The sequence below is a fragment of the Schistocerca nitens genome, chromosome 3 (genome assembly GCF_023898315.1).
Source record: "Schistocerca nitens isolate TAMUIC-IGC-003100 chromosome 3, iqSchNite1.1, whole genome shotgun sequence".
Taxonomy (NCBI): Eukaryota; Metazoa; Arthropoda; class Insecta; order Orthoptera; family Acrididae; genus Schistocerca; species Schistocerca nitens.
The window spans coordinates 160,422,018-160,494,106 of NC_064616.1; the positions used below are offsets into that span (position 1 = coordinate 160,422,018).

At 42.3% G+C, this 72,089-nt stretch overlaps 1 protein-coding gene across 1 annotated transcript; it reads left to right on the forward strand.

Annotated features, from left to right (window-relative positions):
* Positions 1 to 1,546: 1,546 nt before the first annotated feature.
* LOC126249538 (pro-neuropeptide Y-like) lies at positions 1,547 to 54,263 on the forward strand. The gene is made up of 3 exons (XM_049951201.1): positions 1,547 to 1,577; positions 47,847 to 48,048; positions 53,972 to 54,263. The coding sequence occupies exons 2-3, from the start codon at positions 47,855 to 47,857 to the stop codon at positions 54,075 to 54,077; spliced, it is 300 nt and encodes a 99-aa protein (XP_049807158.1). The 5' UTR covers positions 1,547 to 1,577; positions 47,847 to 47,854; the 3' UTR covers positions 54,078 to 54,263.
* The last annotated feature ends 17,826 nt before the right edge of the window (positions 54,264 to 72,089 follow it).

The following is a 72,089-nucleotide window of genomic DNA, read 5'->3' on the forward strand; positions in this document are numbered from 1 at the left end:
TTGCAGATAAAACTATGAGAAACACTTGTATAAATGTGTCTCGGTTTTCTCGCCGCGTCAGGTTTGGTTGATGTGTTTGTATACGCGAACTTGCTCGACAGGTGCTAACTTTGATTCTAATGGACGGAGTGCTACTTTGTTATGTAGTTGGTCGAATAATGTCGTAGAGATATCACGAAGTCAGGAAACTTCCATCCGCTACCAGGGATCACGTCTATGTCTCTGATGGAGGAATATTAGTAGCGATTCTCATCTCAATAACTTCTTTCTTTACAGAATCCCAATGAGCAGATACATAGTATAAGGTACTCGTCTCAAAGAACAAACTAATTTACTTGCTGTACGGCTGTGTTCGGTAAGAGCAGATCTGTCGAAATCGCGGTATTTAATGTGGCGTCGGCACGAAGATATTCAGTCATCACGAGAAAATAGGTTTATTAAGCTCCTTCGTTTCTTCGGAGTTACACGAAGTAAATTAGACAGAGTGAAGGTATTCAATTCATTACCAACCTCACAAGAAAATTACAGAGATCATAAGACCAGTAAAAGACAGCAATGTTCCTAAAAGTTACAAAATTCCTCGTGGATGTGTGGTAGCAGTTACACTGGTCAGTCGGTAGATATGATTTGAGAATGTTACACAAAGCTGCAATGCAACATCAAATATCGCGATTTCGACCGATCTGCTATTGTCGAACAGAGCCCCGAAAACTTACGATTGCGTCTGATGTAAGGAATATCTTAAGTACCTAACTACTGAGATTCTGTAATCAAGGAAGCCGTTGAAATTAATATGTACAGCTTCAATCTTGACGGTGGCTATACCCTTAGTGGTGCCTAATGTCGAAAGGCTATAGAAAAATAAACCGAGCTATATACCATTTCACGGAATCACCATCGCTACTAATTTTCCTCCATCACAGGCATGGACATACTCTCCGGTAGCATATGGAAGTTCCGATACTTAGTGCCAACTACATACCAAACAACGGCACGAGATTTAACTCCTAACAGAATAAGTCGTTGACAGCTGGACACGTCAGACGCGGCTAGAAAACTGAGAAACATTTATCCAAGAATATCGCCAGGAGGATCAATGTTCTCATATGTGAAATACGTTGTTTTCTAATTCATACAGATGGTAAACTGCAGTGGTCCATCTGTACTTTCTGAGGAACACGTGATCTATAAATACCACTACTAATTCCGAAGTACCACATTCTCCCTCAATAAAATATGCTACTTCTTCTAGAACACCGAATGATAGCAGATCAAAAATTCTTAACCTTAACCATTGGTACTCGGTTTAACACTACACCACCCACAGGAAATGACAAAGTTCGCTGGCGGAATATCTCGGTGAAATTTATAAATTGTTTGCCAGTAGAATGAGTGATAAGGAGCTTAGGACGTGTCGGTGTGGAGGGGGCCGCGGGGCGGCGAGCGCACCAATGGCGAGAGGCGCGCCACCCACGCCGCCCCCTCCGCGCCGGAGGGCAGTATATAAGGGCGGCGGCAGGCGGCCCCAGCGTTCAGCTTCCCGCCTTCCCGCCCTCTCGCCGCTGCTGCTACCAGAGGTGAGTCTGCGGCGCCGCGCGCACTGCCCGACTTGCCCACTAGCTTCAGCCGAGTATTACTTAGGCACTACGTACTCCACTCTGTATCCGTTCATGGAAGGCGTTCCCGGAAAAAAAAAAAGATTTTTCAGCTTGGCCTGAAATATAGTTCGCTTTGAAGTACTCTCCATTTGACAGGTAGTGGGCTCGACTTCTCACTGTCGATACAACCGTGGAGCTGTATTAGCACTGTCGGCTCTCACTGTATCGTCAGTTTCTCTGCGCAAAGCAGTGTGCCTGCCTTTTCTGACGTACGGAAAATCCCGCCTGTTTCCATGTAAAAACACGTCTACGCCCTAATTAAAATTAATATCTCATAGTTTTGACATTTGTAGAGATGTTGTAGAGATCTATGCGGATTTCGGAATTTTTGCGCGATTTTTCTGTGATTTTTGTACAGATTTCAAATTTAATACTCGTTGTGAGTTAAATATTTACAAAATTTCGAACGAACGTTATTTTCCGAAGCTTACACATAGCAAACGCAATGCGATAAGAAAGTCTGGAACCACCGGTTGCTGACCGAGTCATTTTGGTAAGTAACATACAAAAAAAAGTGTTTCATTGCGTTCAATAGTTTAGATATCACGTAATAAGTGTGATAATGTTTCCTACATGTGAAAAATTTGCCAGTTTCTTAAAAGTAACTTAGCTCTTACCCTAATTAAAATTTAAGAAAAAAAGGTTTGGGCCTTCTTGGAGATCTGTATCACAGGTAACTTTCAGATTTTCTTCACATCCTTTATAGCACAAGGTCGTTCAGTAAATAAGAAATCTATGCCTGATAGAAAATATATGTCGTCCTCACATTACAGTATGAGTTAAAATAGTTTGGTATTTAATGTTAAAAGTTGTTTACTTGTGGCGCGAAGGCAGCAATCACAGCATTCCACTCTCCTCGGCGGCAGTAAATCTCTTTAAATCCTCCATCTCCTAAAAAATCAAATAATTTTTCAACGAGACTTTTTTCAATCTGAAATTTCTCGCAAACAGCTATACTCAGTCCCCGTCTACTTAAATGTAAAAGTTAACTGTAAGTATATAGACGACTACACATCTCTTGTACATAATTGTGTCCTGCAAGTTTATTGCAGCCTCAGCTTTGATTAATTCAACGACAGGGGAGGACCGCGAAGTCAAGAAAAAGCTTCCTTTACGTGACTGAATTCCTAAAGTGACGATGTTAAAACCGATATTGCTTGTTACTAAAACGAAGAATTTAAATGAAATAAAATTCATATTATTAATCAAGCGATTGTAATTTCAGTGTCAGAGAGGTGAAGTACCCAGGTTCGAGACGTGAGTAATTTGTGAAGACCGTAATCTATTTGTTTAATAATTTTTGTCGTTGGTTAATTCAAAATTAAAGGTAATCAATGGGTGCACTCGAAAGCGTACTTTAAAAAAAGAGTGCGGATTGGGGAGCGGGGAGAGGGGGGGATGCTGCGAAGGGTCCAGAGTGACGGGGTTAAAGTAACAGATTTACACAAAACAGACGCTGAAGGTGTGGAATCCAGACTGCTAAGGGAAGACTGTGTTCCTGCAGCCCTCTTACAAAAGCTCGCCACGATCTGACTTACGGCGTGCGGTCTCACGTTCCAACCAAACCGGACTGGCACACTTCACCGCTGTCGGGTTCAAATCACAACCTCTGGAATGGTAATATTAATTTTAGTTCATTCGGCTTCTTATTTTTGTAACAAATTATATCGAAGTTAGTACCACTAATCCAGAAATTCCGATTAATTTTTGGTTTGTATAAGTTTTTCCTTGGCTTTGCGGTCCTTCACTCTCGTTAGAATTAAAGAGCCCTCAGTCTGTAGAGACGACATTTTTGTAGGAGAGATTTACTGTGGTTCTGGAGAGCAGAATTCTGCGACAGCTGCCTGCTGGAAGTTCTTGACGTGACAGCGACACAACTTGTAACCTGAAAATTCAGATGCCAAGTAATTTAAATCACACTATAATCTAAGGCGACAGATTTCTTCAATATCGGACGATGACTAAGTAATAGTCGAAAATTCAGGCTTTACTAGAAAGGGGTGCCGTATCATGTATCATGTATTATCATTTCATACACAGCTGCAAGTAACGAATTAAACATCATTCTAACTAAACTAGAAATTATACATAATATGTCCCAGTTTATCTTCCACAACGTTGCGAAACCTACTGAAGGGGAATATGGCGCCCTTTGTAACGTGGTATGAAGTAGTTGTGAATGACGTAGATGTTATGGAAATGGGTACCAAGTCCGACATTTGTTTATATGGGCGTTAGAAACCAGTTAATATCATACCCTTGCTGGCCGGCACTTTGGTACCCTTGTTCCAATGAATCCTAAATTCTTCTTAAGTAAAAAATTACTGTCTCCAATCGAGCGAAATTGCTCAGTACTGAGACAGTAAAAGGCATGGATGTCGTTTCATTATCCAAATTATAACTTCCAACAAGATAAAGTAGTAACCAAAAGAATACAATATTTTTCTTTCAGTGGCAGTCTTAAAATAATGTCCATGTTGTTGATGTGCACCATCTTTTTAAAACATCTGCGATCCTAGTTACCATACTTTACCGTTTCTTTATTTAGAACTAAGGCATTTTATGCACTGATATTGAACAGTTAACTACCAGTTTCATCATTAAACTACTAGAATCCATATATTTTCAACGAGGTGGTAGCTCTACCTGACCGATAATATCTCAGCGTGATAGGAACATTAAATCAGGGCGAACTACGGCAAGTAGGAAAATGTAATGTGTTTATTGCGATTTTACGTTACAGTAACAGTATGTCTAGAGACAAAGCATAAGCTCAGTGAGATCTCTATCGGTAGGTGAAAAATGTTACTGTACATTTAAAAATAATTTTAAATTACAAATTTCAGCAGTAAAGTTTCCATACTGTATCATCGGTCTTGTGTTATACCCCTAATTCCTCTAGCTGCGATTGGTTTCTTCATTACAATCACAGTCAGTAACAATTTCTACAAACCTGTCTTTTAAACTGGTGCAAAAAACGTGGATGAAATGAAACAATTACCACTGCAGTCCACCAATGCAGTCTACATTTTCCCATTACTGGAATTGCTAAATGAAATGAAAAATTGCTTCAGTTTTGTAGGTTTTCGTACAGGTTTTAAACATATCGGTACCTACTTCGTAGGAATATGAGTAGCTTAACATGAAGACAATGGATATAGCCACTTTTTCTGAATGCAAGCTGCCAAACACACGGTATGACGCTATGAGCAATTAAGTGAAAGATGAGGTCGAGGTGTATCACGACATGTTCAGCCCTGGCACAGAAGAATGAACAAAACTCTCTGACAGACATCTGACAAGACAAACTAACACGTCACGCTACATTTCGTTCATCGGAAGGTTAACACATAATTTAACCCAAAGAGCCATAATCATCGTTGCTCGTAATTCTCAGCGCGGACATCCACGTGAGAACATCTATGACTACAAAGAGACTATAAAACAATATAGATCGGAAACTAAGCAATAAATTGACTATTTCATTATTAAGGAACAGGGAAAAACTCTGCAATTCTTGAACTACTCTTACCGGTGTGGCTTAGTCAATCACACACATTTAAATTTAGCAGCAGGGAAAACGTGTTACGTGCTTCTAACCTTCTCATACCCAGTTTTTTCTATAGAACCCGTTTAATTTCGAGTCACTCGACGAATTTTCTACACGTCTTTTTTAGATTTTTTACCGTTTCTAAAGATTTCATCGTCAACGGAGCTTAAAACCATTATCTTCCTTTATAGAGTATTTTTTAGTTTTGATCTTCGTGGAAGCAACAACCATATCATTAGAATATTCCAAATGGTCTGGGATTCATTGGGAAACATACGACGTGATTTCGTTATTCGTACCACACAAAACATGGACGGCAAGAACAGAGCAACAAATATCAATGATTTTGCGCAATTTCTTGCTACTTCGAGTGCACTGAAGTGTTGGAGATAAAATTCCGTCCCCTTTACAACTTTCCTGGTTTTCCAACTTCTATGACTGCAATTTTGTCGAACTTTTGATAGTGGAACCACTCTAGGCATCTTCACTAGAAGATTTCTCAAGAGACAGGGCTATTTCTTCAAACTGTTACCCGTTACAATAGGCATACTGAGTAATTTGTGAAGACCATACACTGTCTGTTTAATAATTGTCATCGTCGATTAACGCCGCGTGAGACGAAGATCAAAAGAGACGCTTGAGAGCATTCTTTTGAAGGTGTGGATGGGCGTGCGCTGGGTGGTGGGGAGAGTGTAAATACCATTTCTTTAACAAAAATAACTCATTAGACAATGCTGGATTGCACCGTTAGCTTTATAATATTCTGTCGGCCGATTTAATGACAGGGTTAAAGTAACAGATTTACATAAAGTAAACTCTGCAGTTTCTTTACTGCCATAGCATTGGTATGTGATGCAGTTTGTTAAGTTCCATTGCAGTTGTCCACTGGGCTTACCAGAAAGTAAGTATGGATTCCAGACAGCTAAGAAGAAACTGTGCGCCTGTAGCCCCGCCACGATGCCACGTAATGCGCGTGGCGTGGCCACATCTCAAACGGGAACGGCAAACTTCTTGAATGCTGATAAGAATTTTATTTCATTCATATTCCTATTTCTGTAAAAAGTAATACCTAAATTAATATCAGCGCTCTAGAAATTCGGATTAACTTCACCTTCAGTTTATGTCAGTCATTTTTACCTGTATAGGGAGTTTTTCTTCTTCCTTTCGCGGTCCTCCACTCCTTTAATAATTAAATAAACCTCAGGCAGAAATACGTCTGTAGAGACAACACGATTACCTTCGAGATAGCTATAGCCGGTACCTCGTTACAATTAGCTTCTACGCTTAAGTCGTCAGTGAGTGAACAGAACTGTTTTCGAGGAATTTTAGTTGAAAAAAGAATGTTAAAAATCCTATTACTGATTAAATCATATACTTTCCCCTTCCCCCAACCCCATTCATAACCGATAAATAGTCTCTTGTCTTCCGAATTTGGTCAAAAAGTAATTTCATAACAGTTATATGTAAATGAGAAACAATTTTCAATTTTTGCTGTAAATGAGAACAGTTATGAGACACAATGTAGCTGAACTTTCACTAGTTTGTTGCAGATTATGAAAAAATGACAGTATAAGGAAGAATGTTGCAAGCAAATTATTATTCTCGTTAAGGCACTAAAAGAAAAATGTAGCATAAAGACAGCAGTTCTTCACAAATTTGCACAGAATTACAGATGTGCTGATATATCTATGATATTTTTTGAGATATATTTGAAGTCATTTCTGATCATATACATTACTAATGTGTGTGGAGAGTTCTGCATCACTCAAATGTAACATCACATTGAAATTTTATTCTACGATGTTGTTGTATGAGTATAAACATCATGCTAAATTGAAGATCAGTTTATATATCAATTTTTGTCATAAGACAGTTTTCTTCAGTATTAGTTGCAAATTCGGGAAATTTTAATTACAGTATCGAAAGCACGAAATCGTGGGTTATTCAGAAAGTAAGCAACGATCGGTCGCGAAACGAAACATACAATGAAAATCTGATGAAGCTTTGCACAGATGCGTTGGGCACTGTGTCTAGTACGCCCGTCAGTCGCATCATGTCACTCTTTTCAGTTCTCAGCTCACAGTGAAAACGTAAAGATGGCTATAAATTAGCTTCTCCCACCCAGTATGAGGGCCTGGCGAAAGATTTCGCCTGAAGCTATGCAATCCACATAACATAACTGTCATGCGGTTCGTTCTACACGACAATTCTCGGCCGCACTGCAGCGTTTCGATGGGAAGTGTTTGATCAACCACAATACAGCCCATAACTGGCTACTTCTGAGGTTCATCTCTACTCAAATGAACCGCTGGCTGTGAAGACAACATTTTCACACAGACAACGAGCTGCAGTCCAGGGTAGAAAATTGTCGAAAAGCACTGGCGGCTGTCTTCTGTAACGAGGGAATTTAAAAGTTGGTACAACGCTACGACAGATGTCTAAGTCTGAGCGGCGACGGTGTAGAGGAGTAGCTGGAAGGTGTAGCTAACCGTCGCAAATAAAACAGTTTTGATTTTCACTGTAGTTTCCATTTCGCAACCTATCGTTCCTTACTTTCCAAATAGCCCTCGTAATTTCTGTAGTTGATGTAGTTCAACATATTTTTATTGTAGTTGTTGCTGTTAACCTCCAGATGAAATCCCTGGTTCTATTTCAGTTAAATTTCTGTAATCTACACTGATGTGTCATAACGTCACGACCACAGCCTACAGCGACATTGAAAGCCGCCAGGTCGCGCTGCGGGTTACGTGTCGCGGTAAGTAAAGTATATAAGCGGAGCACAGACGAATGTGCAATCATTTTAACGACGATAGAAGCCCCGAATGGGAAAATCCACTGAAGTGAGCAATTACAAAAAAGGACAACTTGTTATGACTCGGCGTTTAGGAACGAGCGTCTTGGAACCGCGGACCCTGGGAGGCTGTTAGCGTGCTAGTGTCTATCATGTATGACAAGTGGTTGAAGGACGGCGAAAATACGAATAAGCGACATGCCTCACCACAGAACTTGAAGGTAGAAGACGTGTTCGCTTAGCAAAGCAGGATAGGTGGTGATCTGAGACAGATCTGACGAAGGAGTACAATGCCTGTCCAGGCACAAATATTCTGAAGCACGCCGTTCACTGCATGCTGTTGAACAAGGGGCGCCACAACTGACGACCTCTACGTTCTCCCATCGTGATCCAACAACATCATCAATTACGATTGCAGTGCGCAAGCGATCATCGAGATTGGCCCGTCATCAGTAGAAACTTGTCGCCTAGTTGGATGAGTCACGTTTCTTGTTACACTACGTCGATGACCATGTACAGATACGCCGTCATCCAGGTGAACGGCTGCGCAGAGCCACTGACGCAGACAGGTGGGGGCAGTATTATGTTAAGGGGGCATACATGTGGGCTTTCTTGAGCCTGTGGTAGCAGTCGATGGCACCATGATAGTTGTGGATTACGTGACTTTTACCCTTCATGTTTGACGCCTTCCCCGAAGGCGACGACGTCTTCCACCAAGATAATTCTCCTGCTCAAGTTCACAATCGTGGTACAGTGGTTTGAGAAGCATGATGGTGAACTCACGCTGATGTGTTGGACACCAAAATCATTTGATCTGAACGCACGGTCGGATATTAGATAGATCCGCACCCTCAAACCACTGGGAATTGTGTGACATGCATGTAGGCATCTGGCGCCCTACCAGGGAACTGTCCAGTCCAACCACTGCAGTATTGAGTTCCAAAGGTGGACCAACATGCTACAATGCTAGTGATCGTACTGTTTAACTCATGAGTGAATAAACAATTTTTTCACATATTTTATTTAGATGTGTGACTTCCATTTAATAAATAATCGGCAATGACCTATCCTCGGCTTCGAATCTAAACTAAAGAGGTACACGACCAGTCACATACTTATTGGGTATTGTGCTGATAAAACGATTAGCTGAAAAATAGCACTATTGAAACACTGAATGTATTACGCATTAACTACTCCGTCATCAAGCGCTGCGTATAATTTTTCTTGGAGTTTTTACATCGATGTATTTTTATTTTCTCGGCCGCTGGAGAGATTGACGTACTGGAACATAGAAACAGGATGATACTTAACACCCAGTACAGGCATTCATATAAAACCTAACTTAAACTAAGATGCAAATATCTGGAATACAAACTTTTGAGGCCAATGCTGCTAAAGTAATGTTAATATTACTGCTAAGTAAACAATGTAAATGTGTGACTAGGGCGTCCCGTCAGGTAGACCGTTCGCCGGGTGCAAGTTTTTCGATTTTATGCCACTTCGGAGACTTGCACGTCGATAGGGATGAAATGATGATGATTAGGACAACACAACACCCAGTCCCTGAGCGGAGAAAATCTCCGATCCAACCGGGAATCGAAAACGGGCCCTTAGGATTGACATTCTGTCGCGCTGGCCACTTTCTTTTTGTATTGTTCGTTGCGTTTGGTCTGCGCGGACGTCACAAGACAACCATTCACGTTGATCGTTGATTCCTGTACTCAGTTTTTTATTACAGAGGCGGAGCAGCCCTCTGACCGAAGACGCTGAGCTACTGTGCCGGCGTACTCAGCTACCGGGGGCAGACGTTACTGCTAAGTATGACTGAGCGATAATGTAGGTAACACTAATACCACATGAAAATGTTTTATTGCTCCCTTATTTGTGAGAATGAAAAGTCATTGACATAAATTAATCTAGAAGCCCAAGTAATTTATGAATGTTTAACGTTTCATAGTTTCGTTTTATTTCGACTGAAAGAAGAGAAAAACGAAAAAATTGTTATGAAGACACTAGATTTAATGGAAATTTTCATAAAATGCAGTAAGGCACTAATTTATAGAGTAGCCGAAAGTCTGAACGTCGGTCACAACCGCAGTATAATGTGTAATTGTTTACCGATATGTACTGCAAAAGCAGGACTCGAACTGACGTAACTTGGCCATTTGGTCCGCACCATGTCAGCTCCGCTGCCCGACAACCCCTCAAAGCTTCAACTAAATCCCGGATCCAACTTAACAGGATGTTTAATGCGTTTCGATCGGATCCCATCCACATAAATTTTTCGCAGTATATCCTGTTTTCTGAAGGCTTTCAACATGAATTTTAGATCGGTACAGGTCTACAGAACGCTTATCCGCCGCCCTGCACCATATGGTGGCTTGCGGCTTACGTCCGTAGATGCAGATGTAGATGTTGTAATTTTTAGCACATTTTGATTTAAAAAATCCACAGCCAAGTTAAGCAAGAAGAATGAGCTGAGATCAGATGTCAGCCGGATGTCATCCGCCAACATCAGACGATAAGTATTGAGTTGGTGGCAGCTTGAATGACGGCGCCGGAGCCGCGGCTTCCTGCCTGCTACTTCACGAAATATTTGAAGGAGGGATCCGCACGGCACTTGGTTTGATGCTCGGTGTAAATGTCGATACTCCTCTGCCGTCCTGACGGCGCCGTAGAACTAACGTTGTATCCCTATAACTTGGGTTACAAACTTCGTTGCTGGGGAGTGTGTTGCGCTACTGTATCTGATTAACCCGTTCAAGGCGGAACGTACAGGTTGCAAGTCATAAAACGTGTTCAGATGTCGTCAGAAACTTACACTTTTCTCTCTCTTTAGCTCATAATTTACATCCGTCACTCCATTTCAGACTACAACAAATACAATGCAAGACTTCTACGGGAGCATAATGATTTTGTAGTACTTTGTTAGTACTACTGCCACTTACTGAGAAACGGCTGCATTTTGAAAGGCCTGTTCAGTGTTTCAGTTCAAATATAACAGTGTGCCTCAGCATACATTTTGAGTTATCCTTTTGATTGCCTATGAGATCCTCTGCAAACGGAAAAATTTCTTCATGTTATTTGTAGTCTCACCTATCCAACACACAAAGGTTATTTGCAAAGTACAGAGGACCCAAAAGTCACTTGGAAAGTACAAAATAAAGAAAATATATGTGTTAGGCAACAATATATCTTTCTTAAACTAGTATCCACACATCCAATTCTTTTTACGTTCTCAGTAATATACTGCTTGAGGTTACCTGGAACACACTTGTACAAGCGTAATGACACCTTCGCATCGAAACATGAGGGGGCTTCCTTAGTGAACTCACATCGAAACTTTTGGAGTCATCCTTAGCGAATTCTCATATTTGCTCCACGTTTTCCGATACACTTCTACACCTACATTTATACTCCGCAATCCACCTTATGATCTGTTTAACTGCGGTCTGTAGGGTAATGTCAGATGAAAATGGTGGGGTTTCGAGAACAGTACGCTGCCGTGTCACTATCCGCTTAATATCATGATCGAGATGCAATGGTACTTTTGTTACAAAGTGAGCGGAAGCTGTATCGTTTTAGAACAGGATTGTTCGAAGGTCACGGTATTCATCATCAGCTTTGGTATCACCTTCTTACGTCACTTCCACTACACATTTTCAGCGGGTTGCCGTCAATAAACGCAGAATTTGTTGAAAATTCTCCCTGACATGCACACCCAGCTGACTGCACCAGCATGCTCTGAAACATCCATCGTACAGCAGAAATTTCACATCAGATTACCGTCCTTTTTGCCAATGTTGGAGTTTGCCTGCGTGGAAACTGTTTTTTTTTCTTTTTTTTTGTAGAAATTCATGACGTGGCGTTAAGGTGGTGATAAAGTAACTTAAAAAATATTCGGGTCTCACCCCGAAGGCTGCTTTCACCATGGCAGTGATTTACTCAGCGTGATCCTATTGAATATGCTAAGGTCTAAGCATTGCGAGGATGGTGGCTATTACGTCCCAACCGATATTCTAAACAGTTGGTTGGATGGTTGGTTGGTTTTGGGGAAGGAAAACAGACAGCGTGGTCATCGGTCTCATCGGATTAGGGAAGGATAGGGAAGGAAGTCGGCCGTGCCCTTTCAGAGGAACCATCCCGGCATTTGCCTGGAGTGATTTAGGGAAATCACGGAAAACCTAAATCAGGATAGCCGGACGCGGGATTGAACCATCGTCCTCCCGAATGCGAGTCCAGTGTCTAGCCACTGCGCCACCTCGCTCTTCTAAACAGTGATTTAGCTGGCCATTCGAAGTGCGATATCGACTTGTATATATATATATATATATATATATATATATATATATATATATATATATATTCCACAAGTCACCATATGGTGTATAGGTGGAGGGTAGCTTGTGTTCCACCCACAAATGGAGCCATGTTAAAACGACTATCTACACTATGTGATCTAAAGTATCCAGACACCCCAAAAAACATACGTTTTTCATATTAGGTATATTGTGCTGCCACCTACTGCCAAGTACTCCATATCACCGACCTCAGTAGTCACTAGGCATCGTGAGAGAGCAAAATGGGGCTCTCCGCAGAACTCACGGACTTCGAACGTGGTCAGGTGATTGGTTGTCAATTGTATCATACGTCTGTACGCGAGATTTACACACTCCTAAACAGCCCTAGGTCCACTGTGACGATGAAGTGGAAACGTGATGGGACACGTTCAGCACAGAAGCGTACAGGCCAACCTCGTCTGTTGACTGACAGAGACCGCCGATAGTTGAAGAGGGTCGTAAGGTGTAATAGGCAGGCATCTATCCAGACCATCACATAGGAATTCCACAGTGCATCAGGATCCATTGCAAGTACTTTGACAGTGAGGCGGGAGGTCAGAAAACTTGGATTTCATGGTCGAGCGGCTGCTCATAAGCCACACATCAGGCCGGTAAATGCCAACTGACGCCTCGCTTGGTGTAAGGAGCGTAAACACTGGACGATTGAACAGTGGTGAAACGTGTGGAGTGACGAATCACGGTACACAATATGGCGATCCGATGGCAGAGTGTGGGTATGGAAAATGCCAGAGTATGTAGTACCAACACTAAAATTCGGAGGCGGTGGTGTTATGGTGTGGTCGTGTTTTTCATGGAGGAGGCTTGCACCCCATGCTGTTTTGCGTGACACTATCACTGCACAGGCCTACACTGATGTTTTAAGCACCTTCTTGCTTCCCACTGTTTAAGAGAAATTGAGGGATGGCGATTCCATCTTTCAACACGATCGAGCACCTGTTCATAATGCACGGCCTGTGGCGGAGTGATGACACGACAATAATATCCCTGTAATGCATTGGCCTGCACAGAGTCTTGACCTGAATCATATAGAACACCTTTGGGATTGTTTGAGGCGCCGACTTCGTACCAGGCCTCATCGACCGACATCGATACCTCTCCTCAGTGCAGCACTCCGTGAAGAATGTTCTGATATTCCCCAAGAAATCATTCAGCACCTGATTGAACGTATGCCTGCGAGAGTGGAAGCTCTCATCAAGGGCAAGGGTGGGCCAACACCATATTGAATTCCAGCATTACCGATGGAGGGCGCCACGAACTTGTAAGTCATTTTCAGCCAGGTGTCCGGATACTTTTGATCGCACAGTGTATATGCCTTCAAGCGAGCCCTAAATTCTCTTCTCTTGTCTGCGCTGTCCCTACTCTAAATATACGTTGGCGGCAGTAGAATCGTTCTGCAGTTAGCTGCAAATGTTGGTCCTCTACGTTTTCTCAGTAGTGTTTCGAGTTCACGAAACACTAGAGTATTAATGGAACCTACTAGTAACAAATCTAGCAGTACACCTCTGAATTCCATCAATGTTTTCCTTTAATCCGAAGTAGTAGGGATTCCAAACACTTGATTACTGCTGAACAATGAGTTGCACAAGTGTCCTTTACAAATGAGCTGCGCTTTCCTCAAGTTCGCCACATAAACAGAAGTCGACCATTCGCCTTTCTTGCTACCGTCCTTATGTGCGTCTTATATCTAACATCGCTTTGCAATGTCCCACCTTGATGTTTATTCGACGTGACTCTTTCAAACAGCACATCAGTAATGTTGTATTCGAACATCACGGGATTGTCTTTTCTACTCAACTGAATTAACATACTGTTTTCTATATTTAGGGCATGCTGCCATTCATCACACTAAACAGAAAATCTAAGTCATCCTGTATCCTTCGACAGTCACTCTACCTCGATATTTTCGCGTGTACTACAGCGTCATTGGCAAATAGTCTCAGACTGCTGTTCACTCTATCCGTCAGATTGTTTATATGTATAAAAAACGAGAGAGGCCTTATCAAACTTGTCTCAGATGTATACTCACCACCGAGGACAATATTTTGGGTTCTACTTTTTAAGAAGTCTTCGAGCCATCACACATCTGGGTATCTATTCCGTATGCTCGGACCTTCTTTAACAGTCTCCTGTGGGGCACGGTGTCAAAAGACTGATTGTACATCAGACAAGCATTTATACGTTCATCTCAGAACACAGTTGTTGTCAGTTTAGGAGACTGAAGTCTCCACAGCATACTCATCTTGTACATATGGGAAAAGGTCAACAGTTGGCCACCAAGAATGTTGAGATAAACAGCCTGATTCATGCGTACGGTAACTTGGAAGAATGCGCCCAATTCATGACGAAAAAACGTTAAGTAGAGGTTAGCTGGTGACATTATCAATGATATCGCTACTTAAATATACGATCACTCTGTAATGATCTCTTCGTCTACAGTGCGTTGAATCCTTCTCTGTCTATTTTCTGAGTACACAAGCTACACAAAATCGCACTACTTATGACACTTGTAAAGCAAATGAGAACAAGTATTAAAGGTGTAAAGATACAGTGCAAACTCCGAAGGTAAAAAACATGGAATAATCATTTCACAGAATGGAATGCAACATATTCTTAAAATTTTGAGTATCGTAGGACTCAAATATGGGGAAAGGAATTTATTTTGCACACGTTAAGAGAGGAAATGTCATTTGTGAGATCTGTTCAGCATGAATTATAGATCAAAACCGAAACAACATAACGTGTGGACGCTCTCTATCATAGATGCCATTGAGAAAGAGACGATCGATTCCTCTCACCATCCTCCAACAACGGATGATTCGTCCATGATGACGTCGATCTCAACGAGATCTTCGTCCTTCTCTACCTCTGGGTCTCAATGAAACCAAGAAGTGCTTGCAGAAAACAGATGAAATAAAAATAGATGACAAGAAAATAAATGTGACTCACTTTGCGTATGCCATAGCAGCACTAGCTAATGGTGATGAACAACCAAAGTAAATACACTGATAAAATATGTGGAAAATTAGTACTGTGTATCAGGCCAGGACTCTAACCCATATCGTAGCCTTTGGCAGGTAGTGTGCAACAAGCTGCGCCATCCGAGAACGCCTCAGGAACGGTCTCCGGCCTTGACACCATTTCCTATCCATACCTCCCAAGCTTCCAAGATATTGAGAAGAGTTAGTGGCACATTGAGCCTGGAGGATATGGGAGGGCAACTCAATCTTTAAGGTGGTCTATGAGGCATGTTCGGATAGCGCACTTCTAGCGAAAAGCAGTTTCTAGGTTTGAGTCCCCGTCTGCCATAAAGTTTTATTTTCCCCAAAAAGTTTCATCTCCTCGTAGAGAGATAGAAACATGTTATCTCAATATTCTAAAGGTTGGAGCCAGTATAATAGATAAAATACAACCTGCAACTAAGAAGGGGCCCGCGCCTACTCCCCATCACCGATTTCGTCCAAATTTATGGTATATGCAGGGCTCGGCCAGAAATGAAAGTGCTAGAAGCGAGAGCCCCAGATGGCCAAGTGTTTAGAAAAAATAATATTTTTGGGTTGGGTAGGGAAAGACATGAGCTGTTTATGTTCACTTATTTTCCAGGCAGCGGCTACCGCAGTGGAGGGAGTGCAAAAAGGTAATCCGAGGGTCGTGGGGTAGAGTCCCTAAGCGGAGACCTCTTTCTTTTTTATTTTAATTTTTTGCTTTACTTACACAGCAGATAAACCAAAATAACACTCAGTATATTGTAGTTATTAACACTTTCACAAAAGGCATGAAAAAGAGGGGCAAAGGGAAATTTGGGACTGTGAATAAATTTCGCGGAAGGGATTGTAAGGCGTACACGAGAACTTTGTATGATAAAATTACCTACTCTTATTATCTTACAGTTCGTGATTTGCATGTGCTGCGGGTGATATTCGTCGTAAAAACAGAGGAAGCAGTAATTTTCTTAGCATGTTACACATGTTATAAACGCCGAATTTTTTTCAGTTACACGATTTTTTTTAAAGATACCCATTGTGTTCACACAATATTTTCGAAAAATTCTTGTCACTCGGTCGAGTAAGCTAGCTAATGAGATAGCGTGCGGGGAAAATTTGCTGGCTTGCAGATGCCAAGGGCTGTTTCAGGGCCAAAACGAAAACCAAGGGCAGTACACTTTAATTACGATCCCTTCTTGGAAAGTTATTTGCCCATTCCTCAATGAGGCTACAAGTACGACCTTTTTTGGAACTTTATCTGTAAACCCAATTTCTCCTTTGCCTTTCCTTACATGTTTTTTTATGAAAATGTTAATAAATACAGTATATTAGTATTTTATTTGGAGTGTAGGTAAAGTAAAAATTGAATATTAAAAAGCAAAAACAATTCCCGGCATTCGCACTTGACGCCATTACCATCGCATTACCGTTCTGTACTCTTCGCGCTTCGCCAGTTGCTACCTTGAATCTACGATCATGATTTGTCTGGTCCACAACGAAAATGCTACTTTTTTTCTAAACTCTTTGCCATCCGGAGCTCCAGCTTCTGTAGCTTTGATTCCTCGCCAAGTCCTGCATCATGTCGAAATCAGTGATGACACGTAGGGACGTTCCCCTCGTAAGATATAAGTGGGTTAAAGATTAGAATAACTTCATATATTGTTTTGCAAATGTACAAAATTGATGATATGCAATAATTTACTTACTAAGAGAGCAGTACACCACTTTACGGCTGAAGTCAACGAGAAACTGTATACATATTACGTAATTAAACAAAAGTGAGACGTATTTAACCCAAGCAACATCGTATTTAACATCTTGATGGTGTTAATGGGATGTAGAAAACTCAAGCATATGATTTGAAAAGTATTACGGCTTTCGAAATTTGTTGTTTCTTGTTGTTGTTGTTGTGGTCTTCAGTCCTGAGACTGGTTTGATGCAGCTCTCCATGCTACTCTATCCTGTACAAGCCTCTTCATCTCCCAGTACCTACCGCAACCTACATCCTTCTGAATCTGCTTAGTGTATTCATCTCTTGGTCTCCCTCTACGATTTTTACCCTCCACGCTGCCCTCCAATACTAAATTGGTGATCCCTTGATGCCTCGGAACATGTCCTACCAACCGATCCCTTCTTCTAGTCAAGTTGTGCCACAAACTTCTCTTCTCCCCAATCCTATTCAATACTTCCTCATTAGCTATGTACTCTACCCATCTAATCTTCAGCATTCTTCTGTAGCACCACGTTTCAAAAGCTTCTATTCTCTTCTTGTCCAAACTATTTATCGTCCATGTTTCAGTTCCATACATGGCTACACTCCATACAAATACTTTCAGAAATGACTTCCTGACACTTAAATCTATACTCGATGTTAACAAATTTCTCTTCTTCAGAAACGCTTTCCTTGCCATTGCCAGTCTACATTTTATATCCTCTCTACTTCGACCATCATCAGTTATTTTGCTCCCCAAATAGCAAAACTCTTTTACTACTTTAAGTGTCTCATTTCCTAATCTAATACCCTCAGCATCACCGGACTTAATTCGACTACATTCCATTATCCTCGTTTTGCTTTTGTTGATGTTCATCTTATATCCTCCTTTCAAGACACGATCCATTTCGTTCAACTGCTCTACCAAGTCCTTTGCTGTCTCTGACAGAATTACAATCTCATCGGCGAACCTCAAAGTTTTTATTTCTTCTCCATGGATTTTAATACCTACTCCGAATTTTTCTCTTGTTTCCTTCACTGCTTGCTCAATATACAGATTGAATAACATCGGGGATAGGCTACAACCCTGTCTCACTCCCTTCCCAACCGCTGCTTCCCTTTAATGCCCCTCGACTCTTATAACTGCCATCTGGTTTGTGTACAAATTGTAAATAGCCTTTCGCTCCCTGTATTTTACCCCTGCCATCTTTAGAATTTGAAAGAGAGTATTCCAGTCAACATTGTCAAAAGCTTTCTCTAAGTCTACAAATGCTAGAAACGTAGGTTTGCCTTTCCTTAATCTAGCTTCTAAGATAAGTCGTAGGGTCAATATTGCCTCACGTGTTCCTATATTTCTACGGAATCCAAACTGATCTTCTCCGAGGTCGGCTTCTATTAGTTTTTCCATTCATCTGTAAAGAATTCGTGTTAGTATTTTGCAGCCGTGACTTATTAAACTGATAGTTCGGTAATTTTCACATCTGTCAACACCTGCTTTCTTTGGTATTGGAATTATTATATTCTTCTTGAAGTCTGTGGGTATTTCGCATGTCTCATACATCTTGCTCACCAGATGATAGAGTTTTGTCATGACTGGCTCTCCCAAGGCGATCAGTAGTTCTAATGGAATATTGTCTACTCCCGGGGCCTTGTTTCGACGCAGGTCTTTCAGTGCTCTGTCAAACTCTTCACGCAGTATCTTATCTCCCATTTCATCTTCATCTACATCCTCTTCCATTTCCATAATACTGTCCTCAAGTACATCGCCCTTGTATAAACCCTCTATATACTCCTTCCACCTATCTGCCTTCCCTTCTTTGCTTAGAACTGGGTTGCCATCTGAGCTCTTGATATTCATACAAGTGGTTCTCTTCTCTCCAAAGGTCTCTTTAATTTTCCTGTAGGCAGTATCTATCTTACCCCTAGTGAGACAAGCCTCTACATCCTTACATTTGTCCTCTAGCCATCCCTGCTTAGCCATTTTGCACTTTCTGTCGATCTCATTTTTGAGACGTTTGTATTCCCTTTTGCCTGCTTCATTTACTGCATTTTTATATTTTCTCCTTTCATCAATTAAATTCAATATTTCTTCTGTTACCCAAGGATTTCTATTAGCCCTCGTCTTTTTACCTACTTGATCCTCTGCTGCCTTCACTACTTCATCCCTCAGAGCTACCCATTCTTCTTCTACTGTATTTCTTTCCCCCATTCCTGTCAATCGTTCCCTTATGCTCTCCCTGAAACTCTCTACAACCTCTGGTTCTTTTAGTTTATCCAGGTCCCATCTCCTTAAATTCCCACCTTTTTGCAGTTTCTTCAGTTTTAAACTACAGGTCATAACCAATAGATTGTGGTCAGAGTCCACATCTGCCCCTGGAAATGTCTTACAATTTAAAACCAGGTTCCTAAATCTCTGTCTTACCATTAGATAATCTATCTGAAACCTGTCAGTATCTCCAGGCTTCTTCCATGTATACAGCCTTCTTTTATGATTCTTGAACCAAGTGTTAACTATGATTAAGTTGTGCTCTGTGTAAAATTCTACCAGGCGGCTTCCTCTTTCATTCCTTAGTCCCAATCCATATTCACCCACTACGTTTCCTTCTCTCCCTTTTCCTACTACCGAATTCCAGTCACCCATGACTATTAAATTTTCGTCACCCTTCACTATCTGAATAATTTCTTTTATTCCATTATACATTTCTTCAATTTCTGTGTCATCTGCAGAGCTAGTTGGCATATAAACTTGTACTACTGTAGTAGGCATGGGCTTTGTGTCTATCTTGGCCACAATAATGCGTTCACTATGCTGTTTGTAGTAGCTTACCCGCATTCCTATTTTTTTTATTCATTATTAAACCTACTCCTGCATTACCCCTATTTGATTTTGTGTTTATAACTCTGTAGTCACCTGACCTACCACCGAACTTCACTAATTCCCACCATATCTAACTTTAACCTACCCATTTCTCTTTTAAAATTTTCTAACCTACCTGGCCGATTAAGGGATCTGACATTCCACGCTCCGATCCGTACGTAGAACACCAGTTTTCTTTCTCCTGTTAACGACATCCTCTTGAGTAGTCCCCGCCCGGAGATCCGAATGTGGGACTATTTTACCTCCGGAATATTTTACCCAAGAGGACGCCATCATCATTTAACCATACAGTAAAGCTGCATGCCCTCGCGAAGAATTACGGCCGTAGTTTCCCATTGCTTTCAGCCGTTCGCAGTACCAGCACAGCAAGGCCGTTTTGGTTAGTGTTACAAGGCCAGATCAGTCAATCATCCAGACTGTTGCCCTTGCAACTACTGAAAAGGCTGCTGCCCCTCTTCAGGAACCACACGTTTGTCTGGCCTCTCAACAGATACCCCTCCGTTGTGGTTGCACCTACGGTACGGCTATCTGTATCGCTGAGGCATGCAAATGCAAGCCTCCCCACCAACGGCAAGGTCCATGGTTCATGGGGGGGGGGTTGTTTCTTATGAACTACAAAAAATCATGGGAGGGTATTGTAGACACCAAAAATAATCAACAAATAGGTCAAAACTAGGTTTACAAGACTCGTGGAAAGTGTCGATTTGACACTCTTAAAGACACTAAAGCTGAATGAAAACTGACCTGTAATAACCAGGGCGTTGTGGATGTCCACGAAGTAGTACATTCAACAATTTACAAACTACAAAAATCACAGCAGCTCGTATCAGCTGAGTAGGCCGACTGCAGACAGCGAACTGTGGAAAACGGCTACTGGTACTGCACACGAACCTAAAATTTAACTAAACATAAAAATTAAGTTTACAAGCCGTCATCATTAGGACATACCTGTGGAAACTTGAGGTATTCATTTGAAATGACGCGGCTTGTAAACCGAGAAAATTTTATAGAAACACGCCACTCCGGTGACGTATCAATAATAAGATCTAATAAGTGCTAAGCTGTCTAAAACTATTTGTAGGGTGCAAAACACATTTCTCTATATACAAAAATGGTTCAAATGGCTCTGAGCACTATGGGACTTAACATCTGTGGTCATCACTCCCCTAGAACTTAGAACTACTTAAACCTAACTAACCTAAGGACATCACACACATCCATGCCCGAGGCAGGATTCGAACCTGCGACCGTAGCGGTCACGCGACTCCAGACTGAAGCGCCTGGAACCGCACGGCCACAACGGCCTATCTATATACAACCAAGTTTTGTTTTCGATTCATATGTGTACATGAAATATATCTTCTTTGAAAGTACTGAGTGACATTTACAAGGAAAGAGAGTTGGCATCAATCTCACATTCGAAAATTGAACTAAGCTCTGAAATTGGGAACAATTAATTTGCTTTTATTGTTATTATTTCACGTTCTGTCCTTTAAAAGTGGATTGTTCCAGGTAAATAATAATTATAAATCGAGATTAGTCTTTTAGTTATAGTTCAGAAAATTGTTACTCTTCAACCTGTTTTTATTGTACTGGAGAACTTACATCTACAGTTACTTTTTAACTACGTTGCAACCAGTAAAAAAGCTGTATACCACTTGGTAACGATATTCTCTTCATGCAAGAATTCTGCCGTCTGCTCCACTCAGCTTGTTAATGCAGCAGCACAGTATGTATGAAAACAAGCGAGGACCTAGGGAAATCAGCGAACATATGGAATATTTACGTCTAACTCCAGACCACACTCTGTTGCGGATTGAAACTGCTTTCGCCTTCCTTGTATTTACCTTGTGTTGATTGCTACAACTCTATTAAAGTTTAATACCAAGTGTCACCAACAGACAGAGCTGCAACTTATTAAGAAAATCACAATTTTTCAATGTTGCTGTTTAGATACTGTTATGGATATGAAATTAATAACGTATTTAATATGAAGTTATCTTATACTATCGAAATTACAAAACTGCGAAAGACAATGTGTTTCATAGAAGCCTATTCATGAAGGAAATACAAGTAATAAAACATAGTTCAAAATAAATATTTACGAAAGTCGTCGTTTGGAGTAACACACTAGTAATAATTCATAGCTCAAAATAATTGTTTACGAAAGCCGTCATTTTCAGTAGGATATTAAATGAAAACCGAAATGGGCTTTATTACACGTACCAGTGTTCAATGGATTAGAGCGAACTTATGATATTGCCACGAGAATTTAAAATGATATTCGTTTAGACTGGAACAGGAACATCACCAATAATTGCATATTCTTTCTGGAAGTCAATTAGGGGTGAAATTCACTCGATTGTTCCAGCTATAGATCACAACTCGAAACCTCATTTCAAAAAATTCGACTGGACGTGTTTGGAAGAATGCCATTTGCCGAGAGTTAAACGTATTTCAGATAAACATGAAACCTATTTCACAACAGCTTGCAGAATTATGTTTTAAGTAACATTATTGCATTATTAATGAATTCCCACCGATAATGTGATGTTATTGTTGCGAGAATCTCGTTTTTAAAACTTAAAATGATATTAATATTCGGAGCGCTGGCATTCTATTAAAATGTTAGAGTAATTACAATGCTCTTGACTGATATAGTGCATGATTGTAGTTATCTTGCCGAATTCTTTAACCAATTTAACGTAAGTTTTTTCCACACTTGGGTTTTCGTTTGTTCTTGGACCCTAATTTGCACAGCATTCCAAGCTTCCAGCTCATTTTACTAAATGTAATTCTAATTTAATTAAAGTAATTGAAGTGAAGCTTCGAGCCAGTGATATTTCTATAACACATAACAGCCTTTAATCTCTTAAGAATTCATGCGTCGTAGAATTTACTGCAATAAAGTATATAAATATCAAACTGCAAGTAATTTTGAATTTTGGAATGTATATCTACACACAGATTAATTTTTTCCTCTTCTCTGTTTGCGTGCGTACAGTCGAGAGATTTGAAACTTTATTTTATATCCAAACGGTACATTTTCTGACATGGGTTCCTTATCAAAAGTTTATCTACTAAGTCCCCCCTACAACCTCTAGATGCCTGTAACAGAAATTGTGAAACAGTCTGTATTTTGCGGCTCCCCAAATGCGCCATCATTCAATTATCAATCACCTCACTTCTCAAAGTTTTTACTTTAAATTGCATCTTATATTACGATGCGACAGCCTTGTCATTCAGCCTTGTGATTCATTAAAATTTATGTTTGTGCTCTTATCACGAACACAGGAGAGGAACTTTGCAGTAATGATTGTATAAATTGCTAACTCGGAGAACCTGTTATCGGATGGATGCTAACGCCGACACAATGAGGTGGACTCAGACACCTTCCTCGTTTTTCTGTAACTGCCATTCGTAAAATTTACACTCGTACACTCATGGTAATTACATTTTGCAGCACTGCCAAATGTCACTTCACATTGATAATTTAACAATATTCCCGAATTCGATGAATTCTCTGGTCAGGGTAAGGCGCTAACTGTCGTTAATAGCCATTCATGGTGTTACCGACTGTGTAAAAGCACTTTTATGATCACCGACAACTGAATCGCTTCAGTTTGGTAATTAGCGAGATAGCACATTTATCGACTGCCTCTTCCCACCCATTGAAGTACTTTTGAGTATGAACTGTATTCGGTGCTTCTTATCTTTTCATATTTCCGTGCCCGTAACAGGTTATGTTTCATAAGAGGTGCATGATAAATGCTAAATACAAGAAATTTATGTGCGTAACATAAAACATTTACAAGAGACTGACCTTTTCTCTCAGTTTACAAAGAAGTCAGTTATAGCAAATAGTTTCTGTTAGCTCAAATGGCTCTGAGCACTATGCGACTTAACTTCTGAGGTCATCAGTCGCCTAGAACTAATGAAACCTAACTAACCTAAGGACATCACACATATCCATACCCGAGGCAGGATTCGAACCTGCGACAGTAGCGGTCGTTCGGCTCCAGACTGCAGCGCCTGGAACCGCACGGCCACTCCGGCCGGCTAGTTTCTGTTAGCCGTTGTTCGCATTGAGACTTACAGTTAAACACACTTTTGAGAATTATATGAAGAGAGAATATGCAAACGTTCTAGGCCTCGAACCCCACATTTGTTAGGAAAATCTAAAAATAATGTACATAGCTTATTTTTATACAAAGAATTGAAACGTATTCTGATACCGCAGAATTATTCTGCTCGTCTCATCACTGCCAAAAAAAATGAGAGAAATTAGAAAATACGTAGTTTGTTAAGAACATATTAGATGCCATAGCATGAAACTGACTGGTTTTAAGCGCCAATAAGGAAGTTTTTGTTTCAAGTGCGATTAATGTTGAGGCGTAATGTTTTATTGGGGATAATACAAAAACAAAATACAGCATTAATATTTTAAAGAGTGGAGCTGTAATTAACGAAACCATTTATTACAGCTTTTACGCTTTTTGCAAGAGAATAACAGTATTATATTCAAGTATACACCTCTGTTTCTTACACAACTGCATTCTTACAAACTTTTCTGTAGAGGTCCCTGTGCTTTTGAGAAGGAAACGGCTTTTCATTGCATTTTCCAAAGACACGTTGTTTTGCCTATTCCCTTCTCCAACTTTTTTACTACTTTTGAAACCCAAATTATGTCCTTCCGTTACGAATGTGTTTTATTGATACAAACACAAGCTTACATGCACTCTGATTACCACGGAAATTGTGCATCATCTAAATGGAGGATAACTTTACGCATGGCGCCTGAAAGTCCAGAGGGAAACACTGCTTGGCGCAAAGGCCATGCGCCAACTAGTAATGAATGTTTTAGCATTTCCACTCCTCGTATCTTCTCTTTTGCAAGTTACAGCAAGCATACTGCCACAAATTTTAGCACATATTGGCTCTTGTATCTCATAGGATGCTGTATCTTTACTCATCCAAACTGAAAGAAGTCACTTTATGCAAACAAAATGTGAACCATTTCTGTTTTGCACATTATCAATTGTTTTAAAAAGGGGACTTTTTCTGACCTCGACACAACGGAGTAAGCACAAACGTAAAATTATTGTAATTTCTCCTTCATAATTACTGAGGTTATGCAGGAGAAAACACTGCTATACACATATTTAGAAAAAGATTGTGCTCTCGCAATATCAGTATCCAACAGACTAACCTCGGATCTCTACTGTTTCTTGGTGCAGAATAAACCATTGAGACCAAAGAACAAGAAGGATGTTTTTTATTTTGTTTGGAAAAGCTTTCACATGTACTCTGCTTCGTGAGAGAGATTGATTACATGAGCGGACAGGGATGAGTGCACTGTCATTAGCGGAACAAAGATACAAGAATGCTTGTCGCAGTATTGAAGTAAATGTACGTTGCGACGTTTCGATGATATATACTACGTGAACGCGAAATAATACTACAACCGGGTCTTCTTTTGTAGTATTCCATTAAAAGCAAAGATAAAAAAAACTCCTCGAGGTTCAGATAACGCTGCAAACGATGATGAAGTGAGTGAGGCCCAATACCAACAGTCGCTGACAAGCAATCGAGCAGCGTAAATGAGTAAAACGCAATATACGCATTTATATACATTTTCATAAGACTGTTGTTCAGTGCATGATGGACGTTGCTTCTTAGGGTTATTAGTCGTACTCATGCCTGTCCCATTCGTAGACGGAGGGAAGGCAAAATGACAGCCTGCAAGATTCCGTATATAGTTAAATCACTTGTATGTTGTGTTCATGTTGCTTAGACGAAATATTCGATGGAGGAAGCAGAACTGGTTCCCATTTCACCTGAAATACAGTTTTCCTGAATTTACCCAACAAACTTAGGCGAAAAATACTTTACAGTTCATTTAGTTATTTGAATTTTATAAATATCTCTAAATTTTATATGAATCAAACCTTCTTGTAACAACGCTACCAACACTTTTCTGAACTCTTTCGACACTTTCTTTCATGACGACCTGATGCGAAAGTTCACAAAACTTTGAAGGCTACTAAAGCATGTGTTATATATGATTATCGAATGTGGTGTCGTCTGCAGGAACGGTAGTCTTATATTCAACTATTAAACGAAGGACTTGCTGCGTATATTAGATCTTACTTCTGCGTTTAATTTGAAACATCTGCGCAGCGTTGGCCTTACATATTTGATTGTTATCATTAAGCTATTGTGGCTACACCGAATAAAAACAAGTATCAAAATAGAAAATTTAACTTAAAGAAGGTGTATTTCTTCACGCCCATTAGTATTATCAGCATCATAACGCAATTTATCTTTAATATAACGTTGTTGGAGAGAGATGGACGGACCTAAGGTATTTACACGAAATGATGACACAACTGAATCTGATATTTCTCGTATAGACATAACCCATAAAGACCGTTATGTGTACTTTGAATTAGTGATGCAGACATTTTCCGTGAAAAATCTAATGGCTTTTTCTGTTGAAGTTTTAATACGCATCTACAAGACGTGCGTTATTCTTGAAACAGTGATCTTCTGGAAGATTTTCCTCCCTCTCTTCCTCGGTATCCCTCCTCCCCCCACCCCCACTGTCTCTCTTTCTCTCTCTCTCTCTCTCTCTCTCTCTCTCTCTTACACACACACACACACACACACACACACAGTACTCGTACTTTACTGTAGGTGCAATTGATTCTCCATCTCATTTCTTGTGGAATGAGATTCAGTGTCAGGCAGTTATCCTCCACAGCTCTTGAACGTAATAACAGTAAAATCTCCATACTTAAAAATGCACTTTCCGACCGTTCATGTAAAAACTAAATCCGACAAACTGGCGTGCCAGCCACGAGTGTGCGTTTTAGTTAATGAATTCATTCATCTGGCCAAAAAGGGCTGGAAATATCGACCTTGTGCTGCTATACGCATTGTGGCGAAGACATCTGCCGCGGCCTAATGTTGATGAGGGCTGAGCCAGCGCTCTTTGTTGCGTGGCTGACGCAGGAGGGCGAACACAACTACGCCCACGAGCGTCTTACTAATGCATCCTCCTGGCTCACAAGAACGGGGTACTCTGCTATTTATAGTTACTTCTGAAAAAATGAAACACGCGCATTGACAATGCTTTTTTTTTTAAATGTGAGACTGTAAGAAGGAAAACACATGGCTTTTATCAGACTAACAGAAGGCGAAACAATAGAAATATCAGGCAAGAAAGTCGCTAAAATATATTCTACCGTTCACATAAAGCGTGTTCCAGGTAAGATGTTTTTCTCTGTGACTTACAAAATAATTACTGAAAGGAATACTTATTTAGATAGGTAAACGTACTGAACGTAACTGTTTCTGTGGATTTATGAACGCAATTTAGTTATATTCCTGAGCGATATAGCAACGAACATGAGAAAAACAGAAGCTAGACGGAAAATTTATTTGAAAAATCCAAAATAGGTGTAATTCAAAAAATGGTTCAAATGGCTCTGAGCGCTATGGGACTTAACTTCTAGGGTCATCAGTCCCCTAGAACTTAGAACTACTTAAACCTAACGAACCTAAGGACATCACACACATCCATGCCCGAGGCAGGATTCGAACCTGCGACCGTAGCGGTCGCGCGGTTCCAGACTGCAGCGCCTAGAACCGCTCGGCCACCCTGGCCGGCAGGTGTAATTCACTCACGAACGAAATCGCTTATGAGACTTTCGATCTATCGGTTCTCCAGCATTACTGGTCTATCTGAAAACCTCGCCCAGTTAGATCTACGGAGAGAATACTCAAGATTCGAAGAAGAGCTCCGCGACTCTTGACGAGTTTGTGCAGTAATCTCCAGAGGCTTACGAACTGTGGAGATGCTACAAGAAATGGATGGTGGATCCTGGAAAGTTCACGTTCCGATACTAATCATTAAATACACGATAGGCGAACGACGGAAAAATTAGAAATATTCAGACGCACACAGAAGGGAACTGTCAATTATCCATCCTTCCTACCAGGCGCAAGTCGAATAGGTAGAGAGGGGAAAGAGGAATGTAATAGCCCTATTACACGATACACCTAACGTGTAAGTCTTCACCAGTACGCCAACATTCGAAACCACTGGCTTGTTTATGTCGGTTACGTAGTCGGGTGCCAATGTTGATATTCTGTAAAGCTGCTATTTACTCGTTTTGTAGCTTCTGAGAAGTTCAGTTTCATATTTATTAAGCAGTTATTATCGTCTTGTGCAGGTATAATATAATAATGTTCAGGTATATAGAATTATGGACTTAAGTGTTCGTTTTATGTCACGCGAATACAAGCAAATGGATTGCACAGCATGTTAGACATGGAGGACGCAGTTATATCTATGCAGCATTTGCCGTGATGGTATCCGCCTTATCCGTTACGGGAAGGGCAGAACGACATAATGTCAGGAGTAGGAATTGGGTTGGACCATGGCTGGGAAGAAAGGGAGTTTAGGAACTTCGTCAGAATGAATGTGTCTTATCGATCGTACATAACGGGATTTGTGCAAGTGACACAGTAATGAGGGAAGGTATTTCACAATAGTGCGAGCGCAGAGATACAGAACGGATTTTTCAGTCCTCACTGGTGACGGCCGCCACAACAGCTCTGACTCTCATCGCTGTTCTCTCGGAACTATCCTTCCTGGCATGCTGAAATAATACGAAAGGTGCAGTCAAATCAAACACATGCGGTACTTTCAGCAAGTCACGGTGATATTTACACATATAAAGTAAAATGAGATGCACATTTACGTAAAACGTATCAACTCAGTATTAAACATTTGTAGACGTACTTTATTATGGTATAGCGTATCTAGAGAATCATACAGACACCTCTCCTTGCTGTATGCCTCAATAAGCATCCTTATACTTTCTATAGTAAGAATTGTCATTAGATGTACAACTTTTCTCAACGGTGATAAGAAAAAGATGATTATAATGTGTTATTACTGTAGTTATGAAAAATACATACTGAAAAATGTGTAGAATATCTCGTGCAATAGGCAAAAGTGCCCTCAAGAGCTCGCGTGTTTCTCGTTTGTTGACCACACGTGAAAACAATAACAAGCAGAAAACCCGCTCGAAATGCTGGGATCTGCGCATGCACGCCTACACCTTTTCTATTGCGCACATGCGGATCCACGGCAGAATAGAATGGTTCCTATTTATCCCTGGCGAACAAACCGTCTGCTGAAATCACAGCTTTACCCATTGTGCCGGTAGGAGGCAGGTTGATTTTGGGGGAGGGGACCCATCGGATTAGGGAAGGATGGGGAAGGAAGTCGGCCGTGCCCTTTCAAAAGAACCATCCTAGAATTTGTCTGAAACGATTCAGGGAAATCACTGAAAACCTAAATCAGGATGGCAGGACATGGATTTGAACCGTAGTCCTCCCGAATGCGAGTCTAGTATACCGTAAGAAGGCTGTTTAGGTTTTTATGTTGGTAACGCATGTTGCGCTCTATATGAAAATCACTGACTGTGCTGTGTGCAGTCTGTGGCTGGTTTGCATTGTTGGAATTTGCTATTGTAGTGTTGGGCAGTTGGATGTGAACAGCGCGTAGCGTTGCGCAGTTGAAGATGAGCCGCCAGCAGTGGTGGATGTGGGGAGTGAGATGGCAGAATTTTAAGAGCGGATGAACTGGACGTGTGTCCGCCACAGAGTAAATTTGTAATATTGGATATCATGAACTGATATATATATATATATATATATATATATATATATATATATATATATATATATATATATATATATATATGATGACTTTGGAACATTATTAAGGTAAACACATTGTTTGTTCTCTATCAAACTCTTTCATTTGCTAACTATGCCTATCAGTAGTTAGTGACTTCAGTAGTTGGAATCTTTTATTCAGCTGGCAGTATTGGTGCACGCTGTATTGCAGTAGTTTGAGTAACGAAGATTTTTGTGAGGTAAGTGATTCATGAAAGGTATAGGTTACTGTTAGTCAGGGCCATTCTTTTGTAGGGATTTTTGAAAGTCAAATTGCGTTGCGCTAAAAATATTGTGTGTCAGTTTAAGCACAGTCATTTATAATTTTTCTAAGGGGACGTTTCATACTAGTATACTAACCACTGCGCCACCTCGCTCGGTAGCCGTCTACACTTGACTTGAACACATTAGGTATGTCGTGGAATACCGGCTCAATCTTCCACCCCACATGCTCAGGATTTGTATTGGAAGGAAGCCATTTTCATTTAGCTAATTAGGGGTCAAAATGAATGGTTAATAGCAGGACACTTTACAGCACGACTCAGTAATCTGCTATATAAACACTCATCAGAGCATTTCTGGAAAATCTCACAGTGCGGTCCCCAAAGTACGATGGGCGTATTGCAGGAATTGTGTGACGGCGGAGGTACGGGGACGATAGACAGGGTTGACGTGTTTACCCTCAGTTAGCCGGAAGCTGCGCGCCAGGGCTGCGTTCCCCCGGCACACAGCGCCGGCCTCAGTAATGCAATATCCGAGCTGAAAATTGTGTGTGTCGCCGGAGCAGCGCTTTGTGCAGCCCTGAGTTACGGCGCTCACCTGCCGCCCCCAGCCCAACACTGAAGTAAGGGTCACGGTCGAAAGCGTGATATGAGTGCGAGTCTTTCTAACCTTCAGATCGCTGCATGTGTCCGTAATAGAAAATAAAGAGAGTAACTCACGCTTTACACGAAAGGGCAACAGCCTTAAAGGGTGCGGGGCAAAGTCAGGACCAAGCAGCAATCGGTAGTGTAATTGTAAACTGTCGAAGCTGCGTTGGTAAAGCACCGGAACTTCAAGCGCTGATAGAAAGCACCGAAGCTGAAATCGTTATAGGTACGGGAAGGTGGCTGAAGCCAGAGATAAATTCTGCCGAAATTTTTACAAAGGCACAGACGGTGTGTAGAAAGGATAGATTGCATGCGTGGTGGCGTGTTTATCGCTGTTAGTAGTAGTTTATCCTGTAGTGAAATAGAAGTGGATAGTTCCTGTCTGTTATTATGGGTGGATGTTATACTTAACAACCGAGCTAGGTTAATAATTGGCTCCTTTTACCGACCTCCCGACTCAGCAGCATTAGTGGCAGAACAACTGCGAGAAAATCTGGAATACATTTCACATGAATTTCCTCAGCATGCTATAGTCTTAGGTGGAGATTTCAATTTACCAGACATAGACTGGGACACTCAGATGTTTAGGACGGGTGGTAGGGACAGAGCATCGAGTGACATTATACTGAGTGCACTATCCGAAAATTACCTCCAGCAACTAAACAGAGAACCGACTCGTGGAGATAATATCTTGGACCTACTGATAACAAACAGACCCGAACTTTTCGACTCTGTAAGCGCAGAACAGGGAATCAGTGATCATAAGGCCGTTGCAGCATCCCTGAATATGGAAGTACATAGGAATATAAAAAAAGGGAGGAAGGGTTATCTGTTTAGCAAGAGTAATAGGATGCAGATTTCAGACTACCTAACAGATCAACACGAAAATTTCTGAAACTTCCTGGGAGATTAAAACTGTGTGCCCGACTGAGACTCGAACTCGGGACCTTTGCCTTTCGCGGGCAAGTGCTCTACCAACTGAGCTACCGAAGCACGACTCACGGCCGGTACTCACAGCTTTACTTCTGCCAGTAGAGCACTAGCCCGCCAAAGGCAAAGGTCCCGAGTTCGAGTCTCGGTCGGGCACACAGTTTTAATCTGCCAGGAAGTTTCATATCAGCGCACACTCCGCTGCAGAGTGAAAATCTCATTCTGGAAACGAAAATTTCTGTTCCGACACTGACAATGTTGAGTGTTTATGGAAAAAGTTCAAGGCAAAAGTAAAATGTGTTTTAGACAGGTACGTGCCGAGTAAAACTGTGAGGGACGGGAAAAACCCACCGTGGTTCAACAACAAAACTAGAAAACTACCGCGAAAGCAAAGAGAGTTTCACTGCAAATTTAATCCGCAGCCAAAATCTCTCAGACAAACAGAAGCTAAACGATGTCAAAGTTAGTGTAAGGAGGGGTATGCGTGAAGCGTTCAGTGAATTCGAAAGTAAAATTCTATATACCGACTTGACAGAAAATCCTAGGAAGTTCTGGTTTTACGTTGAATCAGTAAGTGGATCGATACAGCATATCCAGACACTCTGGGACGATAATGGCACTGAAGCAGAGGATGACACGCGTAAAGCTGAAATACTAAACCCCTTTTTCCATAGCTGTTTCACAGAGGAAGACCGCACTGCAGTTCCTTCTCTAAATCCTCGCACGAGCGAAAAAATAGCTGACATCGAAATAAGTGTCCAAGGATTAGAAAAGCAACTGAAGTCACTCAACAGAGGAAAGTCCAATGGACCTGACGGGATACCAGTTCGATTCTACACAGAGTACGTGAAAGAACTTGGCCCCCTTCTAACAGCCGTGTACCTCAAGTCTCTAGAGAAACGGAAGGTTCCAAATTATTGGAAAAGAGCACAGGTAGTCCCAGTCTTCAAGAAGAGTCGTCGAGCAGATGCGCAAAACTATAGGCCTATATCTCTGACATCGATCTGTTGTAGAATTTTAGAACATATTTTTTGCCCGCGTGTCATGTCATTTCTGAAAACCCAGAATCTACTCTGTAGGAATCAACATGGATTCCGGAAACAGCGATCGTGTGAGACCCAACTCGCTTTATTTGTCCATGAGACCCAGAAAATATTAGATACACGCTCCCAGGTAGATGTCATTTTTCTTGACTTACGGAAGGCGTTCGATACAATTCCGCACTGTCGCCTGATAAACAAAGCAAGAGCCTACGGAATATCAGACCAGCTGTGTGGCTGGATTGAAGAGTTTTTAGCAAACAGAACACAGCATGTTGTTCTCAATGGATAGACGTCTACAGGCGTTAAAGTAACCTCTGGCGTGCCACAGGGGAGTGTTATGGGACCATTGCTTTTCACTTTATATATAAATCCCATAGTAGATAGTGTCGGAAGTTCCATGCGACTTTTCGCGGATGATGCTGTAGTATACAGAGAAGTTGCAGTATTAGAAAATTGAAGCGAAATGCAAGGAGATCTGCAGTTGATAGGCAGTTGGTGCAGGGAGTGGCAACTGACCCTTAACGTAGACAAATGTAATGTATTGCGAATACATAGAAAGAAGGATCCTTTATTGTATGATTATATGATAGCGGAACAAACACTGGTAGCAGTTACTTCTGTAAAATATCTGGGAGTATGCGTACGGAACGATTTGAAGTGGAATGATCATACAAAATGAATTGTTGGTAAGGCGGGTGCCAGGTTGAGATTTATTGGGAGAGTCCTTAGAGAATGTGGTCCATCAACAAAGGAGGTGGCTTACAAAACACTCGTTACACCTATACTTGAGTACTGCTCATCAGTGTGGGATCCGTGCCAGGTCGGGTTGTTAGAGGAGATAGAAAATACCCAAAGAAGAGCAGTGCGTTTCGTCACCGGATTATTTGGTAAGCGTGGCCGTGCGGTTCTAGGGACTACAGTCTGGAGCCGAGCGACCGCTACGGTCGCTGGTTCGAATCCTGCCTCGGGCATGGATGTGTGTGATGTTAGGTTTAATTAGTTCTAAGTTCTAGGCGATTGATGACCTCAGAAGTTAAGTCGCATAGAACTCAGAGCCATTTGAACCATTTATTTTGTAAGCGTGATAGCGTTACGAAGATGTTAAGCAAACTCAAGTGCTAGACTCTGCAAGAGAGGCGCTCTGCATCGCGGTGTAACTTGCTGTCCAGGTTTCGAGAGGGTGCGTTTCTGGATGAGGTATCGAATATATTGCTTTCCCGTACTTATACCTCCCGAGGAGATCACGAATGTAAAATCAGAGAGATTCCAGAGCGCACGGAGGCTTTGTGGCAGTCGTTCTTCCCGGGAACCATACGCGACTGGAACAGGAAAGGGAGGTAATGATAGTGGCACGTAAAGTGCCCTCCGCCACACACCGTTGGGTGGCTTGCGGAGTATAAATGTAGATGTAGATGTAGAAAATGTAACCACGCTTTGCATCAAGTATATCTGCCATCTTAGGTTTCAAACCGAATGTCAACATTAATCATATTCATATCCCCCTTGGAACTAATTTTTATGTTATAAGATGCGTGTTCCCACGCCAGATATGATTTTCGTTGTATTTCAACTAGTTAGAAAGTACTGCTAAAAATACAAACCCTTAAAATATACCGTAAATATCCATTTCGCGGCTTGCACAGCAACAGTGTGGCATAATATTTTTTCTTACAATTTTCACGTGGGTCAGACGGAAATAAAACAAGACAATACGCCGACTTGCGTCATTAAAGACAAGTTTGCAACTTACTTACATCGATGATCCAAAACGTTATGACCACAGCCCCCCATGAGACTGAATGCCGCCTGGTGGCGTTTCGGGCACCTGATGTGGAAGGAAAGTATACGAGGGGCGTTCATTAAGTGATGCAACACTTTTTTTCCCGGCCAATTTCGGTTGAAAAAATGCGGAATTGTCGCAGGATATCGTGGAAAATTCCCTCTTCAGCCCCCATAGTTTCATAAAATCCCGATAGGTCGCGGCGCTGTACGTAGCCTTCATAATGGCGTTTGTAAAGGAGGTGCGTTACAAGCATTGACTTCCTTTTGGCGGAAAACCAGAGCATCGCAGCTGTTCATAGGCGTTTGCAGAATGCCTACGGACTCCTGGCAGTGAACAAAACCACGGTGAGTCGTTGGGCGAGGCGTCTGTAATCGTCTCAGCAAGGTCGCTAAGACCTCTCCGATCTCCCGTGTGCCGGCCGGCCGCACACAGCTGTGACTCCTGCATGTTGGAACGAACGGACACTCTCGTTCGAGGTAATCGAAGAATCATAATCAAACATGTCGCTGTACAATTGCACGTCGCTGTTGGTAGTGTTGACTCACTCGACAACCAGTTGGAGTGCTCAAACGTGTGTGCCTCTTGGGTTACTCGCCGCCTAGCGGAAGACCATAATGGGCAACGGAGGACCATCTGCACGGAATTGCTCGCGCGTTACGAGATTGATCGTGACAATTTTTGTCGAACATTGACACAGGCAATGAAACATGGTTTGATCAGTTCGGACTGGGAACAAAAAGGCAATGCATGGAGTGGCGCCACACCACCTCTCGTTCGAAGAAAAAGTTCAAAGCTACACCCTCAGTCGGTAAACTCGTGGAGACAGTCTTCTGGGACTCTGAAGGGTTTTTTTCTGTTTGATGTCCTCCCTCATGGTGCAATGGTCAGCTCTGAAGTGTAGTGTTCTACGCTCATGAAATTGAAGAATCGACCTGAACCTGTTCGTTGCCACAAAAATGCAAACGAACTTCTCCTTCTCCGTGACAGTGGAAGGCCTCCAATAAATCTGCGCGACTGAGAGGAGCTCACAATGCTCCTTGGACTGTTCTTCCTTATCCACAGCACGGATCTCGCACCTTCCAACTTCCAGCTGTACGGCCCAATGAAAGCTGCACTTCACGGGAAGAGGTACGTCGATGATATACAGGTTCCTGATGCAGGAAGACGTTGGCCCCGACGTCAACCAGTTGGCTGGTACCATGTGGGCATACAGGCCCTCCCTGTAAGTTGGGATAAGGCCATCACACTGAACAGAAATTATGTTGACAAATATGGTTTTGCATCCAAATGAGTGGATAACAATATGGTGCATTGGATTCTGTATAAAATCAACCTGCTTTCAGAGAGAAAAATGTCCATTACCTATTGACGTTCCCCCTTTAAACGGAGCAGACACCAATGGGGAGTCATTCCAGCGATGAAACGGGCCGCGAATGTGGAAATCCACTGACAAGCTTTTTTGAGAAAATGGTTGGTTTTTATGGCTCGACGACTGGGAGCAAGCGCCTCAGAAACGCTTAAGTTGGTCGGCTGTTCCTGTATTACTGTCGTTATCACCCATAGAAAGTGGTTGGTGAAACCATGAGTAAGTGACTTGGCGTTGGACGACCATACATCATCACAGAAGGTGGAAGTCTGAAGCTTGCCCGCTCTTTACAGCACAATAGGCAGATCTGCGAGCGTTTAGCGCACACTGTTGAATATGAGGCACCGCTGTAGACCACCGCTACGTGTTCGCAAGCTGATCAACGACATCGTCAATTACGATTGCAGTGGGCACGGGGTTCCCGAGAATGGACCATAGATCAACAGATATGTTTCTTCCGGTAGGATAAATCACATTTCTTGTTATACCAGGTCGATGGACGTGTCTGGAGACAGGTGTTATAAGAGGAACGGCTGCTCGAAACATGTGCATCACCACAGACGCAAGCCATTGGGATCAGTGTTGTACCACGAGAGTTATTCTCTTGGACTTCGATGGACTTTGTGGCAGTAATCGAAGTCGCCGTGACAGCTGTGGACTACGTGAACGCTGTTGCTCACCACCCGCACTCCGCTAAGTTCGATCTCTTACCCCACAACGACGGCATCTTCTAGCAGGATAAATTCCTGTGTCAGAAGCCCAGAATCGTGCTGCAACGGTTTTAGGAGCATAGTAGTGAACTCATGTTGATGTCTTGACCACCAAGTTCACCTGATCTGAACCGAATCGAATGCATCTCGGACGTATCAGGTGCTAGCTCAGCGCCCAAAAATTGCATTACCTCAGCATCGGCATCTGGTGCTACGTATCTCTAGAAACCTTCCAACGACTCGTGGAATCCATGGCACCTAGAAGTGCTGCTGTGTTGCGCTCGAAAGCTAGACCAACACGCATTTAACTAGGGGCTCATAATGTTTTGTCTCATCAGTATATTTCAAGAGTTTCATGCATGATTATAAACTAACAACTTCTCATATTGCGTCCTAACAGAATGAGAATACACTGTGTTCATATCCTATTAGATAAACGCTAATATTCTTAGGTTCTGTCCTGTAGGTGTTATTAATGTATTTGGTAGATATCGCAGTGATAATCGCAGAAAATGAAAAGAATTCAAATATGAATTTGAAAATATATGGTAAATGTGAGTGGGACGCTAATTAACAACGTACGCTTGTGCATTGTAAAACTACAACTGAAGTTTCTAGTTAGTCATGGTGTGTATATGGAATGAAAATATATGTGCCCTACAACATAACTGGTAGAGGAAATTCGGAGGCCGTTTTCTTCCAGAGGACTCGCTATTTCCGGAAGGTTCTCTTTCTTTTCGCAATAATACGATAGTGTGACTACAGCCATATTGTTTCGTATGGTGATCTATTCTGTGAATCTGTACCTCACACGATAGTAACAACGTCCGATGCATCTTACGAGAATTTGTATTCAGTGTTAGCTCTCGACTAAAGACTACTAGCAGAAACGTGCTATGGGCAGGAATAAAAGCAATTATTTTTTATTCAGATTTTAATAAGGTACCTATTCTTGATATACTGAGGAGATAAAACGGCATTGTGCAGTTTCGTGTGAGCTAGGTACAGTATGTAATTCACTCGGAATTCGTATTAGTGAGTGTTACAGCTGAAGGGAATACTTACATCAGATAGCAATATGATTCATTTATTGCATTCTTTATTTATTTCAGAAGATGTTTGTCTTATATCTTTCATGTACGTGCATACACTCTTTGTCGTCCGTGTTATCTGTCCCTACACACCGTAACATGTGACACTGTGTAAAAAAAACTCTCCATCTCTGCTTGACAAATATATGCCATCAGGTTTTTTGCGCGGCGACAAACTGTCATCTTGCCGGAGATGGATGATATTTGAGAGGTAAAGGTTGTGTGGGTCTTTATTCAGCGGAAGGGACGAGTCTCGAATAACTCCTTAAGAACCCAGGAAAAATATCTGCAGTGATATTTTAGGAAATGTTTCAGTAGTTGTTGCAAGCTACACATTAGAGGTAAGCAGCCTTTAATGCTCTTTTATGTTGATATCTGATGTCATAAAACGAACTTTTCATAATTTTTTACGTTGTGCTAGTTCCTTCGCCTCTGACATTTGAGTCATCCCAAAGCCTATTGCGCAGAGAATTATTGAAGCGTTCTACAATAATAGAACAAGAACACATTTACCTACAGATTTCAAGCAGAGTAACTTCTAACATAAATAACAGATCGTACATATTCTCTCCTTATGTTGTTCCATTTTTACGTAACATTTTAGCCTATTTCGTCTGTAAACTTAGTAAATTGACTTTCATATGATTAAAATAAAAAACTAATGCGAATACACGTAGTGTTAGTTATGCCATAACAACGATACTTACACAACAATTACTCAATGATAGATACGAAATATAAAATTTTGATAAATATTAAATTTAATATCTTCAGTAATTATTATTTAACTGAAATGTTAACAGTTCGATATGTTATACAATAGATCTCGCAAATTATTCCATATGTGGAGTGACATCTATCGCATTAAATAATTAATCACATTTACGAATTTACACTAATATGCCACCGCTGTAAATATTTCGCCTATGTACAACTCTGCTTCCTCTCGTTACAAATATCTGAGGACCTTGGGCCAATTTCGATTGTCCTAATTACACACCATTATTGCTTCATCCCGTCACTATGATAATTTTTCCTCTTGTCAGATATCTTCGCTACTGTTTTATCATAATACGACCTTGCATTCCTTTTATTTTAACCTTATGTTTCCCATACCTCTCTTTTTATTGCTTCTCATTATCCTTAGATATTTATTTGGAAGTATTTCGTAAACACTGGATGATGTTGAGTTCTTCTCTAAAAATTAAAAGAAACACTGTTCATTACTACTTCTCTTAACTCCTCATTGTTCTCAAACACTTCACCATAAATTATTGATTTCCAATATTCGATAGCTTTTTGATGCCCAAATATCTTGCTTGCGTGTCTTACGTGTAGGTCTTCTACTTTTCTTAATTTTTAATTGAATAATAACCGTTTTATTGCATATAGGCAGTCGAACTTCACGTCTCTATTATAACGTTATTTTCACAACTTCAATAACTCTCAGTCATACTATTTTAAAATAACTGTTATTTCACTAACATTGTTGTCTTGCTACAGAACACTGACTGCATTTGTTTCATTTCGTAGTCATTATGTCCTACCGAGAAAAATATTCCTTCCTCGAAATAAAGTAATATGCATTTTTAAAACAGAACTTTAGTAGGTCTGTTTGTTTTTTGTTTTTCTTTTTTTTTTCTCAAAGAATAGTCTACACAGTTTACTTCAGCAGATGTGTTTGGTTTTTTGTTTTATTTTTTCTTCCTCAAAGTACAGTCTACACACTTTAAAGGGCAATTCTATAAACGCCGTTATTATATTACTGCAAATTTACAAGAAGATAAGACGTGAAGAAGATTTTAAAAACTAATTTCAGATGAAAAACTTGTGACTGTTATCAAGCATAAAAGTAGGAGTATCTCATTGAAGTAATACAACTGGCAATTCGTGCGTAAATGTATGGCTGGTACTCAGATTTCATTGCTGATTATAGGCTGAAGATAACGATACATTCCATTATAGAACAATTGTTGGACCTTCGAATAGTAGTGAGGCAAGACTGAATTTAAAACTGGGCTGTTGTGTACTAGATTTTCTAACAAATTATAACACAACATCCGCGGAAAAGACAAATTCGTGAGAAATGTACCAATGACAGTAATTTACTAAACGCTTTGGAACTAAAAGTACTCATCAAATCAGTGTGAAAGACTAGTCAAAAATTAAACGCTAACTGATGGCCACTTAACTTTATAGACACATCATAGCGAAGTAATGTGCTATCATTAGGCAAGTGATTGTCTTCTCCTAAAATGCTTATTTTCTTTGTGATGTCTTAAATGTTATATAAATAAGAAGCCCTGTAAACACGTGATCAAAAACACAACGTCTCTGCACTTGTGGCATACTCGATATCGTCTGTTGTGATAGCGCTGTTGCCTCTCTTATCGACTCCGTGCACTTCCTGCTCTTCAGTTGCCAATGATAAATGACAGACTGCCAGGATGGAGCTACCTGCAGCGACTACTAAAGCATGATATGGGTACATTTTCACCTCACTACGTATTCAGTACATCACACCTGGGACAATCACAATCATTTCGTATAAGATATTAGTAAACAAATTGAAAATTATTGAGTTATCACAATTCCAAACTAGAGTATCTCCATTTATTATGTTCTATTCTTCGTCGACAATCCCCGTATCGGCTGTCGCTAAGTTACAGCTTTTGTGTTATCGCCTGATATCAATTACAACATCTACGCTCCTCTGAAGTTAATTTTCACGCACAGTTTCAGTTGGAGCTACCATAGCGCCTTGAGTTCAGTCGTCATTTTTCCTCGTGCATCTTTTTAAAGTGAGTAATCAAAGTATCCGTAATTCGCTGTTTTGATAGTTCAAATGGTTCAAATGGCTCTGAGCACTATGGGACTCAACTTCTGAGGTCATTAGTCCTCTAGAACTTAGAACTAGTTAAACCTAACTAACCTAAGGACATCACAAACATCCATGCCCGAGGCAGGATTCGAACCCGCGACCGTAGCGGTCCTGCGGTTCCAGACTGCAGCGCCTTTAACCGCACGGCCACTTCGGCCGGCTTTTGATAGTTGGCTCTTTTAAAATAGATCTAGTGATTCTCTTTGGTATCCTTTGTATTCATGGAAATTACCTCTACCTTTGATTTCAAGACGCTTGTGGCATACAAATGGATGTACCGGTAGGAAAAGCACTGCTTTATCTGGCTGCATATTCGATATAGAGATATTTGGCACAAATATACATTGTACTTATAGCTATTGCTGTTGCCTCTCTCATTAATTTCGTACACTTCGTGTTCTTAAATTACCAATGAGAGGTCGAGAGAACGGAGATACCTCTAACGAGGGAAACATATGCCCAAAGGTTAATCGAGTCTGCTCATGTTTGGCACCGCTGGAGTACGCATTTACATGGAACGAGCGCTGTTATAGTATGATGGGCTTCTCAAGACTTTCCAAGAAATTGATGTTCAAAGTTTTACGAGGCTTTTGAGTATCATACATTAACGGCAATCGCCGTGCGGGGACTTTACTGTCTAAGGCAATAGACTAAGAATCTGCCCGTGCTGCATTCGATTCTCACCATTTTGTTGATAAACTTCCGCCAAACACTTCTATCACCATATCGAATCATATTTCTTCGAAAAGTAATGGTAGGAATAACAATAATTATTGTGGTATATTCGAGTCGAGGTTTAATTAAGATTATTTAGCGCATGGCTAATAGACATATCATAAAATTAAATTACGTATACATATGTACATATTGACACACAAGAAACTTAAGTTTGTCTTTGCAACTGCAATCCAGTGCACTGCAGCTGGAGCTGCTTGCAGGAAGTCGTCTTCAGCACCGTGAAAGGCTCGAATCCTGCATTCACTGACAATGTGGTGAACAGTCTGGAATGGAGCCCCGCAGTCACAGGCTGGATTAGGCAGCTTCTTCCACTCAAAGAGAGCATACCTGCATCAGCCATGGCCGGTACGGATTCTGTTGAGAGTAGTCCAGGTCTTGTGTGGTAGGTCGAATCCTCTTGGAAGTTTAGCACCTGAGAAGATGTTATGCAGGTGCACATCTGTCACTACTTTAGACTGACCTTTCCATTCTTCAAGAGGTTTGAAATCCTTAGCGACCATGTCAGCAGCATCACACAGATTTGGATGGCGTGATTTCAGTCTCTTACGATTTAAAAGTGGCAGGCCACTATGCACGGATAGGGTAGAATTCCTGGAGATCTTGTGGAATTTTCTCATAAGAGCAGTACATCTGCGTAGATCAGGAGGCATTATACCGGTTAACACTGGAAGCCAATAAACTGGAGTAGATCTGATTGCGCCAGATATCATGCGCATTGTCGTATTCAGCTGGGTGTCAACGAGCCTCGTATGATGACTGTTCATCCAAACAGGTGCACAATACTCAGCACTTGAGTACACCAAGCCCAGAGCTGAAGATCGCAGGATGGTTGCTGAAGATCCACAGGCAGTTCCGCATAGCTTATGGAGGATGTTGTTTCGAGTCCTCAACTTTTGAGCTAAGTTAATGTGTTGTTTGAAGCGTAGCATACGGTCCAGGTTGACACCAAGATATTTTGGGTTCCAATTATGACGAAGAATTCTGCCTCTGAAACTTACTTCCAGCAGAAACAGTTCTTTTCAGAGCCCATTAACAAGAAACTTTGGACCAACTATAATTAAGAAAGTGTGATTAAATGAACACTTATTTATCAATAAATTCATGCGCGTATAAAACAGTTAACGCGTTTGTGGCAGTTCACTTACGATTCTTCCTCTCAGTGGTAGGTAGACAGCATTTGCGCTGGTATCTGTAAGGGGCGACCAATAGTTTCCATGCCTGCAAGTCGATGCTTGCATACCCGCGTTGGAGTCGCGCTGTTGTGCATATATGCTACAGCAACGCCACAAACGAAAACATTTTGAACACCCCTTGTGTCATAAAAGCAGGAAAACATAGTGCAGACTGACACTAAACCACTTTTTGACACGAACTTCTCATTTTTAATAATGATAGTCGGAAACATGCGTCATTGATATCTAAAAAGAATGACGGTTCACATTTTTTTTTTTTTTTTTTTTTTTTTTGCGAACCCTGTGTTTTCAGCATACATACGAACATAGGAGCTGTTAACTGATGTAGTACCAGATAGTGAAAAGTAACATAAGCTCCAAGATTTGATATTTCTCTCAGGCCCTGCAACAATGTAGAAGCATTCTCCAGTCGCTTCACAAAATTTTTGATTTACCGACAAAAGTATACATTGCAAGATTGACACAACGGTCATCATTTTGTGTTGTATAGTTCTGAATGTATACGTTGTTCGTCTGTTTTTATCTTGAAAGATTTCATGACACAAAACAAGATTTCCCTGTTGTAGCAATATAGGTGGTTGGTAGAGGACTAAAAAAATTACATGACTTGAACTCAGTAAGGCTAGACTTACACTTTGCAAACATTAATGTGCTAAAGCCGCAACTCAAGGGCTAGCTCGTATTCAAAAACCTCGCAAAAATTTCAACCTCGATTCCTCGAAAACGCTTAAGAACCGCGTCGTGCTTGAGTTGTATTTGTTATATCTAAGAATGTTCTGCAATAATGCGGAAGCCCAGCAAGCTCAGGCACCCGTTAGACGTACACTACCCTTACTTAGTCAGTTTGTTATTTCATGTTCCATAAATCATTTGAACGATTCTTTTATCGAAGTGATGAGGAACGCTCAGTTTTCGGGATAAGTATGCATGATTAGTGCTAACGTTAATGATCAAATGACGTTTTTAGTCCTACTCGTGCAACTACACATAAAAACAAGTTTTTTTTCTATCAGTTTTTGAGTATAAGTTCGTCAATAGAGTAGGACTTGTCTGGGAGAAATGATTGTAAGTTAAATTTAAAACTTGCTTTGGTACCTATCAGATATTTTGTGTTATTGGGCAAATGATCTAAAATTTTTGTTGCTGCATATCGAACTCCTTTCTGAACTACAGACAGCTTTAGTAATGGCAATTAAAGGTTATTTTTCCCTCTACTGTTGTAGGCATGGACATCATTGTTCTTATCAAACTGTGATGGATTATTTCTGAACAATGTTTTTAGTGAATATGTGTATTGTGTCGGTGCAGTGCACGAGGTACCTACATGACGTGAGTGGGTGAAAACCACACGTTATTCTTATTGTTCGCTTTTGTTCTTTCTATGTGATGAGCTACTCCATAAAATTATGACATTATTGAGTGGAAATAAGCAAAATATGTCAAGACCTCGATTCTTTTGTTTCTAAGATTAGCAATTATAGGAAGAACAAAAGTAACTGATCTTAACTGTTAAAGGCGTTGTATAATATGCTTCTTCCTGTTCAAGTTTTCATCAATATGTACATCCAGTAATTTGCAGCATTCTATCCTATTTACTGACTCCTGCTCATTTTCTACATCAGTTGCTGATATGACTCTGTTTGCTGTACAGAACTGAATACAGTTTGGTTTTTTCTCAGAATTTAGGAAGCGTCAATATTCTGAGAGGCACTTCATAATTTTTTGGAAAATATCATTTACCATCTCTGTGGTGTCACCGCCAGACACCACACTTGCTAGGTGGTAGCCTTTAAATCGGCCGCGGTCCATTAGTATACGCCGGACCCGCGTGTCGCCACTGTCAGTAATTGCAGACCGAGCGCCACCACACGGCAGGTCTAGAGAGACGTACTAGGTAGGACTCGCCCCAGTTGTACAGCCGACTTTGCAAGGAAAGGTTCACTGACAAATACGCTCTCATTTGCCGAGACGATAGTTAGCATAGCCTTCAGCTACATTTGCTGCGACCTAGCAAGGCGCCGTATTCAATTGATATTGAGATTCTATTAATGTATCATCAAGAGCGATGTTCTACAAATGTGGATTAAAGTTAAGTATTCCAGAAGCTACATACTTTTCTTTATAGCATTCATTACGTATCCTGTTTCAGACCTCACGCCAGCCTGCGTGAGTTTAAGCGCGTGCCTTTCGGCTTCCTCTCATTGTGTCTAGGCTGTCTTGTCTAGACACAACAATCTCTTCTGTTGATTTCTCTCTAATGAGATTTCTTATAACACTAGTACCGTCTGCAAAAAGTACCAAGTCTACTTGTTGAATGGTAAGTGTAAGGTCATTCACGTATATACAAAACAACAGTGAACCTAAAATTTGTGCCTGAGGGACGCCCTTCGTGATTTCTCCCCTGTCACTAACGATACCCTTCCGAGATTGTTTGAATTATTCAGCACAACCTTTTGCATTATGTTTTACGTATGTTTCAAACATACTGTGTGTAAAGCCGTCAACTACATAAAAGATGAATTTTTCTGGGCGAGTAACATGATCTACTCAACTAAGCGCCTTGTAAAGACCACAAAAAATACTAACTGGCGACATTTTATTGTTTAATTCTAGTACTACTGGTTGAGTGAATGTGTTAATAGTATTCTCAGTCGAACAACCCTTCTGGAATCGAAACTATGATACATTAAGTAAACTGTTTCCATTTAAGTGTGAGACTACTCTTGAGAATTTTACATTTTCGAGTGTTTTGGGAAAAGTTGTCAGTAAAGAAACTGGAAGATAACTGTTTAAGTCTGTCTTATCACCTTTCTTATGAAGAAGTTTAACAATTGCATATTTTAATCTGTCTGGAAAAATTCTCTATGTCAGTGATGTATTGTGCGTATATGACCAAGGACATTACTTATTAACTTATAAGTTAGTGGCTCATGACTGCTGCTGCGCTACTACTTATGTTACCCATTTCTTCATCTGAAGAATTAGTGTTTTTATACCATTAGCACAAACTTGCTTTGATCGTGGGACTGATTTTCGCCCTACTGTGATACAACTGTTCCAGACTTCTCGTCTGTCCCTTATTATGAATTCACTGTAGATGTTACTGAAGACATAGAAATGAATCATCTCTTATCCAGAAACTCACATAGTTCCTTGTACAATTTAACATTCTTGCTCACAGTGGTCTGAGGGATATTATACTTTTCACAACGGGACATAATTTGCATTTAAATAAGTCATTCTGGAACACATACTAACATAACGCTCTGTGCCAAGGAGTCGGAATATGAAACACAAGTATCAGTAGTACTATTATAATCGAAAAGATTGTCGGTGTTCTGACAAGCCATGGTCAATAGGGGCAGTCCGTTTATGTCGAGCACAAAGAGATTTTCCTCGGCCATTGATAAATTACTCTTCACTTCCCTTATTTTACTTTTTACATGAGTAAGAAAAATAAAAGACAATATTCATCACATTCAGATTAAAAATCTTGGGGTCCACTAGGTTAAGCTGAGTTCAGGATGTTCCACTAAAATGATCACTGTATAGATTGAGACTGTACGTTCATTATAATCAGTTTAATTCTAAGTTTCTCATGCATCTTGCCGCACTCCGAAAGCTAACTCTACGCGCGTTAGCATGAATGATATACAGAAGAACCACACTCGGATCGAATCATCGCACCCGATGAATAACTGTTCGTTTTTAGGCTGTTTATCACCGATGCCTACGCCAACGCTGGGTTAGTTCCTCATATTCGCCAGAAGAACACAAACTAGTGGGTGTACCTAAACGTTAGGACCGTGTGGCCTGGAGACTGACTGTACCAGACACGGAAACGCGTCTTGGTGGCAGAAGAACTCGGGTCGCAGTGAGGCATAGCTCTCGCTATGGAGGTTATTTATAACCTTGGAAACGGCGGCCTGTGGGGAGGGCACTCATTTGCGCTGTTTTGGTCAGGTTTAGGTTGCTTCCCTGCCACATCTCTGGTGTATTCACGCCCCAAGGATCGTTCAGTTTTATCACGAGGGCTCCCTTGCCGAAAAGTACTAACTTCTGAACTAAGTGTAATTACTACTAGCAAAACTACGGACAATGACACTACACTGAAGCGCCATTACCGACTATTTGGTATCTTCTGTTCACCCCCACAACACACAAAAGCCACGCAGTGTTAGCCGAGCGGTCTCACGCGGTGCAGTCATGGACAGTGCGGCTGGTCCCGGCGGAGGTTCGAGTCCTCCCTCGGGCATGGATGTGTGTGTCTGTCCTTAGGATAATTTAGGTTAAGTAATGTGTAAGCTTAGGGACTGATGACCTCAGCAGTTAAGTCCCATAAGATTTCACACACATTTGAACATTTGAATACACACAAAAAATCACGAACCAGATTACACTCAAAATTAATTAATATCACCACTAGTCTCAAAGGCTCATTAATGTCTAGTTTATCTAATTCTGATGTAGCGATCATAGTTCTTCGCCTCTGGAGCATGTGAGTTCAAACCCTCCTGGCAACCACACCAACCGGCGCCGAGATGAACATTTACTTTCAACGCGCGAGTTAAAATCCGTCCCAGGTTTCTGTCTTCATTCGTGTTGAAGATAATGTCTCGTGAAATCGAATGAATCTTTTTGAAAAGGCGCATATGAGCTGCTAAGAAAGGTTGTGGAGTAACAAAGGTCATGTTGTTGTTGTTGTGGTCTTCAGTCCTGGGACTGGTTTGATGCAGCTCTCCATGCTACTCTATCCTGTGCAACCTTCTTCATCTCCCAGTAATTACTGCAACCTACACCTACATCCTTCGGAATCTGCTTAATGTATTCATCTCTTGGTCTCCCTCTACGATTTTTACCCTCCACGCTGCCCTCCAATACTAAATTGGTGATCCCTTGATGCCTCAGAACATGTCCTACCAACCGATCCCTTCTTCTAGTCAAGTTGTGCCACAAACTTCTCTTCTCCCCAATCCTATTCAATACTTCCTCATTAGCTATGTGATCTACCCATCTAATCTTCAGCATTCTTCTGTAGCACCACATTTCAAAAGCTTCTATTCTCTTCTTGTCCAAACTACTTATCGTCCACCTTTCACTTCCATACATGGCTACACTCTGTACAAATACTTTCAGAAACAACTTCCTGACACTTAATTCTATACTAGATGTTAACAAGTTTCTCTTCTTCAGAAACGCTTTCCTTGTCATTGCCAGTATACATTTTATATCCTCTCTACTTCGACCATCATCAGTTATTTTGCTCCCCAAATAGCAAAACTCCTTTACTACTTTAAGTGTCTCATTTCCTAATCTAATTCCCTCAGCATCACCCGACTTAATTCGACTACATTCCATTATCCTCGTTTTGCTTTTGTTGATGTTCATCTTATACCCTCATTTCCAGACACTGTCCAACCGTTCAACTGCTCTTCCAAATCCTTGCCCTTTGCTGTCTCTACGAAGGTCATACAGCGACAGAAAGAAATGCTGACTTCAGACTTACCGATTCCAAGCCAGCCAGGTAAAGTACAGAGAGTGTGTGTGTGCGTGTTACAGGATCCCAGATGTCGTTGGTGCGCGTGGTGGTGATAGCGCTGGTGGTGCTGGCGGCGACGGCCCCGCTGAGCGAGCCGCTGCCCGCGGGTGCAGACGCAGGCCAGCAGCGACCCGAGCGCCCGCCCATGTTCACCTCGCCCGAGGAGCTGCGCAACTACCTCACCCAGCTGAGCGACTTCTACGCGTCTCTCGGCAGGCCCAGGTGCGTGCCACAGACGTTCTCAGTTTCACAGGAGCCTAAGACTGGAACTAACGGGTGGAAATGAACGTTTAGTTCTTTACTAGTGTAAACAACTTATACTTTATAGCACCAGTCGTTCCAAGCGACAGCTTCCAGTCTCAGTTCACCAGTTGCGACATAATACAGTACTGGCCATTAAAATTGCTACACCGCGAAGAAATGCAGATGATAAACGGGTATTCATTGGACAAATATATTACACTAGAACTGACATGTGATTACATTTTCACGCAATTTGGGTGCATAGACCCTGAGAAATCAGTACCCAGAACAACCACCTTTGGCCGTAATAACGGCCTTGATACGCCTGGACATTGAGTCAAGCAGAGCTTGGATGGCGTGTACAGGTATAGCTGCCCATGCAGCTTCAACACGATACCACAGTTCATCAAGAGTAGTGACTGGCGTACTGTGACGAACCAGTTCCTCGGCCACTATTGACCAGACGTTTTCAGTTGGTGAGAGATCTGGAGAATGTGCTGGCCAGGGCAGCAGTCGAACATTTTCTGTATCCAGAAATGCCCGTACAGGACCTGCAACATGCGGTCGTACATTATCCTGCTGAAATGTAGGATATCGCAAGGATCGAATGAAGGATAGAGCCACGGGTCGTAACACATCTGAAATGTAACGTCCACTGTTCAAAGTGCCGTCAGTGCGAACAAGATGTGACCGAGACGTGTAACCAATGGCACCCCATATCAACACGCCGGGTGATACGCCAGTATGGCGATGCCGAATACACGCTTCCAATGTGCGTTCACCGCGATGACGCCAAACACGGATGCGACCATCATGATGCTGTAAACAGAACCTGGATTCATCCGAAAAAATAACGTTTTGCCATTCGTGCTCCCAGGTTCGTCGTTGAGTACACCATCGCAGGCGCTCCTGTCTGTGATGCAGCGTCGAGGGTAACCACAGCCATGGTCTCCGAGCTGATAGTCCGTGCTGCTGAAAACGTCGTCGAACTGATCGTGCAGATGGTTGTTGTCTTGCAAACGTCCCCATGTGTTGACCCAGGGCTCGAGACGTGGCTGCACGATCCGTTACAGCCATGCGGATAAGATGTCTGTCATATTGACTGCTAGTGATACGAGGCCGTTTCGATCCAGCACGGCGTTCCGTATTACCCTTCTGAACCCACCGATTCCTTATTCTGCTAACAGTCATTGGATCTCGACCAACGAGAGCAGCAATGTCGCGAAACGATAAACCGCAATCGCGATAGGCTACAATCCGACCTGTATAAAAGTCGGAAACGTGATGGTACGCATTTCTCCTCCTTACACGAGGCATTACAAGAACGTTTCACCAGGCAACGCCGACCAACAGCTGTTTGTGTATGAGAAATCGGTGGAAAATTTTCCTCATGTCAGCACGTTGTAGGTGTCGCCACCGGCGCCAACCTTGTGTGAATGCTCTGAAAAGCTAATCATTTGCATATCACAGCATCTTCTTCCTGTCGGTTAAATTTCGCGTCTGTAGCACTTCATCTTCGTGGTGTAGCAATTTTAATGGCTAGTAGTGTATGTGAATAGTAATGAGCCTTCAGTTAATAGTCACTCGCCCCACTGCTCGATCTTGTTGAATACTATAGAGTTACAATCGCCTCTCCACCAGTCCCCCTGCGCCTCATCCACCAGCCAATAGCGTTCCTTTGGTGCGGTGGTCAGCACACCACTTTCCCAGCCGTTTTCGGGTTAATAGATCAGGATCCGCTACTAGTCACAAGAGGACCCCGCCTTCTCGCCATAGTTAATTTCGTTCATGGCATATCCGGGGCTTGGCCAGAAATGGAAGTTACAGCGATGGGAACTTCAGGCTGCCAAGAGTTTAGAAATAATAGCATATTTGACGCGGATCGGGGTGATCCATTTGTATTCGGGTGTTCTCAAGGTCGCTGTCGGCCCAGCGGTCCGCAGCTCGTGGTCTCGTAGCTAGCATTGCTGCCTCTGGATGACGGGGTCCTAGGTTCGATTCCCGGCCGGATTTGGGATTTTTCTCTCCCCCGGAAACAGTGTGTTTGTGTTTCCCCATCATTGCCGGCATGGTAACTCAGCGTGTTCGGTCAGAGGGTTAGCTGCCCTCTGTAATAAAAAACTGAGTTAATGGATAAATGACGAACTGAAACGGGTGTCTTGCGACGTGCGCCCCGAGAAGATACAACGAACAAAAACGAACAAAATGAGAATAAAAAAATCGGAAACACTACAGAGCCATAGTTCTAAGGTCGTGGGTTCGAGTCCATCTGCAGCAACTTTTTTTTTCAAAATTTACGTTACTCACACAGCAAATGAATCGAAATAATGTTCGATGTATTGTATTTGTTAATATTTTCATGAAAGGCACGTAAAGGAAGGGTAAAGGAAAATTAGGGAATCCAAATAAATTTCCGGGAAGGAATTGTAAGGCTTACACGAGGACTTCGTTTATAAAATTAGGTACTTTTGTTGTTTTACATTTCACAATTTTCATTTGTTGGGGTGATATTCAGACTAAAACTGGGGAAGCAGTAATTTTCTCGGCACCTTACACACGTTGTAAATTCCACAGTTTTACGGTTAAGCAATTGTCTTAAAATTTCCACACAAAAATATACACGGTTCAAAGACATGAAAGGTTCTCTCTCGTCACACATTTTGCCAGAAAACTGAGCGTGACGCATCACTTCACCAAATATGAGCGAGGATAGCTGCTGATGTACAATGGAACGTATTTTGATGCAGTCTGCTCAGGATGTGATATTTTTTTGTTCTCTCTCGATGAGATAATGGCAGTTTTTAAGCTTTTTCGTTAAATTCTTTAGCTGACGATAGAAACAGGCGTCGCATGGTTGCACTTTCAAAGTACAGTTGGAGGGAATCTCTTTAATGCTGCACGATGGTTGTCTTTCTTTGTCTTGAAAAATCTTATCGCATAATTATGGATTTGTTTGTCCTCACCACAAGTCAGTTAACAGAAGAAATTTGTTCTCCAGCTCATAGGATTTCATGTCCGCCCCCGGTAGCTGAGTAGTTAGCGCGACAGAATGTCAATCCTAAGGGCCCGGGTTCGATCCCGGCTGGGTGGGAGATTTCCTCCCCTCAGGGACTGGGTGATGTGTTGTCCTAATCATCATCATTTCATTCCCATCGACCCGCAAGTCGCCGAAGTGGCGTCATATCGAAAGACTTGCACCTAGCGAACGGTCTCCCCCGCGGGAGGCCCTAGTCACACGACTAAAAAAAAAAAAAAAACTAGTGCCCACGGCCTCTAGACTATCACTCTGTAGGGTTTCCGCCGGGCCATTCGCTGCCTGGAGACTACGTGGGTATAAATGGCCCGACCCGCGCCAAAAAGCCATTTTTTAAGAGTTTGACAGTTTGGAGCTCCCAGTTCTGTCACTTTCATTTATGGCCAAGCCCTAGATATACCATAAATCTGGACGAAATGCTGTAATGCGCAGGCGCGGTACGCTTGTCAGTCATGAAGCTTCTCAGTTGACATCACGAAGCTGAGCGTCCTACGCATGGCAGCTGTCTACACTGCCCACTTTATCGATGACCTTTTTTCGAAGCATGACCAGTCTCCTGACTGAACTCGCTGAGCTACCTTGCCGGCATTCGTTCGGCTACGGTGGCGGACCCATTCATTTATCTGAATCTACATTTACATGTCTACGCCGCAAAATGTTTGTCAAAGGGTTCATAGAACCACTGTCAAACTATTGAACTACCGATCCACTCTCGCGTAGCATATGAGAACAAATAAACATCTTTACCGATTCTTCCGTCGGTTCTTAGTAGAACAACATCATTATAAATGCAGAGCACAACACTGCGTATTTATTATAGTTTTAACTTATTTTGTTGATTGGTTTTCACTTTACGAGAGTATCGTTAGACTTTAACAGATTATCGTCGTCAAACTGGATACAATATTCGAGAAAAACATTGTAATCAATGTTCAACATCGAGAGTGGAGTACGAGCCCTTCGCCAAAAGCAACCTCTGGATCAATACTGGCTTTTATGTAGCCCAGTCACTGCTCCCCTCCCTCGTTGTGTTACAGCCGCGAATGTTGCACGAGTAGAACGATTGTTGGTAAGCCACGGCATGATCTCGAATTTCTCTACTTGTACCCTCAAGTCGATTCGCAAGATATATGTAGGAGCAAGCTTAACTTTTCTGGGGACGTAAACGCTCGGAATTTTAACAGTAAATCACACACCGCGACGCACAACGCCTCTCTCATAGCGTCTGCCACAGAAGTATGATGAACATCTCCGTGGCTCTTTTGCGCTTACAAGACGAACGTGTGACGAAACGTGCTGCTCCTCTTTCGATATTCTCTATTTCCTTTATGAATGATAGCTGGTAAGCGTCACAAACGGACAAACAAAACTCCAGTAACGGTCGAACGAGGGTTTTGAAAGCTACACTTCCTGAAGATTCTCCCAATGAATTTCAGCTTGGCAACTGTTGTTCCCGTGATTAGTTTGATGTGGTCGTTCCACTTTAAATCATCCCGTACGCTTACTGCAGTATCATCAATCACCGCACCGTGGTGCACAGCGTTTCGCGGCCAAGAATCAGACGGCTTTCAGCTCACAGCCGATAGGCAACGGCACCACCGTCACTTAATGGCGCAGGCGCGGCCACACCTTAGCCGCTTCCGCGGTAATCCCAGCAACACCAGCCGGAGTACATACGGAAAATACCAGCCTACCGACTACAGGCCAATCACTCCTTGCCATGCCATCACCGGCGGCCTGTGTACCCCTGCGAACCCGACAAGTTAAAAGCGCACACCCCTCCACGGATGGCAGTGCGAAGTCGGGCTGCAGTCTCTCGAAGTGTTTGGACCCACCGCTCGTTACTACGGACCAATCTATAGCGACCCCCAAGTGACGGTGTTGTACGATTGTGATAGGGACTCAGTGTCCAATTCTGCCTGACAGTGTCTGTATTCAGACGTGTGAACTTCAATTGAGAGATTACATTTGTTTTCCCATTCACACCCCTAGTCTTTGTTTTCCGAACTTCCCGGATACAACAAATACCGGCTGATCAAAAAGTCAGTATAAATTTGAAAACTTAATAAACCACGGAATAATGTAGATAGAGAGGTAAAAATTGACACACACGCTTGGAATGACATGGGGTTTTATTAGAACCAAAAAAAAAATAAAGTATTGCCAGACGCGTGGAAGATCGGTGATGATCGTGTACTCAGCCGCCACTTCCGTCATGCTTGGCCTCCCAGGTCCCCAGACCTCAGTCCGTGCGATAATTGGCTTTGGGGTTACCTGAAATCGCAAGTGTATCGTGATCGACCGACATCTCTAGGGATGCTGAAATACAACAATGCCTCACCATAACTCCGGACATGCTTTACAGTGCTGTTCACAACATTATTCCTCGACTACAGCTATTGCTGAGGAATGATGGTGGACATATTGAGCATTTCCTGTAAAGAACATCATCTTTGCTTTGTCTTACTCTGTTATGCTAATTATTGATATTCTGATCAGATGAAGCGCCATCTGTCGGACATTTTTTTGAACTTTTCTATTGTTTTGGTTCTAATAAAACCCCATGTCATTCCAAGCAAGTGTGTCAATTTGTACCTCTCTACCTACATTATTCCGTGATTTATTCAGTTTTCAAATTTATACTGACTTTTTGATCACCCGATTGTCTGGGAATCGTATAATCGTACAATGCCTTTTATTTATGTGCAGTACATTACATTCGTAGCTTACAAATCCTCGAACCTGCAGACGTGCAACCTGAACACTACACAGCGTCTCCTGGCTATGTCCAGTAGGAGTGTTGCATTCAGAACGGAGATACTATAAGAGACAGAGTGAAGTGACTAAGCGTGTTGTGTCTGGCAGCAGGTTCGGCAAGCGCGGGTCGGCGGCGGCGGCGGCCTTCCGAGCGGCCAGCCGGCTGCCGGTTCCTCCGCCGGACGCCTACGAGCAGCTTTTCCAGTACGACGAGTGAGCAGTCCGCACACCACCAGTAGACGCAGTCTCCGCCTCACTTCTCACGTTTTACCTGCCAGTTCGTCCCATAATTGTCACCGTAATCTTTTGTTTGTGTACGCATTTATTCGTAACTGATCTGTGCGAATCACATTGTTCTTACATATCTCAAGAAAATGCACATTAAACTTACATTTTAAGTTCACGTCTTTATACCTCTTATTATTTTCCACAACTCAGAAAGCACAATATTGCTCTTTTGACTCCCCATACATCACTTGCACTTGTTCGTAGATGTATCAACGAGAGACGAAAACTATAGTACCTCAGAATAACGTTCATTTACGTTTCAATACACTCAAACATACTAAAAGGCAATTTATACATAAATTGTTTCCGCAGAATTTAAGGTGAAGCATTTTTTTTTTTTCATTGGAGCTGTATGATGCGACTGCCGATACAGAATGGTATAAATCTGTCAATGCAACAAACATTTACAAAATCGACAATTATCAATGCAGTTTTCGGGTGTCCCTTTTGACTGCAAATCTAGCAGGTAAGAGCAGCAAGACGCCCAACCGGATTTTTTTTTATTACAGACTGTGCCCTGGATGTGGCATGAAAGGACAGACTGCATGGTTGCATCAAAGAAAAGCCAACGTTCAATTTTCTCTCTTTATCTGTGTTCCTTTATTCAGTTGTTGGTTGTGGCGAAATTCAGTTTAAGAAAGTACACACATCAAAAACAGTTTTGCATCACCCCGGTTCCCACAACTCCTGAAGATAGAAGTTGACTGTGGGTATTGTATCACGAACAGAGTTCCTCTGGCTGTCGGAGATGTCACTAAACCCGCCCAAAGATGCATGAGCAGCACCTATTAGACGGAAGGGGTCCGACATCCGATCAGTTCCAGTCATTCCACCAAGAAGGAGGTACACGTCTCTTGTTGTCTGTAGTTCAACCATACCTAGACGGTCAATACCACGGTTCGATCGTGTCCTTGCCGGCCGGAGTGGCCGAGCGGTTCTAGGCGCTACAGTCTGGAACCGCGCCACCGCTACGACCGCAGGTTCGAATCCTGACTCGGGCATGGATGTTTGTGATGTCCTTAAGTTAGTTAGGTTTAAGTAGTTCTAAGTTATAGGGGACTGATGACCTCAGAAGTTAAGTCCCATAGTGGTCAGAGCCATTTGATTTTTGATCGCGTCCTTATTGTTACTTTGTGCCAGGAAGGGCTCTCAACAAGGGAAGTGTCCAGGCGTCTCGGACTGAGCCAAAGCGATATTTTTCGGACATGCAGGAGATACAGAGAGACAGGAAATGTCGATGACGTGCCTCATTCAGGCCCCCCAAGGGCTACTACTGCAGTGGATGACCACTACATACGGATTATGACTCGAAGGAACCCTGACAGCAACGCCACCATCTTGAATAATGTTTTTCGTGCAGCCACGGGACGTTGTGTTGTGACTCAAACTGTGCGCAACAAGCTGCATGATGCGCAACTTCATTCCCGACGTCCATAGCGAGGCCCATCTTTGCAACCACGACACCATGCAGCGCGGTACAGATGAGACCAACAACATGCCGAATGAACCGCTCAGGATTGGCATCACGTTGTTATGACCGATGATTGTCGCATATGCCTTCAACCAGACAATCATTGGAGACGTGTTTGGAGACAACCCGGTCAGGCTGAACGCCTTAGACACACTGTCCAGCGAGTGCAGCAAGGTGGAGGTTCCCTGCTGTTTTGGGGTCGCATTATGCGGGGCCGACGTACGCAGCTCGTGGTCGTGGAAGGCGCCGTTACGGCTGTACGATACGTGAATGCCATCCTCCAACCGATAGTGCAACCATATCGGCAGCATATTGTCGAGGCATTCGTCTTCATGGACGACAATTCGTGGCCCCATCGTGCACATCTTCTGCATGACTTCCTCCAGGATAAGGACATCGCTCGACTAGAGTGGCCAGCATGTTCTCTACACATAAATCCTATCGAATATGCCTTGGATGGATTGAAAAGGGCTGCTTATGGACGACGTGACCCACCAACCATTCTGAGGGATCTACGCCGAGTTGTCGTTGAGGAGTGGGACAATCTGGACCAACAGTACCTTGATGAACTTGTGGATAGTATGCCATGGCGAATACAAGCATGCATGAATGCAAGAGGACGTGCTGCTGGATATTAGAGGTACCGATGTGTACAGCTATCTGGACCACCACCTCTGAATGTCTCGCTGTGTGGTATTCATGAGCTATAAAAAGGGCGGAAATGATGTTTATGTTGATCTCTATTCCAGTTTTCTGTACAGGTTCCGGAACTCTCGGAACCGAGGTGATGCAAAACTTTATTTCATGTGTATATATGAAGGTAATACGAAATACGTATCTCTTTTTATCCCTCAGATAATCGGAACTAAAGCAGTATGAGCGTGAAAATCGAAAATAGTAAAAGGTAACACATTAACCGGCACAGCCGTTAATAAGTATTATTCGGGCTTACGAGTGTGGAATGTGTGGTAAACTTCCTTCTACTGGCACGTATTCGTCTACGAGGATCCTCAAGTGTGCACCCGTACTGCACTTGTCGGTGAAGAGAACTCAGCATCACTGACCCACGTTCGATTCCATGTGTTCTCCGTGCACCACAATTTTTGGAATCATAATGAACGCTTAGATTACGTATTCGGTGTCGAATCTCGTTGACTGCAATATAATTGTCTTCAGTGATGAGTCCCACTTCGATCTGAGCCACAACGACCAGCGAAGACGTATCTGGAGATGCTCCAGACAGCAGCAGGAGACCAGCCTGATTTTCCCCCGCCGTACGGCCGGACAGCGGTGAATGATGGTCTGGGGCGCCATTTCTTTTCACAGCAGGAACCTCTTTGGTTATCATTCTGGCAGCCTTAAAGTACAGCAGTACGTCGACGATATTCAGTACCCCGTTTTGTTGCCCTTCATGGCATGCCATCCTCTTACATTTCAACAAGATAATACCCGCCAGTACACGCTGACAGTTTGTACTGTTTGTCAAATCCTACCTTGACCAGCAACGTCGCAGTTTCTCTCCCCAATTGAGAACTTCGGAGTATTATGGGCAGGGCCCAAGCAGCTCGGAGTTTTGACAATCTAACACGCCAGTTGGACAGAATTTAGCACGACAACTCACAGGAGGACATCCACCAACTCGATCAATCGATGTCAAGCCGAATAACTGCTTACATAGGGGCCAGGATTGGACCAACACGTTATTGACTTGCTCAGTTTGTGGAACTCTTTCTTTCTAATCAGTCATCCAATTTTTCTGAAATTGAATGCATTTATTTGTCTGTAGATGTACACTCGACAGCAAAAAAGTGGGTCACCCCTGAATTCCAACGTGTAGGCTGCACCTGAATGTATGCAGCCAACATAGCATATCTGTTTTGCACATCGTCGCAACCCTCCACAGTGCAGTCATTGTAAGATACACAATGGGTACCGCTAGAGACTACTAGAGAACACTGGTCTTTATGACAGTCCATCCAGATGTAAAGTAACACCACGATAGTACAGAAGAGATCAGACAGTCCTTAACGTTTGTAAACTAAACTTAATTACAATAAGTGACATTTCAAATGTTATGGGACAACTAGTTTTGTCACATAAATCGTTTAGTAATCCTTAGGCACAATTAAATATTTGAGACAGTATATGGATTTATAAAGTTGTATCGCAATTGGAAACAAGTTCTTTGCTGTCTAAAAGGTTTACCCAACACATGCTGAACGTTGTTCAACGTTCAACGGGGAGTGGTTTCGCATCAACTTTATGTAATTCTAAGCAGTTAAAAGAAAACGTGATTAACGGCAACAACCACTCTACGGAAATCCCAACATTAACAGCGAATCACAATAACAGCGAATGACATGACCAACGTCTTCGTTCTGGATCCGGATGCAAACCCAGAACGTAAAGCCATTGTTAACCAAGCAAAGCTTTGTGCCTTATCGAGACTCGATCACTAGGCAGAAAGAGACGTCAAATATTGACGTTTGCACCAGTATCAGTTATCAATTCTCAACTTGAACGTAAATGACGATAATGTTTGTACGAAAGCAGGAACCCTAACATGACAATTACCTTCTTGGTAATGAACCTCGAAAGACGTTGCGTAGTGTTGCATTGTCAAGGAATAAAGGATTCACATGTTTAAAATTGAAATGCCATCATGTAATGCTGGGGACAAGGATGCGAACCCAGCACCTAATCGGATTGTTGAATAAGTACGTAAAATCAGAATGTAGATATCGTAGTTTGTCACCAGTAGTGGGGTTGGAACCTTAAATAGCGACTGAAGTTATATTGCCTGACCGGGATTCGAACCCAGCGCCTACCGCCGTCTTTGTCTAACCAGGAACAGACGAGAAATGTCCAATGTTGGTTCACCATCAGCGAGATGTGCACACGTTTAACTAGAAATAAGGTGACAAAAACGTCTATGCTGACTGAGAGTCGAACGCCGCATACATGGTTATGAAGACACGTTAATAAAAAACTTCACATTCAGTAGTAGCTAGGAGTAGCATGTTTAGTTGCAAACCTTAAGGCCTTCCTCATCCCTAGTAACGTGTTGCCTAATATCTGCGATATCATGATGTTAATTTACAAGTGGATTGACTGCCATAAAGAGCAATGTTCTCTAGTAGTCGTGTGTCATTGAGATGTAAATGAAGTGCCTCAGCAGAAAGTAATTTCCGTCGTGCAGCACGTATTGTTTCAGAGACACTGAGTACATGTTATAAGTGCACAAAACGTGTATTATATACTAAGTATATACCATTATTTGGAGAAGCTGCCGCCAAAACTGTTTACTTTTACATTCCGCTTAGTTGTCGTGGTTGAATACAGGTTTCCTTAAGGCTACACCTAATTCACAGCGCTTACAATAAAGTATAGTTTCCTGCGTCATCCTATTGCTAGCTAGGTGAAATATTTTGTGGTAGCTATGTTTAAAATGAATGTATTTTTGAAAGTATTTTTCGTCAACTCTAGGTGTACCTGCACATGTTATAGCATAATAGTTGTAGCTGCGTTAGTTTGTACTACAGACATGGGTAGGTTAGGTGTAACTTTTGATCCTTCAAGGGGTGATCGTGGCCATGCGGCCCGGGTCTGTACTAGCCGCGGCTCGCGAGCTACGGGCCAGCCAGGCTGGCCGAGGCGATACGCAAGTGAGCGAGCTGGCCGTGGCGTTGGTGGGCCAACAGCCCGGGACGAGCCAGCACGGCTGCGCCGCATACCTCTGCTCTGCCGCTCCGTTTGACGTAAATATGTTTACCTCCTCTCCTGAAATTAGTATAAGAGCGGAAAGCAGAAATACACATCAGGCTGTCTGTCGTAATGGCTCACTGGGAGAGGTCTATTCGAGATAGTCAAAAATGGTTCAAATGGCTCTGAGCGCTATGGGACATCTGAGGTCATCAGTCCCCTAGAACTGAGAACTACTTAAACCTAACTAACCTAAGGACATCACACACATCGATTCCCGAGGCACGATTCGAACCTGCGACCGTAGCGGTCGCGCGGTTCCAGACTGAAGCGCCTAGAACCGATCGGCCACTCTGGCCGGCCGAGGTAGAGTCGTCGCTCTCATTGAGGAAGGAGGATGTTCCATCAGAGAAGCTGGCAAACGGTATGGCGTACCACATACCACTGCAACGAGATGGTGGAGGATCTGCCTTGAAAGAGGCACCACCAACACGGCTCCCGGCTCAGGCAGGAAGAGAGTGATCTCACAGCAGGAAGACAGGGACCTAGTGTCTAGGAGCAGAGAAAATCCCTTTCTGAACGCGAAGCAGTTGCGGCGGGAGACCAACTGCCCCGGCTCCAGTGACACGATTCGCCGAAGGCTGAGGGACGCTGGACTGCATGCACGACGATCCGCCGTGAAACAAGAGCTCAGCGAAGACAACGTTTTATACTGGCTATCATTTGCGGAGCTCCATCTGAGGGCGTCGTGGGACAACGTCATTGTCACTGATGGGAAGGTGTTTTCCACCAATAACGACGGTCCACGAATCGTTTACAGGCCGCAAGGGACTCACCATCGACGCGAATATGTAACCACGACGAGAAGAAGTGGCCGGCTATCTGTTACCTGCTGGGGTTGGAATTCTGCGAGAGGGGCGGGAATTCTTCACAGAATAGAAGGAACTCTGGACAGCGCCCAGTATGCCCACATATTGGAAAATGTTATGCTTCCGTCAGTGCGAATGCTGTACGCAGAAGGGGACGTCACATTGCAAGAGGACCATTCTCCCATTCACAAGTCTGCACTTGTTCAGCAGCGGCTCTCCACGATTGGACTGTCCGCCACGGGCGGCTGATATAAACTCCATGGAAAACATGTGGGCTGAGGTCGCCAGAACATTAACAAAGAACTGGCCACGAAACCAACCAACTACTGCGGACGCTCTTTGAGACTGCGTCCTGGAAACCCTGGGAGGAAGTTGCTTCTTCAGGCTGTTACGTCCGACGGCTTATACATTCTATGCCAAGACGCGTGATAGAAGTACAAAATAATGAAGGATTCTGGATAAAATATTAGAGCTCTTAAAATGTTTTGTTATGTGTTCTTTTTCGTCATTTTTCCTCATTGGGAGCTGGTGGAAGATCGCGTGCCAACAGAAAAGATACAATATGGGTTAGCTTTCCTTTGAGTTGCCCTTTTAATTCAAGTAGGTTTCTTTTGAATATACAGTTTGTTAAGTATTCTATTTTGATTTCATTTATACCCTGTCTACATACTTACAAACTAATCAGCGTAGATGGACTCTGTCACAGTAGTTTTTGTTATTTCAAATACGTCTCTCTCTTCCCCTCCATCCATGAATACACCATCCGTCCTCCACACAATACGCCAACGATTTCATATTATGTTTACTCGCCGCGCGGGATTAGTCGAGCGGTCTCAGGCGCTGCAGTCATGGACTGTGAGGCTGGTCCCGGCGGAGGTTCGAGACCTCCCCTGGGCATGGGTGTGTATGTTTGTCCTTAGGATAATTTAGGTTAAGTAGTGTGTAAGATTAGGGACTGATGACCTTAGCAGTTAAGTCCCATAAGATTTCACACACGTTTGAACATTTATGTTTACTCGTTGTTAATATCTCTTCTATTCTCTCTCACACACTCTCTCTCTGACACTATCGCCGCAAGTGCCCTACTATTACAATCCCCTAAAACTTTGTAAACAAATATAGCGGTTTCCAATGACGCTACATTTTCTCTTTTAATTGCTGCTGTCTTTACTCTCTATCATTCCTCTCACCACCTATGAAACCGTATTCTTTGATCTCCCCTTCCCTATAACCCATTCTTCGTTCTGAGAAGAGTCCTTCCTTATCTCTAGGTCCTAAGATAAAACGAACCGTGGCACACATCTAATTAAACAATACTTTGCAAGCATTTCACGCTTATATTTTGCACTTCTGCACTTCTAACCATTCCCAGATCCTGCCCCCTTCCTGTTACGCGTCCCTTGACATCTGCATCTACATCTAAATGAATACTCTGCAATTCATTATTATGTGCTTGGCAGGGGGTTCTGTGGTCTGGTGGATTAACCTTGTATTGATGTGTAAAACGTGTAGGTCACATCTCACGTCAGGCATAGATTTTTAACACACACAAGTAGCTCTCCTTCACCCCTAGTAACGCCAAGTGCAGAACGCTAGTAAGCTCCGTAGGTCAATATCCGCAGTAAAGATAACATCCCTTCGCTGCCGACTGGGCATTCGTTTGAGCTGTGACAGATGGAGAAACCCCGTAAGGCAGAGACTCTGTCACCAGCAAGCCGTCGTAAACTAGAAAACGTATTTCATTTAATAAACCAATGACCATGTAAGTTCACAAGGCTCTTACTTTATTTGAAACTGAGACGTTGAAAATTGTGGTGCTGGACTGGGATTAGAATTCGATTGCACTGTGTTCCCGAAGATTACAAACTCTTCTAGGCGTCCTCGAAAGGAACCTATCTGGTTTCGAATCCTGAACAGCACAAAATATTCATTATTTCATTTCAACGGCGGGCCGCGGTCGTCTAGCGGTTCTGGCGCTGCAGTCCGGAACCGCGGGACTGCTACGGTCGCAGGTTCGAATCCTGCCTCGGGCATGGGTGTGTGTGATGTCCTTAGGTTAGTTAGGTTTAAGTAGTTCTAAGTTTTAGGGGACTTATGACCTAAGATGTTGAGTCCCATAGTGCTCAGAGCCATTTCAACGTCTCTTCGTGCGTTGTCAGCTGTAACGTGTTCGTTTCAACTCACAGCCACATGATGAGCTTTTTATCACAACATTACAAGATCAAACGTTTCCTTACATCTTTTCAAGTTCAAACATTCCTCTCCATCCTACTGGTGAAAACGGATTTGCGTTTGACGTTCTGTTCGTTGTGATCACCAACGACGACCTGTTGTGGATTCAACTTCTAGTCAGCAGAGTATTTACCATCACATCATAGAAAGTACAAACATGCCATTCCTAGCTATGATTGGAAAAGAATTTGATAGTTAAAGTTTCTTCATGACCACGTGTGCGGGGTTTGAATTCCATTCAGAACAGAACTTTTCGTCGCCTGATGTCTAGCTAAACATGCGCCCATCTCACTACTGGTGAACCAACAATAGCTATTGATCGTCTGTTCCTGGCTAGAAAACGACGATGCTAGATGCTGGGTTCGAATCCCAGTCCGGGAAAAACAACTCTATCGTCAATTAAGGATCCAGCATTTCGCTATTGGCGAAAACATTTGATAGTTAACTTCTGATTTTATGTACAGTCGTGCTCAAAAGTATCCGAAAGACCTGAATTGCATTTCACCTGATTCCCATGCGACCGACATAACGCAGCTGTCGAGCAGGTGCTCTAATCGCTCCTTGGTACAGTCGTTTGACTATTGAAAATGGTTCCAACAAATCACCACTAGAATACACTACTCTGTATCGCAATTACTCAAGATGTAAAGTAATACCACGATACTACAAATATCAGGGAACACCTCATCACAGATAAGACTGTTCTTAAGGCTTGTAAGCTCACATTTATTGCAATAAATGACATACCTGAAATGTTAGCACTCTCATTATTACGTCAGAAAGGTAATGCACTTAGTAAGTTCGTCGTATTCGTGATTTCCTCTTCAAAGTAACATACCATACTTGTTATTTAACACAATATGTCATTTAAAATTTACGTTACGTTGAGAATATGTATGAACTTCAAATGAAACGACGAACCGCCTCGATCTGCATATGGATTCAAACCCAGGTCATGGAGGCTATGCCGCGGTGGCCGTGCGGTTCTAGGCACTTCAGTCCGGAACTGCGTGACTGCTACGGTCGCAGGTTCGAATCCTGCCTCGGGCATGGATGTGTGTGATGTCCTTAGGTTAGTTAGGTTTAAGTAGTTCTAGGTTCTAGGGGACTGATGACCTCAGATGAGTCCCATAGTGTTCAGAGCCATTTGAACCAATCATGCAGGCTAAGATACCGTGGCTGACGGAAATTAACAGTCATTCCTGACTAGGAATAAAGAGAGTGATATACCTCATTTTTGGACAGTATCAGTTAGCTGATATCAACTTTAAATTACATAACGTAACATTTTTAACGGACTCGAATTCTTACCCAGCATCTATTGTCCCTGTTAACGAACTACGAGAGATGTTAAATACTGCTTCTTCACAAGTAACTTACTTGAAATGCAGTGAGGTAAAGCTTTGTGTTGGACAGGGATTCGAACCCAGAACTTAAGCGGATTCTTATCGAAGCACATTCAACTTTGACACATCGGATTTTCTCGGCAGTAGCTAGATGTATTAAATGAAATGACGCGACGAAACATTAATTTTCCTTCCCAGGACTACTACCCTGCACGTATCGCTGTTATATTCTAGAGAAAAGGAACGTTAAGTATAGGTTTGTTACACCAGCACCGACATGTGAGCATGTCTGAACTAGAAATAATATGACGAAGTGTTCAGTTCTGACTGAGAATCGAACCCCAAACATATCGTTGTTGACTACACACAAAGAGACGACACTTACCGAATTTTTCTCCACCAGCAGCTCGGAATAACATCCTTGAACTTACAGTTATCTCGCAAATAGTCCTGTGTCTCACTGGGAGTCAAAAACGTCAGATATCGTTAGTGTTGACAACGAATGAAAATGCACTAAAAATAAAAATTATTATCCACTAGCAGATAGGTGTTCTCATGCTAGAGCTTGATAATAGTGAAAAGTAGAGTGATGGGCCAGGATTCCAATCCATTTATGCGCAATATGTGGAGATGTTGAGGGATCTGCAGTTTTGAACAAACAATAAGTTGTAGTCGAGCTGTATTGTCACGAAGGGATCAAATACCGCGATTAGGGCGGTCTGAGTTTGCGTTCCCAGTTCTGAACCAATTTTATCGACATACAGAAGCTCCAATAAAAGATGGAATGAGTTTCCTGTGACCATACACAGGGTTTGTTTCGTCACTAGAAATAAATAACCAGTATAAGGAAGGTTACTGGTGATAGAGTTTCTACATGTCGCCACTCCTTACTTTAATGTGGTTCCACCTAACGTCTACTTGGTAGAGAAGGAATATCATGTTTAAAGTGATTTTCAGACCACAATGCCATTATACCTTCTTCACTTGGCGTAGCCAGAAGAGAACAGAATCTGCCTCTCCCTATCAAAAAACATCGGCAGAAGTTGGAATCCAACCGAGACCATCATCACACGAAACTATCATCAGTCCAACAGACCACCAAACCCACTTCTCTACGACTCATTTCTCTATCATAACACCGTTGCGGCACACAAGATGAGAATTCTGACACACAGGCTCCCTGTAGTGGTTTGCTGGATGTTCAGTACATTCATTAACTTGGTTGACCGAATCGCCATGAACTAGCTGCCTTGGCTACCCAGTGCATACATTCGACTCTATTTTGTAATCACCGAAATAAAATAACGTAACTGCCACCTACACAGAACTGCCAACAGTGTAGGATGCAGAAATTTAAATAGGAAGTGTTCCTTTCCATTTGAGCTACTCTATTGCGCTATCTGTTTGTTGAAACCATCGTGCAGTGCAAAAGAAATGCTGCTGTAGATCCGGCCATAAGCATTATATCACAGCACTGTGGAATGCCGAAGTTCTGGAGGAACTGTTGTTCACTTCCAGAGGTACTGTAGCTACGTCACAGCGAGTAGTGCAACGGTAAGCGTCGCGCACTCTTGATAAGAAGTCGCGTGTTTTATTACATTCGCTACTATATATTTTTTAAACGCAATTCTGCTGTCTGCTGAAGTTATCAATTTAATGTAACTTTGAACATAATTCTCTTCACTTCTCAACCCAAAATAGTCGCATGTGGAAAAAAGGCTAACTTCTGCGTCATTTTGTTCGTGGTAGTGGCATTTTATTCTTCTTCAAACCTTGTTTGACAGCTTTAACTCAGAACAAGTTTTCTACATGCATGTAATCAATAAACTGCATGTGCATTGGCAGACTCTTATAGATAACATCAGAGAATTCGCATATATCGTTGATGATTAATTTCCCGCCTCCTGTTTAGTATTGTTTTAACAACCCTAAAAGAAACCTTACGAAAACTGAGCACTGTATTGTAAGAAATGAAATAAAACTACCCACGATAACCTTACGACGAAAGTCTGTTTTAACAAAACTGAGTATCTGTGCACAAGCGTGCCTCTATCTGCACGAATTAGTAAAATACTACTCACTTAGATTTCGATTGGGTCTGTGTTTAAATTGTATGCTGTGTCATACTCAACAGGTATGCAAACGTTGCATTTCATAAATAAAGTTACGTATTCCTAGAAACCGAAAATTTGGTTGTCAGCTTCGGAAAGAGGCGTTACCTGTTGTGCAGCATTGTAAGTTTTTCACCATTGCACTATGAGCTGAAAGTATTATCTTACGATTTGATTATCAATGTTTGATCTGACTGCTTGTAGCTCTTACACAGAAGGGATAAAAACGTTAAATTCAGCGGGGCTGGAACCGCGAACCATAACATTCGCGTTTCCCCATGTCAGCACGTCAACACAGAGCTAGCGGATATATACGGTTTTCGCCTTCCTTTTACGAGGCCAATAGTGGCTAGAACTCATAAACCGCTATTTACAGGACGAGATTAGTTGCGATTGCCACGTTCAATGACTTTGCTGGGCTGAAAACCGTAAATTTACAATCTTCTGTTACACCTCAAGCGATAACAACTCAGATTATTCAATGGAAATGACACGAGAAATCAAGTGAACTTTGAGGCTTAATTCCGTGCACACCAGGAAGTAACTCGTCGATCACAGAGTTGCCAAACATACCTTGCGTTATTGCCAAATCTCAGTTACATTACCAGCAGGAAGAAGACGAACCGATGTGATCCTATAGCGGGCTGGGAAGTGACCATAGCTGGCGCCTCAAAGACGCGGCTGCTACGGCCTGGAATACGTAATGCGTCTGATTCGCATTTCTGTAACTAGGTTTAGGGACTGGAGCTTAGGTGCTAATAATACTCAGAACTGACTGCTACTAAGCATCATAAATCAGTAACTCTCATAGTTATCTGATGTTTTTGACTTCCAGTGGGACGCAGAACTATTTGCGAGATCACTGTAAGTGCAAGGATGTTATTCCGTGCTGCTTGTGGAGAAAAATTCGGTAGCTGACGTCTCTTTGTGTGTAGTCAACAACGATATGTGTGGGGTTCGATTCCTAGTCAGCACTGAACTCTTTGTCATATTATTTCTAGTTCAAACATGCTCACATGTCGGTGCTGGTGTAACGAACCCATACTTAACGTTCCTTTTCTCTAGAATATAACAGCGATAAGTGCCTGGTTGGAGTCCTGGAAAGGAAAAAAATAATGTTTCGTCTCGTCATTTCAGTTAATACGTCTAGCTACTGCCGAGAAAATCCGATATGTCAAAGTTGATTTTGCTGCGATAAGAATCCGATTAGGTTCTGGGTTCGAATCCCTGTCCAACACAAAGCTTTACCTCACTGCATTTCAAGTAAGTTACTTGTGAAGAAGCAGTATTTAACATCTCTCGTAGTTCGTTAACAGGGACAATAGATGCTGGGTAGGAATTCGCAACCGTTAAAAATATTTACGTTATGTAATTTAAAGTTGATATTTGTTAAATGATTCTGTCTAAAATCGAGGTATATCACTCTCTTTATGCCTAGTCAGGAATGACTGTTAATTTGTGTCAGTCACGAAATCTTAGTTTGCATGACCTGGGTTTGAATCCATATGCAGAACTAGTCAGTTCGTCGTTCAAAAATGGCGCGGAGCACTATGGGACTTAACATCGATGGTCATCAGTCCCTCAGAACTTAGAACTACTTAAACCTAACTAACCTAAGGACATCACACAACACCCAGTCATCACGAGGCAGAGAAAATCCCTGACCCCGCCGGGAATCGAACCCGGGAACCAAGGGCGGGAAGCGAGAACGCTACCGCGCAACCACGAGCTGCGGACGGGTTCGGTTCCTCATTTGAAGTTCATACATATTCTCACCTAGCTGCTCGTGAATAACGTAAATTTTTAATGACATTTTGTGTTAGATAACAAGTATGGTATGTTACTTTGAAGAGGAAATCATGAATACGACGAACTTACTAAGTGCATTACCTTTCTGACGTAATAATGAGATTGCTAACATTTCAGGTATGTCAGTTATTGCAATAAATGCGAGCTTACAAGCCTTAAGGACAGTCTTATCTCTGATAAGTTGTTCCCCGATATTTTTAGTATCGTGGTATTACTTCACATCTTGAGTTATTGCGATACAGAGCAGTGTTTTCTTGTGGTGACTTGTTGGAACCATTTTCAATAGTCAAACGACCGTATCAAGGAGCCATTAGAGGACCTGCTCGACAGCTGCGTTATGTGGGTTGCATGGGAATCAGGCGAAATGCAATACAGGTCGTTCGGATACTGTTGAGCGTGACTTTACTTCGTTAACAATCCGATTAGGTGCTGGGTTCACATCCCTGTCACAAGCTTTATATGATGGCATTTCAATTTTAAACATGAGCATACCTTGTTCCTTGTGAATGACACCATATTAAACGTCGTTGGGGGTAGTTCCCAGGACGGTAACTGTTATGAAAGGATTCCAGTTCAGTACAAACATTTTCGTCATTTATTTTCAGGATCTGAATTGATAACTGATGCTGGTGCAAACGTCTATTCTTCACATCTCTTTATGCGTAGTTATCGGGTCTCAATAAGGCACAAACCAAGCTTAGCTTAGTTAGCAATGACTATAGGTGCTGGGTTTGAATCCAGGTCCAGAACGACGACGTTGGTCACGTCATTTAAAGTTCAGATTTGTGTACACGTAGCTGTTGATGTGTTACGAGAACAATGATATTACTGGTGATTCGCTGTTAATGTTCAGATTTGAGTGCTTGTTGCCGTAAATCACGTTTTTCTACTGGTTCGTCCAATATCCAGTTTCCAGAGCCACTCGCCGTTGAGCGACCTTCAGTACGTGGATGGAAAACCTTTTAGCGAGCGAAAAACTTTTTTACAATTGGCGTACAGCTTTGTAACTCCATATATTGTCTCAGGTATTTAATTTTGACTAAGGATTATTGTACGATATATGTAAAATAATCCGTTTTCTCAGAACTTTTGGAATGTCACTTGCTGTAATTAAGGTTAGTTTATGAGTGTTATGGGGTGTCTCATCGCTAAGAACGTGTTTTCTAATATGTTTTGTATGACGATATTAGTTGACGCTTTGACTGCCATAAAGACCTTTGGTCTCTTAGTAGTCTCTTGCGGTACCCATTGTGTATAGTCAAACGACTGTACCCCACGGGGTTTTGGTGTTTAGAGGACCTGCAACACAGCTACGTTTCGTTGGTTGTATTCGGCAGTGACCCACCTTTTTTGCTGTCAAGTGTACATCGCATCTACCGATTTCCGTCACATTCGGATAATTCCTTTATGGTGCGTCCTTTTTTTATTATAAAGTGTGTTACAGACAGGCCCTAGAGGATTCAACTAGTAGGATGTAATAATTACATTCAAGGTACAATGTTGAGCATGTCATCTCTACTGATCTGCTCAGTCGCAGTTTCACGTCGAGGGCACGTATACACATATCACTCCGTATACAGCCACTGCCTATTATCAAAACACTCATTTCACGGATTCTTAGTGAATGATAATTGCTTCCACGCCTACTTTACTCTTTAAATAAACTGGAACTCGCCATTGAAGTTGCCGCCCGCTGGTGGCCGAGCGGTTCTAGGCGCTTCAGTCTGGAACCGCGCGACCGCTAAGGTTACAGGTTCGAATCCTGCCTCGGGTATGGATGTGTGTGATGTCCTTAGGTTAGTTAGGTTTAAGTAGTTCTAAGTTCTAGGTGACTGATGACCTCAGATGTTAAGTCCCATAGTGCTCAGAGCCATTTTTCGCCCTTGAAGTGTTGTACATGGATCTCTGTAGCCCAGTGTATATTATGGTAAATACTGTGGTGAAATGTTGCTAATTCTGTACTCGAGGCAAGCTTCCCAGACAGCGATAGACACTTTATTTCAACAAGCAGTAATAAAAATAAACCACAGTCATTATTCAATGGCAAATTAGTGACAATCACGATGCAGAATTTAAGATCTTCTTGATCTGATGAATTATTATAGTCTTTGTTGGTTCGTTGACCTGTGACAACAAAACACTAAAATCTGCCCAGTTCAAATTCCCAAAACTGTTGATAGTTTATCAGTTTAATTCTAACTGTAGACGGTTGTTTATCGCTGAAGATGGTTCTGAGTAAATTCTTAGTGTTAAGTTGAGTCGTCTTTTACGAATGCAAGAGCGTGCAGTTCCCTAGCCGCCACGTTGAGGATGCGAAGGTTCCATGGTGATGGCTGGCCACTCGTTGAGGCTGCTGTAGCCTCTCCTATGCTGATACAGCGGCGGCGGCCGGAACTGCTGCTCCAGTTTTTTTTTCTTTATTGATTTTCAATTCCCCCCGAAGGGGCAGGCTGGCAGCAGCTTACTACGCTGCTCTACAGCCTACAGACTTTTGTTTAAAAAACGAAGAAGAAAGAAACAAGGAAAAACAGGCGATAAAATGGTGATTTAAAGTGTAAAATGGCGTAAAAATGCGGAAAGTTAAAACAGAAAGCAAAAGGGGTTGGCAATGTTGATAAAATACACAGGAATCAGACAGGTAACATAGTAGACACACAATTAAAAAACATGGCGACAGTCTGGTTTCTGTTCACAAGAGATAAAAAAAAAGTACACCCAGCGACAGTATGATGGCTGTTCGCTACACTTCCCAAAAGACACAACATGGAGCACGCACTGGAAAAACACACTGTAAAACACTGCATGAAAAAGGCGGCACAAAGATGGCACTCCCGATCCAAGGCAGAAGGGGGGGGGGGACCTGGAGTAGGGGGAAAAACAAGGAGGGAGGAGAGGAAAAAACGAAAAGGGGGGGGGGGGAACCAAGGAGGGAGAGGACTAATAAAGGGGGAGAAGGGCAGCCGCGAGACGGAATGAGAGGAGGCAGAGGTGGGAAATGTAAAAGGACTCGGGGGAGAGAAGGGGGCAAAGAGAGCGGAGGTGGGGAAGAAAGAGGATGGAAGGGGGAGAGTGCTGCTCCAGACGTGTGTGCTCACTTAAGTACTGTTCAGGCGGATGTATATGGCTCGCACTGCTTGCGGGCATATGACAGGCGGAAGCAAGTAGTACCATGTCTGATGCGCCTCTGATTGTCATCTGAACACCACTTGTAGCGAAGCGGGCGTCGCTCATTTCAGTGACGACTGTTGGAATTTCTCACGAAAACAAACTGGTGTTGCCGTCGTCCGGAGTGCAGACGTATGATCTCCCAAAGTAGCGTTTCGAGCGGACCTGTGCGTCTTTTGAACTCACCTGTATTGTTGGTGGATTATGTGTCCCGACACGGTATATATTATGTCACTGCTCCGACTGTACCCACTCTCTCCTGATATCCTCGTCCGACAGCAAGGTTTGTAAATACGTTATGTCAAACGACGGAGAGGGTACCTGGATAGGAATCTGATTTCACTTCAGTGACTTAAACACAGAGTCACATCGGTCAGTGTAAGATGACAAAATCACCTCGAAAGTATTGGATTGTCACACGGAACATGAAACTGAAGAGATAACTGCTCTAAGTAACTGGAAAACTGCTCGTAACATCGATAGATAAAAAAATAAATTCAACTTTTGGAGCAATGAAATACATGTACGCATTGTTCAAACCATGTTATTAATATAGGAAGGATACGACTGAAGCTATATATTCACTGATGAACGAAAATGTGACCACCAACTACTTATCAGCGTGTTGGTCCACCTTTTGGATATTATACAGCGGTAATTCTGCGAGGCATGTATTCAACGAGTCCTTGGTAGCTTTCCAGAAGTATATGACACCAGACGTCTCTAAGCAGATCACGCTATTCACATAAATTACGGGTCAGTAGTTTGTGAGTTTGTGGGATCAGAGCAGGCGCCCGGGGAGTCCAAGATGTATTCCATCGGCTTCAGTTCAGGCGAATTTGGTGGCTAACATCAGCATGAGTTCACTATTACGACTCTCAACCATTATAGCACGATTCTAGCCTTGTAACACGGACAGGTGCAATCACCGTTGGGGAGGACATCAAGCCTGAAGGGCTGCTGGTAATCCATAGCTATCAAGTGACTTAGATTACTGTCACAGGTCAAAAAAATGGTTCAAATGGCTCTGAGTACTATGGCAGTTAACATCTGAGGTCATCAGTCCCCTAGAACTTAGAACTACTTAAACCTAACTAACCTAAGGACATCACACACATCCACGCCCGAGGCATGATTCGAACCTGCCATCACACACATCCACGCCCGAGGCATGATTCGAACCTGCGACCGTAGCCGTCACGCGGTTCCAGACTGAAGAGCCTATAACTGCTCGGC

Excerpts from the sequence above, each read along its gene's own strand:
- LOC126249538 (XM_049951201.1), top strand. The coding sequence starts at position 47,855 with ATGTCGTTGGTGCGCGTGGTGGTGATAGCGCTGGTGGTGCTGGCGGCG. Across the intron at positions 48,049-53,971 it reads GCGTCTCTCGGCAGGCCCAG|GTTCGGCAAGCGCGGGTCGG; the intron begins GTGCGTGCCACA and ends GTCTGGCAGCAG.